The 72,089-nt window shown below is 47.1% G+C and overlaps 1 protein-coding gene across 2 annotated transcripts; it reads right to left on the bottom strand.

Annotated features, from left to right (window-relative positions):
* Window positions 1-12,429: 12,429 nt before the first annotated feature.
* On the bottom strand, window positions 12,430-45,859 carry GOSR2 (golgi SNAP receptor complex member 2). 2 transcript variants are annotated; one of them, XM_065422580.1, is made up of 6 exons: window positions 45,783-45,859; window positions 39,499-39,563; window positions 33,740-33,848; window positions 25,629-25,761; window positions 20,985-21,125; window positions 12,430-15,698 (listed from the first exon to the last, which is right to left on the bottom strand). In XM_065422580.1, exons 1-6 carry the CDS (start codon window positions 45,809-45,811, stop codon window positions 15,537-15,539), a joined length of 639 nt encoding a protein of 212 aa, XP_065278652.1. In that variant the 5' UTR covers window positions 45,812-45,859; the 3' UTR covers window positions 12,430-15,536. The 2 variants fall into 2 exon arrangements, with proteins under 2 accessions (XP_065278652.1, XP_065278653.1); XM_065422581.1 differs by lacking the exon at window positions 20,985-21,125.
* Between the last annotated feature and the right edge of the window lie 26,230 nt (window positions 45,860-72,089).

Genomic DNA, 72,089 nt, shown 5'->3' on the forward strand with positions numbered 1-72,089 from the left:
TCATGTTTTGCATATAATGAACGTTGAACTTTGTCATTAATATTGCTATTTCCATCTTGGGGGTGTATTTAGATACGTGTTGTTCTGTTATATGCTTATATTTTACATAAAAAAAATAAAAATCAAGTTAAAACAAAATCACATGGCTTTTCATTCCCTGGGTTCTGGTGCCATCGTGTGGCCATTTTGTTCCACTCCTGCCAATTAAAAGCATTAGCATTTTGCAAAGAAATGTTAGTTCAGGGGTCGGCAACCTTTCAGAAGTGGTGTGTCGAGTCTTCATTTATTCACTCTAATTTAAGGTTTCGCGTACCAGTAATACTTTAAACGTTTTTAGACGGTCTCTTTCTGTAAGTCTATAATATATAACGGAACTATTGTTGTATGTAAAGTAAATAAGGTTTTTAAAATGTTTAAGAAGCTTCATTTAAAATTAAATTAAAATGCAGAGCCCCCCGGACCGGTGGCCGGGACCCGGGCAGTGTGAGTGCCACTGAAAATCAGCTCGCGGGCCGCCTTCGGCACGCGTGCCATAGGTTGCCTACCCCTGCGTTAGTTCCTTGGGAGAGACCCTGCAGGGGAAGCTGCATTCATTTAATCTTAATAAATAAATAAATAAAATAAAGAGTAAAGAGTGAAATATTCCCCAAGCGGCCTGCCATGCTTCTGCCCAGCTCGCAGCCCAGTAGTTGCTGATGCCCCTCAGCCCCAGGATGTGAAGCCATGTCATGGTGCACTCCGTGCTCTTCCATGAACTTCTGCAACCTCATGAGCCAGGAATCACCCAGAGTCCACATGTTGGTAACCCGGCAGCACACACATTTCTTTTCCCTCAGCAGTCCGGGTACCTGTGCTGTCAGTTCCAAACCTCCGCACTGTGTGTCTTTGGAAACACCACGTTATCCTGCCCCAAGATTAGGAATAGCAACTCGCCCCCAAGAAGCTAGTAAATTACAGATTTTTTGTCAAGCAACCGGCCCCTCCCGAAAGGACAAGACCCCCCCAGAACCTGGCTCAAGCGAAAGGGGTGGGGGAAGAGGTCCATGTAGATGGGCATGGGCCACCCAGATTCTGGCGCACACATGGGGGGCAGCAAGAGGAGCTCAGACACCCCCCATATCCCAGTTTATAAGAGGGATGCTGGGAGGGGCAAGAGCCCCCCAGATCTGGGCACTCATGTGGGAGAGGAGAATGTGGGGCTGAGAAATGCCTCTGCCCCTATTCTCATCCAGTCGCCCTGCCACTGATCCTCGTCCTGTACTTGACCTACCTCCATCCCGAGCTTTAATCTTAACCCTAACACTGATTCTAACTTCAGTTCTACCAGAGGATGGAGGAATAGGACTAGGATTATCTTGAATATTTGTGTACCATCTGAAAACCTTGCCCTGCGCCTATATCTTACCCTACCCTAATCCTAACCCTACGTGTACAATGAAACCTAATCATAACCCTACACCCAAACCCTAGAAGTGCCACAAACCTTAACCCTTACCATAGCCAACCCCAACCCTAGCCCAAACACCAACCTCAGTCCTAACTAATGTTCCCTCTAAGTTTTTCCATCCATGTGCGGAATGAATTTTGTCATGTGCAGCAGTATCAAGGTAAAGTGTGGGTGTGCGCCACCAGTAGAAATAAAAACCTAGATAGAATATATATATTTTAAAAGTTACCATAGGGATAATTACTCCAGCCAGGACAGGCATTTTAGAACTACTACTCAAAGAATTAAATTTAAGCATAAGAGAGAAATAAAATTATGAAATGCACAGACCAGTTAAAAAACCGTGAAAGAATAAAATTACAGAGAATGTGCATTGCAGGAAGTACCAAGAAGTAACAACACCAACACAAGACTGTGTTGGGAGGTGAGTGTGAAAGAGCCAAAGTGTGTGTGTCAGAGACAGTGTGTGTGGTGTGTGAGAGAGACAATATGTATGTGTGTGTGTGTGTGTGTGTGTGTGTGTGTGTGTGTGAGAGAGAGAGAGAGACACAGAGACTGTGTGTGTGTGACAGACTGTATGTGTGTATGTGTAAGACACAGAGACAGTGTGTATGTGTATGCGTGAGAGAGCATGTAAAAGTATGTGTGTGTATGTATTTGAGACACAGTGTGTGTATGTGTGTGACAGACACAGTGTGTGTGTGTGTGAGAGACACACACACACACACACACAGAGCGTGTATATGTGTGAGAGACTGTGTGTATGTGTGAAAGACACAGAGACAGTGTGTGTGTGTTGTGTGTGAGAGAGAAACACAAAACAAAAGACTATCTATGGCGGGGTGGGTAAACTTTTTGGCCCGAGGGCCACATATGGGTATGGAAATTGTATGGTGGGCCATGAATGCTCATAAAATTGGGGGGTGGGGGCTCTGGGTTGCAAGAGGGTGGGACCGAGGGATTCGGAGGGCGGGAGGGGGATCAGGGCTGGGGCAGGGGGTTGGGGCACAGGAGGGGGTCAGGAGTGCAGGCTCTGGGTGGCACTTACCTCAAGCAGCTCCCGGAAGCAGCGGCATGTCCCCCTCCGGCTCCTACGCGGAGGCACAGCCAGGTGGCTCTGCGCACTGTCTTGTCTGCAGGCACTACCCCTGCACCTCCCATTGGCCCCATTTGCTGGCCAATGGGAGCTGTGGAAGCAGCGCTTGTGGTGGGGGCAGCGTGCGGAGCCCCCTGGCTGCCCTTACGCGTAGGAGCCGGAGGGGGGATGTGCCGCTGCTTCCAGGAGCTGTGCGGAGCAAGCCCCCGACCCCGCTCCCCGGCAGGAGCTCGAGAGCCAGATTAAAATGTCTGAAGGGCCAGATGCGGCCCCCGGGCTGTAGTTTGCCCACCCCTCATCTATGGAGCCTAATCAGCTCTGTCTTTAAACAGTGGAGAGGGGCAGGTCAAATAGTACTTGTGACACAGGCAGACCATCAAGCAAAACACCCGTTCCCACCCTCTCTCTCGATGCCCTCAATCAGCACAGGCTAAGTACAGTTCTACTGCCCTTTACTCGTGCAATAAGAATAACAACATTTCATTCCCTCCCCCCCGGCACTTGATTCACTCCTGGGCGGTCGTGCAGTTTAGAGGGACCACAAGTCCTAACCCCACGCAGCAAGCGCGTGCCTGGGGCGGCAAGCCGCGGGGGGTGCCCTGCTGGTCGCTGTGAGGGCGGCAGGCAGGCGGCTTTCGGCGGCACGCCTGCGGGAGGTCCGCTGGTCCCGCGGCTTCAGCAGCAATTTGGCGGCGGGGATGCCGATGGCGCGGCACCGGCGGACCTCCCGCAGGCATGCCACCGAATCCGCGTGAGCAGCGGACCTCCCGCAGGTGTGCCGCCGAAAGCCGCCTGCCTGCCGTGCTTGGGGCAGCAAAAAACATAGAGCCACCCCTGACTCAAACCCTAGCCCTAGTCTTCTCCTTCTCTCTAACCCTAGCCCTGTACTGGGACCTGTGCTGTTCAACACTCTCAATGATCTGGACAAGGGAGTGAACAGTGGAGTGCTGAGGTTTGCAGATGATACAAAATTATTCCAGATTAACTTAGTCCCATTCTTTGAGCCTAACCCTATCCCTGTCCTAGGCCTATCCCTAACTTTAGCCAGTCCCAGCAGTACCATGTAAGCCTAGCCCCAACCCTAACCGTATCCCTTTCCCAATCTAGAACCTTAAATCATAGAATATCATAGCATGACCTCTCCACAAATCTAAGCCTAGTGCTAACCCTAGCTCACCCCCCCCCCCAATTTGGCTACGTGAAGCCTAGCTATTCCAGCCAGTAATCACACCCAGTGTGAAGAAACTGTGGAAACGTTGTGCAGCTGGACATGAAGCAGCTCGAGCAGGAAGAATCCAGCGCTGTGAGGCACACACAGGATCCCTGACACCCAATCCCACAGTCTCAGCCCAGGGTTTGGGCTGCCTGGTTGGAACCTTTGTCAGTACTAAATTCACACACAACCCTATCAACCATCCAATCTGACTGTTCAGTGCAGTTTAGAAACACCCAGAAGTCTAGTCAACCCAGGGCCTTCTGCAACTAACTAAGAAGAGCAGAGGTTGAAAACCACTGGGGTCAATGTCACTGAACTGGAGGCTGTCCACAGTAGATGTCGCAAGAAAATGTGGGAGCCAAGAAAGAGCTCCTGAGCACTGGGAAAGGAAAGTACTGCAGAGCCCATTGAAAATAATGGCAATGAGAATAACCCACTCAAATTCTGGCTAGAGCAAAACCACAGTTACAATAACTTAGCAAAATGACTACCCTGGATATGGAAAGGGTTGTAACCTACTTAAACTAACAGAAGGTCTGTTTACTGCAGCATTTGATGACTCTAAACAGAGCGGGAGAAGCAGCACTCATTCAGAATCAAGCAAATAAAAGGCATAAAAGAATAAGCCCTGAGAGCCCTACATGACCTTGAAGCAGCTACAGCAGGGTGAGATTGCACAGAACATGGTGGGCTAGGGTCTTAAAAAGTCAGGGTCTGCCTTTAAAGGAGGCACTTTAATTCTGTGCTGAGCAGAAAGCTCATAGACTCATAGACTTTAAGGTCAGAAGGGACCATTATGATCATCTAGTCTGACCTCCTGCATGATGCAGGCCACAAAAGCTGACCCACCCACTCTTGGAATAATTTTCTCCCTTGACTCGGCTGTTGAAGTCCCCAAATCATAATGTAAAGACTTCAAGTCACAGAGAATCCTCCAGCAAGCGACCCCTGCCCCATGCTGCGGAGGAAGGCGAAAAACCTCCAGGGCCTCTGCCAATCTACCCTGGAGGAAAATTCCTTCCCGACCCCAAATATGGCGATCAGCTGAACCCCGAGCAAGATTCTCCAGCCAGACCCTCCGGAAAAAAGTTCTCTGTGCATCACGTCTCATCTTAATACCAAGGCTATTCACAGTTAAATACATTCCATTAATGCAGAGTTCAGGCTGCCCCGCACTGCCTTGTGCCCTTCCAGAATGGGGATTGTGGCTAAACTTAAAACCAGGGACTATAAAGTTGTTACACACGGTCTCTGCCCTGCAACCTTAACTCTGCCCCCGGAGTGGGCAATGGCCACTCAGAATAAACGTTTCGTTCAGCAAGGGCTGCCCCACAATAAACAGACATGAGGAATGACTGACCCAAATGTTCCACACGGCTGCATTCCATCCTGCCCTCCCACTGCCCTTTGCTCTTAGGGGGACCTCGCTGGAATGGTGCAAGTGCCAGAGCTCCTGCTGACATCTGAAAAGAGGAGCAGCTGCACCTAGAGGGATCCGGGATTCCTCATTTGTGCACTAACTTGGCTGTGTGAGAAGCCCAATGGTATATTCTTGCAGTGGGGATTTCTAGCAGTCTGACAGCAGACATCGGAAGGCTCACTCCGGGGTTCTGAACATGTCCCAGAGGGAATCCTTATGCCCGGGGTCAGGGGCCGGTAACACCTGGCCACTCTGCGGTGGTTTGTTGGTGTGGGGGACGTGGCCGAGTGCCCAGGTGTAGCCAGCTGGTGTCATTCAGTTGGACCCAAATGTGATTTTTGCTTCAGTGAAGACAAGGTGTAACGAATTCTCCTACAGTGGTTGTGATCTGTCACCACTGTCTCTATATCCTCTGGAGGGTAGAGTGCTATCTCATCTTCCCCAGCAAATTGTGGGGTCTTTGGGAGAGGAAAGAGTTCAGGTTGTGGGGGAGGGGTGCGGTACGTGCACTTTAACAAGTTCTTGGGTTATAAATAGTTCCATGTGGCTACACTTGACATTCGAGAAGGGCACAAAGCACCTACGTTTCTATTGGTGCTTACATTTCCACTGGTGGGCATGTGCAAACCACCTCAGTCCTGACAACTGGTGCCTAGCTGAAGTCTATGCCCTGGCAGGCTCCTCAGACTAGGTGTTCCCCTGTCAATCTCACCTGCGGGGCCTGGTCCAGTAGGTGTGCTCAGAGGAGGAGACGTGTGCAATTGATGGCCTTAGCACAGTTCAGGAAGCCACTCACTCAAACCCTGCTATTATTTCACAGACATTTCCAATCTTTCACAGCGATAATTGACTTGCAAACCTCCATCACCACAGCACAACAGTTGGCTTGTTGAGGCCAAACTGATGAGCCACCGACCAGTAGCAGTCTGGATAGCCAGCTTCCAGATGGCAATAGCAATCGGCTTCTGCACTGCTGCGGCGTCCCATATATGCATGTCCAGGCACCGAAGGGCCATGACAAGCTCCTCATACAGTTCCAGGAAAGTGGTCTTCCTGGAGTCCTGGAGCCACTGCTGGTCATCCCAGGTCTACATGACAATGTAGTCTTACCACTCTGTATTTGTGGTCCTGTTGCAGGACCTCATGGGGACATTCCAGAGCTTTGAAAAGCTGCATGAGTGGCCTCCATGCAGCCTGAGTGATCTATTCTGTTCTGTTCTGCGCTCAGCACCGTAATTTCCAAGTGCCTTCCAGGAGTGTGTCAAGTGATGTGGCTAACATCGGTCACCTTTGTTCTTTCATCCTCAAACCAAATGTGATTTTTCCCTCAGTGAAGACAAGGTGTAACAGCTTATCCTACAGTGCTTTATACCCTCTGGAGGGTTGAGTCTAAGAGGTCAGCCAGGGCGGAGTGTAGGGTCACTCAGAGAGGGCAAAGTAAGACATACACTTTAACTCAGTAATTGCTGGTTTTGATAGGCTTAAGCTTAGCTGCCTCCAAGTTCTGGAAGAGAATGAAATAGCACTGAGCAACCTTAACTCTAAGTTAACAAAGTTTTCTGGCAGTGAATATACATGTGGCGCTTTACACTTCCAAAGCACTACACACACAGCGACTCATTCGCCATACCACCTACCGTCTACCACCATAACAGGGTTCAAAAAAGAACTAGATAAATTCATGGAGGATAGGTCCATCAATGGCTATTAGCCAGGATGGGCAGAGATGGTGTCCCTAGCATCTGTTTGCCAGAAGCTGGGAATGAGCGACAGGGGCTTGATCACTTGATGACCTGTTCTGTTCATTCCCCCTGAGGCACCTGGCATTGGCCACTGTTGGAAGACAGGATACTGGGCTAGATGGACCCTTGGTCTGACTCAGTAGGGCCATTCTTATGTTCACTTTCGTCAGGCCCTACTTTGCACATGGGGAAACTGAAACAGCCAGAAATGTGAAATGCCCTATTCCAAGTCCGCTCAGCCTCAGAGCGGCAGTGCCAGTGTAAGCAGTCAGCGCAATCCTCTGGGCTACACTGCTTCTCTTTCTAATCCTTGCTTATGGGGAGCAGCTCAGCTGGTGTTCTGCAGAGTTCTTAAGGACCATCAGCCAAACCAATTATGGCCAAGGTTACAAACTCGAGGCTAATTTTATCCTCTCTATTCAGCGGACCAGCTCTTTAACAGCTATTCATTTTGTTTTCCATATGTCAGGAATGCAGCGTAGCCTAGTGGTTAGAGAAGGGGACTGGAGTTAACTACTCTGTTGGGTTTAGTGGGCAGGTGCTGGAAGCCAATGATATGCAGATGGACTAGACGATCTGGTGCTCCTTCCTGGCCTTGTACTCTATGACTTGATCCCATCCATTTTTTTCATGATCCAAACTTGTAGCACAGCATATGACTCTTTACACTTAAAAACAGGATTTTGATGTGATCCAGTGCTTCACAGGAGCTTCTTATTGGCCAGTTCCAATACTATCCTATCTGGTCAGCAACAATGTCAGCCAGGGGAGGCAGATCTCCCTCTCGCCCAGATGACCTATTTGTCTCACAGGTTGGTCTCCACTTGTTCTTTGTGAGAGGAGCAGGCAGCAACTGAACAGAAGCCAGCCTTGAGAGGCACAGTGCAGATCCTCTGCTGTGCCTGCCCCACCACTGCCCCTACATGCTTATCCTGCAGGCCCAAAGGGCTGCCCCCCAAAGTCAGTTCATCAGTCTGGATGTAACAGTCTGGGGGTGGGGCTGGCAGAGCTGCCACATCAAGCATCTTGCATGAGCCACGTACACCTCCACAGCCCAGGCTAAACGCCACACGTCCGGCTGCGTGCAGGAGTGGCTGCCCTTGCAGTTCAGAGCCGCCTGAGGCAGCTGTTCCTACTGAGTAGTTAGCTAGAACCCTACCTCTGGACACCTTCAATCACCCAGCCCCTCTGACAGCTCCCCCCCCCCCCGCCCCATTCACCACCTATCCAGCTACAGTTGCCAGGTTCTGTGCAGTTCCATGTCCTTCCTCTGCTACTGCTTGGGTAGTGCACTGACCTAGTCACTATTATGCATAGAACGTCACACATGCAGCTGCACAAAACATAGACTCTTAGGGTTGGAAGGGACCTCAGGAGGTCATCTAGTCCCACCCCCTGCTCAAAGCAGGACCAATCCCCAACTAAATCATCCCAGCCAGGGCTTTGTGAAGCATGACCGTAAAAACCTCTAAGGATGGAGATTCCACCATCTCCCTAGGGAACCCATTCCAGTGCTTCACCACCCTCCTAGTGAAATAGTGTTTCCTAATATCCAACCTAGACCTCCCCCACTGCAACTTGAGACCATTGCTCCTTGTTCTGTCATCTGCCACCACTGAGAACAGCCGAGCTCCTTCCTCTTTGGAACCCCCCTTCAGGTAGTTGAAAGCAGCTATCGAATCCCCCCTCACTCTTCTCTTCTGCAGACTAAATAAGCCCAGTTCCCTCAGCCTCTCCTCAAAAGTCATGTGCCCCAGCCCCCTGATCATTTTTGTTGCCCTCTGCTGGACTCTCTCCAATTTGTCCACATCCTTTCTGTAGTGGGGGGCCCAAAACTGGATGCAATACTCCAGATGTGGACTCACCAGTGCCGAATAGAGGGGAATAATCACTTCCCTCCATCTGCTGGCAATGCTCCTACTAATACAGCCCAATATGCCGTTGGCCTTCTTGGCAACAAGGGCACACTATTGACTCATATCCAGCTTCTCGTTCACTGCAATCCCCAGGTCCTTTTCTGTAGAATTGCTGCTTAGCCAGTCGGTCCCCAGCCTGTAGCGGTGCATGGGATTCTTCTGTCCTAAGTGCCGGACTCTGCAGTTGTCCTTGTTGAACCTCATCAGATTTCTTCTGGCCCAATCCAGCAATGTGGAGGCAGTGGCTGCTGGCGACAGCCCACCCTCAATCCAGAGAGAGGGGTGGTTTTGCAGTCGAGTTTGGCTCCCATGCAGTCCACAACCAAGCCCCTTGCATTGGGATGCTCGCCATTCAGTTTGCTGTGCTTTGCACACTGGAGAAGTCACAATAGAATTGATGGGACAATGCCTTAAATCAGTGGTTTTCAAACTTTTTTTCTGGAGACCCAGGTGAAGAAAACTGTCTGTGACCCAATGGAGCTGGGGCTGAGGGTTTTGGGGTGTGGAAGGGGCTCAGGGTTGGGTTGCGGGGGTGAGGGTTGCGGGGTGGGGCCAGGAATGAGGGGTTCAGGATGTGGGAGGGGGCTCTGCGCTGGGGCAGGGGGTTGGGATACAGAAGGGGTCAGGGCTCTGGGTGCAGGCTCAGGGATGGGACTAGGGATGAGGGGTTTGGGGTGCAGGAGGGGGCTCCTGGTTTGGGGGAACTCAGGGCTGGGGGTTGGGGTGCGGGCTTACCGTGGGTGGCTCCCGGTCAGCGGTGCAGCGGGGGTGCTGAGGCAGGCTTCCTGCCTGTCCTGCTACCGCTACATCCTGGAAGTGGCCAGCAGCAGGTCCAACTCCTAGGTGGAGGAGTGCAAGTGGCTTCGCGTGGCTCTTTCCTGCAGGCACCGCACCCCCCCACCTCCTGGTTCCTGGCCAATGGGAGTGTGGAGCTAGTGCTCGGGGCGGGGGCAGCGCGTGGAGCTCTGTGGCCCACCCGCCTAGGAGCCGGATCTGCTGCTGGCCGCTTCCGAGGTGCAGTGCGGTGTCAGAACAGGTAGGGACTAGCCTGCCTTAGTCAGGCAGCACCGCTGACGGGACTTTTAATGGCCCAGTCGGCAGTGCTGACCAGAGGCAGAGCCAGAGCAGTGCCTTCCATTCCGTGACCCAGTAGTGGGTTACGACCCGCAGTTTGAAAACCACTGCCTTAAATGATAAACCCTCCCTAGCTGATGGCAGGGCCTTTTCACTAGTGGATCTTCAGCTACTGGGATTCTCCCACTGGCAATGCAGCAGAGGCAACATTTGGCAAGCTTCAGTAGCCAGAGGAAGGGCCATGGGGACCCAGTAGGATTTACAGACCTGGGCATCTTGCAGTTTACTAACACAAAATAACTAGGGCTGTCAAGCGATTAAAAAAAAAATAATTGCGATTAATCACAGTTAAACAATAATAGAATGCCATTTATTTAAATATTTTTGGATGTTTTCTACATTTTCAAATATATTGATTTCAATTACAACACAATACAAAGTGTACACTGCTCACTTTATATTTCTTTTTTATTACAACTATTTGCACTGTAAAAACAAAATAGTATTTTTCAATTCACCTCATACAAGTACTGTAGTGCAATCTCTGTATCATTAAAGTTGATCTTACAAAAAAAAAAAACTGCATTCAAAAATAAAACAATGTAAAACTTAGAGCCTACAAGTCCACTCAGTCCTATTTCTTGTTCAGTCAAACGCTCAGACAAACAAGTTTGTTTACATTTGCAAGAGATAATGCTGCCCTGAAAGTGAGAACAGGCATTTGCACGGCACTGTTGTAGCCGGCGTTGCAAGATATTTATATGCCAGATGCGCTAAAGATTCATATGTCCCTTCATGCTTCAACCACTTTTCCAGGGGACATGCGTCCATGCTGATGACGGGTTCTGCTCGATAACAATCCAAAGCAGTGTGGACCGACAAATGTTCATTTTCATCATCTGAGTCAGATGCCACCAGCAGAAGGTTGATTTTCTTTTTTGGTGGTTCAGGTTCTGTAGTTTCCGCATCGGAGTGCTGCTCTTTTAAGACTTCTGAAAGCATGCTCCACACCTCATCCCTCTCAGATTTTGAAAGGCACTTCAGATTCTTAAATCTTGGGTCGAGTGCTGTAGCTATCTTTAGAAATCTGACATTGGTACCTTTTTTGCCTTTTGTCAAATCTGCAGCGAAAGTGTTCTTAAAATGAACATGTGCTGAGACTACTAGAACATGAAATATATGGCAGAATGCGGGTAAAACAGAGCTGGAGACATACAATTCTCCCCCAAGGAGTCATGAATTTAATTAACATTGTTTAAATGAGCGTCAGCATGGAAGCATGTCCTCTGGAATGGTGGCTGAAGCATGAAGGGGCATACAAATGTTTGGCATATCTGGCATCTACCATGGGAATGCCTTGTTTTTGAGTGAAGTTATGTAACAAAACAAAAGAAAATCTACTTTGTAAGTTGCACTTTCACGATAAAGAGATTGCACTACGGTACTTGTATGAGGTGAATTGAAAAACACTATTTTTTAAATAATTTTTACAATGCAAATATTTGCAATAAAAATAATATAAAGTGAGCAATGTACACTTTATATTCTGTGTTGTAATTGAAATCAATATATTTGAATATGTAGAAAAACATCCAAAAATATTCATGAAATTTCAATTGGTATTCTATTGTTTAGCAGTGTGATTAAAACTGTGATTAATCACAATTTTTTTGAGTTAACTGTGATTGACAGCCCGAAAAATAACCATCCAATCCTCCACATTGTATTGCTTTGCAAAACCTACATTATTCACACACGAGTCACAAGTAGGATGGTGACCTTTCCTTTTGCTAAGCAGGCAGCGCTGGTCAGAAAAGAGGACAGCAGGACTTTCTTCAAAAGCAATAAAACTTTCATAACTGGAACATTAGCAAGTCCATGGAACTGGCTCAGAAGCAAGACATCATTTCTGCTGATTAGACTGAATCCTGGGCAAGGAGGAGGGGAATTTTACACACAGCACATGTACAATAACCGCTGTTTCAGGCCAATCCTGGTTTATGTTCTGACAAGGGCACAGGAGGTGGTTGGTAAGAGGGCCAACAGGACCGAAACTGCCAGGTCTAGAGCAGCCAACATTGCTAAAGCTGGCTAGATATCATTTTTCAAGCACAATACAGGAGAGAAAAAGCTTTAGCTATCATTCTCCTCCTCCTCTAGTGACTGTTTAAACAAGCCCCAGGAGGTTCCACAGGCGACTGCTGAAAGAGGAGTGACTAAGGCACCAGGGAACGGAACAGTATTTGCACCCTCACTCCCCACGGGAGAAAAAAGGAGATTGACAAGGAGGTAGGCAGTAAGAGGAGCCTGGAGTCCAGTTTTGTTTTCAAAATAAACGGCTACCTAGATCTAGAAGTAGCACTTGTTGACCTGCAGAGAGCACACTCCAGGTTGTGCCTAGAAGAAGGGCATTAGCACCCAGACCACGATGGGGATTTATTGCAGGGATTCTTGCCTCCACCAAAAAAAAAAAAAAAAAAAAAAGGGAAGGTATCTTTAGTAAAATAGAAGGACTCTTAACCAAGCATATTTTGAGGTCAGAGAAGAACTTCTGTTCCAAAGGATTTTATTTCCACAGCTGCTGCTTCAACCCAAAATAGAACAGAACAGATTAAAACTAAAGTAAAAATGGCATCTTTGTCCATCTCCACTCTCAGCTTCCATCCCAAAGGGCTGGATGGCAGTTGTATGAGCAGTTGGACTAAAAACCAGAAAATGGAGCAAGCCAGTGTGCCTGAATGTACAGTAATGATCTAAATGACGGCAAATGTGTAGCTTGCTGGGGAAGGGTCCTGCCTCATTATATGAAGAACGCTGCCATTTAAGGTGCAGCACTGCAAATTTCATGGCCGAATGGTGCCCATACAAGCACAAAGTCCATGCAGATTCGAGCTGTAGTTCTCTTTCTACAGACACTTTCTTCTCAGCAACAGACCTGGTTCTGCCACCAGTCAGATCCAAGGAGCCATAGAACTTCAGCTCATACGCTGGCAGAAACCTCCCCTGTGATTCTATAGATTTGGCCAGGCTAGTTCTGCTGCAGCCCCTTGGCTCCTTTTTTCTCTAAGGCTCACGGGCACACAGGGAAGGGCTGAACCAATTTTTCATTTTCTCGGCTGCTCGGAAGTTTTCCTGATTTGATAACATTTTTCGAGCACAATTTCATCTGCTAGAGCAGATGAAAGAAAGGACTAGAAATCTAGAGTGCTCACAAGCATAAACAATGCTTGAGAAGCATGGAGCATTCTGACATATACAGCTCAGGGACTGTGGAGTTTTTTCACCTTCCTCTGCGGGGTGGATAGCCTAATGGGATCATCTGGGCACGTCTCACCTAATCAATTCCCTGCCATCGCAGGGGCAGCGGTGGCACCTCAGTTTCTTCTGTTTTCTGCCTGGGGCACACAATGGTTCAGTCTCTCCGCACTGAAATCATTTAGTCAACTCATTAAGCGCAATACGGATGAAATGTAATAGCCTGTGAAATACAGCAGGTCAGACTAGATCCCTGGGGTAGTTCATACTTTAGTTCAGCCCGTTTTCTTGCCCACAGTAACTAGACATTTAAGTTTAGAGGAAAAATGTATCCCTCTTCTCCAATTTTCAACAGGCTACCTACCGCTGCAGTGTACAGAATGCAATGCACAGAAATACACCCATTGCATTGGGCGAGAGGAATGTTGTGCTTATTAGTGATTTGTTTTTGTTTTTTTAACAAGATACCGTTGCATCAGTTACAGAACACTGAACTGGTTCCCAGAAAGACACAAAACGTGTGTACATTATGGCAGATCGGCAGCATGACGACCAGACCCCTGGAAATCTGGGAATGCTTTAGACTGCTACAGGAAGCTGGGGGCAGGAGCGCTAGTGAAGGTTGTTTAAAGTGGACTCCTCCCAAGTTCCAGAGATAACTATTCTGTGACAGAAACCTGTCCACTGGCGGGAAAAAAACGGTGATGTTACAATGAGACACTGCTTTCCTTATTCCACACATTTAAAAGTGGGTAAAGTTCTGTAGCTAAGTCGTCATCATGTCTCATTCAGCTGTTTCCTCTAACTGTCCTTCAGGTGCAAAGATGCTTTTCAGAGTTGACAGGCAGCAGGGGTATATATAAAGGACAACCCTTCCTCCAAGGCTGCGGGCCAGGAATTTCCTTTCATTTCTGGGCAGAAAGCTTTAGGAACACCACTCTTCTCCTTTCCTCCACCCCAGTGGCTGTAAGTTTGCTGCCCTGGTTCCATCCATCTCTGTGATGTGTTGTGTGAGGTGCATGTTATTAGCCAGGATGGGCAGGGATGGTGTCCCTAGCCTCTGTTTGCCAGAAGCTGGGAATGGGCAACAGGAGATGGATCACTTGATGATTCCCTTTTCTGTTCATTCCCTCTGGGGCACCTGGCACTGGCCACTGTTGGACGACAGGATACTGGGCTAGATGGACCTTTGGTCTGACCCAGTGTGACTGTTCTTATGTTCTTATCCCAATGCTAAAAAACCACCTGTCCCACACAGGAACTGGCCAGGCTGCATTTCAATTTCCTTCAAGAAACCTTGTCAAAGTAACAGCTACAGAGCACCAACAGGGAGGGAGACTGAAATCAGCTTGCCAGGACAGACTGGCCATGCAAGCAAAGTCTTATGGTTTTTTGAGGTTGGACCTGTCCGAGAGACGACTCAGATAAAGCACAGAACTTCTTCTACAGATACAGATCTACCGAGGTATATCCCTGCTCCCCAACTGAAGGCAAGGGGATGAGAGAGTGGTTCCTAAAAAGTGGTAGAAAGAGGAAGAAAAGTGGAGGTTAAACTAGATATTTAAAAGCTTTCTACTGAACAGTATTTCTCTGCTTCTGGGGTGCAGCACTCAGCCTTCACTGGGAAAAGTCAGCCTGGGAAAGGGAAAGGCCTTTCAAAGACATGCAGGAGGTGTGGAACCAGACTCAGAAACAAGGGAGCAGCAGCAGCAGCCGCCGAGCCTGAGGCAGGAAGAGCCACGTTGGGTTAAAACTGTCGTTACCTTAAAAAAGGAACTTGGCAGCGGCGATCGTGCCCTTCCCTGTGAGAGCTACGCCCCACCTCTGCAGAGGGGTCAGTTTCCATTTGGGGACCACTCAACTCACACTGCACCCCTCTCCATGCGTGTATGCTCTGCAGGGCAGGCCCCTGTAGGGTTTATTACTTTCCTCACAAGGCTTCTGCATGTGGAAAATAACAGAGAGAGACCCCCAGCACAGGGAAGGCACATCACATTTTTCCTTACAGTTCTTATCTCCTCCATCCCCTCTCCACTCCCCCCCCAAATAAAAAAACGGAGGTTATCACAACCATTCCTAGTAGTAGAGCTGATCAGAAATATTCATTGCGCCTGGCTCCTGTGTAACTAGAGTCTGCAGTATACAGGCAACAGGCTAACCACATTAAAGGCTGGGCTCCTATTTCCAATTATGGCATCCTCGGCCACATTTGCTCCCCTCTGCATGGCCCATACATCTGAGTGTCACTTGGCACACACTGCAGTTTACAGAGCAGGACTAACCCAAAGGTCACAATGAACTAGGCAGTACATTTGGGGAGGACAGTCTGTCTTCATCCAACTGGTTCTCTCCTCTGGTTCGAATTAGAGCTCACGTCAGGTACTGCACCACAAGGAACATGATCACGCAGCTCAAGAGCATTCCACCGATCATGAAGTATTTGTCCTGGAAAGCCCGCTTCTCAATCAGTCGCATCACTGTGTTCGATAAGCCCAGCATGTTGGCAACATCTAGGATTTTTTTGTGAGTGCCCTGAGAGTGACAAGGAGTAAAAAAAAAAAAAAAAAACCCATTAGCTTTGTGTCCCAGCACTTCTCATACCATGTTAAGGATGTTTTAGCTCTGGAGACAGGTGCCGGCCTAATTGATCTCCACATAGGAGATGGAGCTCCCCACGGACCAACAGTTCTCACCACTCAAGAGGGAACAGGACACTTGGGAATCAACTGAGATAGAACACACACAAAAATCAAGAACAGGAGTGAGATCAAAGGTCCAGAATGAAGGATCCAGAAGGGGACACCACACTGAGGACCTCAGACAGTGTCTGCTGCTCCAAGAAGATGTTAAGGGAACCATGTCAGATAACTTCTGGGTGGTGACCCAGATACACGATCTAACAAATACATGCAAGATTTTACAGTCAGACATGCCTCCCTCATCCAGCTCCTTCCTCCTAGACCAGTGTTTCCCAAACCGGGGTTCGTGAACCCCTGGGGGTTCACGAAATGTTACAGGGGGTTCTCGGGGAAAAATTCCCTAATGGCGGACAGAGCTGTCCCTAGGGACCCTGGGCAGCATGGGACACTGAGGAGACTTAACCTTCAAGACTCCTTATAAGAAATGGAAAGGGAGGTGGATATTTTTTGCTGTTTTTAAAATTAAATAGGCAGCTAGTATTATTTTTAAAATTATTATGAAGAACTAATTTAAGCTTTGTTGTAACGTGCGTTGTTTGCCTGGACTGCTCAAGACCTGAATGCTTGTGTAGGAGGAACTCTGAGTTGGCTTCTTAAATACCTTCATGCTGTTTCACATCTGATACTCCTTGATGAAACATAGGAGCCTTGTCTTATAACAGGCTTATTCAAAGTGATACAAGCTACAAAAGTGAGATCTTGGAAGAGTGTTGCCATTTTCATAATGCAATAAAAATACTGTAATGATAAATAATAATGAATAATACATAGTGTAATAAACATGTCACAAAAACAAATTTTATATTTCCAAGATCACTGCTTTTATAATTTATACTCAGGTACAGGAGAAAATCCCTGGAAATATTCAAGAGGGGGTTCACGAGACTTGACATTTTAGTGAAAGAGGTTCACAGGTTGTTAAAGTTTGGGAACCACTGTCCTAGACTGATGGATGGCCAATGCCAGGAGGCTGACAAGGTCTCAAGACTTGTGGGGCCATTGACAAGGTGTGTAAAAATGAAAAGGTGTGTGAGAAATGCACCCAGAATCTCAATAAGAGGATCGGGAGGAGACAGAAGAGGGCCTGCAACCTGCTGCACCATGCCTGGCATGTCCCATGGACTCCCTCTTGCTGCTAAAGGGGGTTGGACTAGATGACCTCCTGAGGTCTCTTCCAACCCATATCGTCTATGATTCTAAAGGGGCAGGTGTGGGGGTATCTGAACTGCACCAGCCACACCCCCATACTCACAGCTACGTGAAGGAGCCACCAATTTAAACTCTTGGAGAGCCCTGGAACCAGGGGGTAGTAGTAACTGGCCCACTGGGAATCGTCACCATTGCATGATGGCAGTATGCTCTGCCATGCGGTGCTGGGCGGGACTGAAGGGTGAGGAAGTGTAAAGGGAATAAAGGGTGACAATTACTGACAATGGTGATAGCAGCTTTGGATTTGAGCTGGACAGACTGAAACAGCCATCTGATAGTAACCAATCTAGCCAGGTTTGAACCAGCCACCGTTACTACTCCCCACCATCTGTGTAATAAACAGAACTGCATATTGCAACAGATACCAACGTTATCACTTGTGTACACAGCAGCACTGGTATTTGCCCAATTTGTTGAAATTAGTTTCTTCTCCCCAGCTGATGAGACCAGTAAGATTCCCCCTCCCCACCCCATGAGACTCATTAAAATTTGGGAACACTTCACTTTCAAATTCAACCTTCCGTCTCCCTCTGCAGCAGCCTATAACACTTCAGCCTCTTTCAAAGAATCCTTGCTGCATCAGAAAAAACAGAAGCAGCAGAACCCAGAGACGTATATAGTTTTACCTTGCTTGGAAAAAGTGAGCCCACTGGTGGTCGTTCTTGTTAGACCGGCCAGAAAAGGCTGTAGGTAGGCTAGCTGAGACTACCATGTTCCCAGGGCCACTCCTATTCATGAGTCCAACCCACTTCCTGCCATCCGCAGCACAGAGAGGAAAAGGGCTGAGACCAAAACAAAAGACACTAGATATTTATGTACAGTAACTCCTCACTTAAAGTCGTCCTGGTTAACGTTGTTTCATTGCTGATCAGGGAACATGCCCGTTTAAAGTTGTGCAATGCTCCCTTCTAACGTCGTTTGGCAGCCGCCTGCTTTGTCCACTGCTTGCAGGAAGAGCAGCCCGTTGCAGCTAGCTGGTGGGGGCTTGGAACCAGGGTGGACCGGCAGCCCCCTATCAGCTCCCCCTATCAGATCCCCGCTCCCCTAAGTTCCCTGTGCAGCAGCTGCCTGCAGTTCAGCTGTGTCCCTCCCCCACTGCCATGTGCTGCTCCTGCCCTCTGCCTTGGAGCTGCTCCCTGAGACTCCTGCTTGCTGTGCCGGGGGGGGGGGGGGGGGGAGGGGGAGGGAAGGAATGTCAGGGTGTCCCCCTCCCCCCTGCTTCTGCATCCCGCTTACCCCATCTTCCATAGAGCAGGGCTCAGGATGGAGGGAGCTTGCAACAGCTGCTGTCTCGGAAAGCTGATCTAATTAACAAGGCAGTGTACTTAAGGGAAATGTGCATATCTCCCTCCATTCCTGCTGCCTTGCAGAGTGAGAGAGTTAACCCTTGAGGGCTCAGCCAATTGCTAGTTCATCATTTAGCAATAAGGGAAATATCCCACCCTCTGACTCCTCCACCTCAACCAAGCTTCACAATCATCATCATTGTGTACCAGTATTAAATTGTTTGTTTAAAACTTATACTCTGTGTGTGTGTGTGTGTATATATATATATATATAAATAAAATAAAATAAAATAAAATAATGGAGATATCCTATCTCCTAGAACTGGAAGGGAGTTTGAAAGGTCATTGAGTCCAGCCCCCTGCCTTCACTAGCAGGACCAAGTACTGATTTTGCCCCAGATCCCTAAGTGGCCCCCTCAAGGATTGAACTCACAACCCTGGGTTTAGCAGGCCAATGCTCAAACCACTGAGCTATCCCCCGCCCCGCCACCCACACACCCACACACACACACACACAGTCTTTTGTCTGGTGAAAAAAAATTTCCCTGGAACCTAACCCCCTCATTTACATTAATTCTTATGGGGAAATGGGATTCGCTTAACATCGTTTCGCTTAAAGTCGCATTTTTCAGGAACGTAACTACAACGTTAAGTGAGGAGTTACTGTAAACTGCTCCCAAGCACTTTCACCCTTTGCAAATTTGAGATGTGGCACTTCCTCAGCTGGTGAGCACATTATGGCTAGACTCCTTCAAAGCCAGGATGGGAACTTTCAAGGTTTGGCCACGAAACCAGTTTAGTACCAACACCCTTTGAGTCCTCTGGTCTGCCAGAGAAAAAGCCTAGTATAGCTAGCAGCAATGTGAGCTTTCCGAACATGTTTCTGTGTCAATATGCCTCAGTCCTGGAGAGAGCATGACTCTCAGGGTGAGAAGAGCTACATCACCGTGGCTCATTCAGTTCTTGGTAGAGTGACCAGATGTCCTGATTTTATAGGGACAGTCCCGATTTTCGGGTTTTTTTCTTATATAGGCTCCTATTACCCCCCACCCCCGTCCCGATTTTTCACACTTGCTGTCTGGTCACTCTAGTTCTTGGTTTATCTGAGCAGAATGCCAGCAAGAGGGCCAATTCATGACAAAGTCTGATGGTGTTTTTGGTGATGTGAACACTGTTTCCTGGAAATTAGATAGACCATGAGCACTGCACAGCCATCAGATAGTAACAATTTTAGGTTCTTACTGACCTGGGCTGGATGTGACTCAGTGATGTAGAGGTGAATGGTAATTCAATAGACAGCCTGAGGCACACAGTCCCCCCAAAGGAAGCAATGTCAAAACATTTAAGAAGGCAATTAAGCAATTCTCCCCACATTTAGCTGGGACTTTTGAAAGCTGTCACAATATAACAAGTTTGTACGTGTAAAAGCTTAAAATGTTAACCCAGAAATACCATGCTGATGCCTTCTGGATTCAAATGAGACATTTGAGCGCCCCCGCTCTGCACCGGCACCGGCCCAGGTTCCTCTGGTCATTCACAGAATCATAGAATATCAGGGTTGGAAGGGACCTCAGGAGGTCATCTAGTCCAACCCCCTACTCAAAGCAGGACCAATTCCCAACTAAATCATCCCAGCCAGGACTTTGTCAAGCCTGACCTTAAAAACCTCTAAGGAAGGAGATTCCACCACCTCCCTAGGTAACACATTCTCTCTCATGTCCCATGAAAGAGTTAATTCTGTATCTTTGAGCTGCTGACTGTCACATTTGAACAGAGCCTGAAACAATCTTTAAAATAAGGGCAAAATGCCCTACTGATCAAGGGACATCAAGAGATATGGCTCCTTTCAATACAGAAATTCAGACAGGGATACATGTTTACATGTGCTGGCTCTTTGAGACAGCATCTTTATCAGATATCTCAAAAAAAAGACAATTACATTACAGCAACCTTAATATAAGTAGCTGAAAGATCTTTCCAGACATTAAGGCCTGGTCTATACTTAAAACATATACCGGCATAGCTATGTTCATTGGGGGGGGGGGGGAGGGGGGTTAAACCACCAAACATAGCTATGCCAGAATAAGTTATAATGTAGACGCACTTATATTGGCATTAAAGTGCTTTTGCCGGTATAGCTTATGTCTCTCACGGAACTGGTATAAAAGCTACACGGGCAAATAAGCTGCATCTATACTAGAAGGGTTTACTGCTGTAGCTATACCAGCAAAACTTTTCTGGTGTAGACAAGGCCTTAGTCTCAGAATCCATCTATAAGGTATGCATTATTTCCCCCATTTTACAGATGGGTAGACAAGATAGAAAGAGAAAGTGACTTGATCAACGCCCCATAGTTAGTCAACAGCACAGCTTCCGAGTAGCACCCAGGGGCCTGATTCCTAGTGTCGCACCCTATCTCAAAAAGTTGTTTCAAGTTATTGTCTGTTGCTGCCTAAAACAAATTTCAAGGATTTGAACTTGCAGGTCAGTTGAAGTGAAGGACTGTTGTTGCCCGGCACTCTGAACCTGAAGTGCTGGGTTTAAACAAACCAAGGGGTGTCTATTAGGCCTGGTCACCATAAATGAAGAAACTTGGGGTCTTTTTGGTAAAAGGGATGCCCCACCTTTAGTGTCATTCTCTGGTCCCTCAGCCCATACAGGATGCTGGTCCCACTGCCAATAAGATCATCCATGCCACGATGGGCATTCTGGAGGGATTCATTAAACTGTAATGTTTCGTCGATCGGTATGGTGGTGTCAGAGTCCTGTGGGGAAATGCAGTTTCTTGGTTACCTCTCCAGCTTGCTGAGTCACGCTCCCCCTCCCCCCACCCCCTAGGCAACTGTTTGATCCAGAATGGACAGACAAAAAATGAGCAGGGTGTGGGGGGGAAATCTTGGGGGAAGTTGTTTTGTTTTGAAGAGAATGAACTATACAAATATGATGGCATCAACACTAGGAAATTGGTTCAGATGAGCCTAAGCTGACAATGCTTGAGGGAAGGGTTGTCCAGAGATCAGAGTCGGTCTAACTCTGCTCTCTGACCAAAAGGGAGCAGAATCAGGCTAAAGCTGGGTGCTTTTGAAACCTCCACTTTAAGGCCACGTAGAGTAGGGCACTACAATAAGGAGCACTGAATTTACCACTAAGAGCAGAAAGGGGATTTACAAGGGAGTCATTTGATCATGGTCTGTAAGTATCCACATGGGGAAGATTTCTGATAGCAGAGGGCTCTTTAAAAATAACAAAGACATAAGATGTAATGGCTGAAAACTGAAGCTGACATTCAGTCTAGAACAGGGGTGGGCAAACTATGGCCCGCGGGCCGCATCTGGCCCGCCAGCCATCTTAATCTGGTCCTCGAGCTCCTGCTGGAGAGTGGAGTCTGGGGCTTGCCCCACTCCGACGCTTCAGCCGGGGAGCAGGGTCAGGGACTGCTCAGAGCAACTCCACACACTGCCCCTGCCCCAAGCACCGCCCCCGCAGCTCCCATTGGCCGGGAACCACAGCCAATGGGAGCTGCGAGGGAGGCGCCTGTAGACGTGGCAGCGCATAGCAAAGCTGCCTGGCCACACCTCCGCATAGGAGCTGGAGGGGGAACATGCTGCTGCTTCCAGGAGCTGCTTGAGGTAAGCACCGCCCAGAGCCTGCACCCCTGAGCCACCCCCTGTGCCCCACCCCCCCTACCCCAGGCCTGATCCCCCTCCCACCCTCCGAACCCCACAGTCCCAGCCCAGAGCACCCTCCTACACACCCCAAACCCCTCATCCCCAGCCCCACCCCAGAGCCTACACCCCCAGCCGGAGCCCTCACCCCCTCCCACACCCCAACCCCAATTTCATGAGCATTCATGGTCCGCCATACAATTTCTGTACCCAGATGTGGCCCTTGGGCCAAAAGGTTTGTCTACCCTGGTCTAGAACAAAGGCACAAATTTTTAACAGCAACGATAATTAACCATTGGAACACACTGCTCTAGGACTCATCGATTAAGTCTGAGCTAGAACATCTCTTTTAGCAAGAAACATCCAACCAGAAAGTTCTGGGCTTGACACAAGAATAACTTGGTGAAATTCTAGGGCCTGTTGTGGGAAAGGTCAGAGTAGGTGATCACAATGGTTCCTTCTGACCCTTAAAAAATATATTAAAAAAAAAAAAAATCTATGAATCCTATCTTCTCTGGACATAGGGCAGATTAAAAACAAGCCAGGCAATAGGCAGTGAGCCATGATAGAGATCATGCACTCCCATCCTCTTTTATAAACAGTATCCCTTGTGGCACAGTAAAAAGTGGGAATGGGAAGACTGTTCCAGCTGCTTCCTTGTACTCTGAATGGCCACAGCATCACCCCTTTTTACTCTAATGGGAAGTGTAACATGTGAGAATTAAATAATAACATGGACCCCTGAGAATGCCATATGACTCTATTGTGTAGGCTTGTGGCATCGCACTTGTCCAGAGCGGATTCTGATGATTATCACAGTGATACATTGAGGGTGCTTTAAACATGTTTATCATCTGACCACACCTTTCTTCTGGCTATTAAAAAAAAAAAAACAACCACCACCAGAAAAAGGGGGTTTAATTTCAGCTGAGGTTCCCTTCAGTCAATGGAGAGGGAGTTCAAAATATTTGAAGAGCAGGGCCGTTGACTAGCAAAGGCATCCCTTATACCAAGGTTTTATTAGACACTGGACTTCAATGAAGTGTTCATGGCTTTGAAGAAAGAGTCCAACTGCAAATCGCTCAGTGATCAGTCTCATGGATTGTCATTATCCCATGAGTCCATTACACTTCAGAGCAAAATGACCTCAATTTCCAATGCAAGAAATTTTTCAGGCCACCTTTATACATCGCAAATCACCAAGAAGAGGGCATAAGCCTAATTTTTTCTTCTTTCATTAGGACAACAGCATAATGCTAATACTATAAAATCATGTAAAAGCAGCAAAGAGTCCTGTGGCACCTTATAGACTAACAGACGAATGGGAGCATGAGCTTTCATGGGTCAATACCCACTTTGTTGGATGCATGTAGTGAAATTTCCAGAGTGGAAAAAGTCTCACTGAACATGTAACTGAAAAAGTTTAGAGGAAAATAATCTCTCCATATTCCAGTTTACATTTTGCATCTGACAGCCCTTTGTACAGATAGTGTTAGTGTTACTCTTTGTCAGTTTCCTCGTCTGCGGATTTTTCACAAAACCAGGGAGAGAAAAATCAATGTTAGGAAAATGCAATTGTAACGATACAAGAATTTGCAGGGGAACTCAATGGAAGTCATAGCACCCAAAACTGTAACTTTTAAAAACAGACTACCTTACAGGTTGGCATTCTTCAATGGGACAACCATCTATAACTTTGGGGTGGCCAATCAAAAAGCTAAATCCTCGAGAGGTGCATTTACATTGGCCTTGGCACAACTGTCATGAAAATTTAACGGCTCAGGCCTAGTTTTTGCTTGACCTCCCTTTACAATAGTGAATGAGGACAAGAATATCAACGGTATTTTATTTGTCTGAAAAAAGTTACTGGCCCTGGGCTAGAAGAAGCAGAAAACTGGAAGCTTGATCTAACTATGTTGCTCAGAGCAGAATTTCTCTGTGTTCACACATGGTGGTAGATTCTCACCATGTAGCAGCTAAGAACTAAACTGTATTTAACGTTTAAAGCAGCATTTGAGACTCTAAAGGGCAGCTGCCATCTTGCAAGAAAGTTATGCTTATGGCAGAGGGAGGTAGGGGACCCCAGAGTCAAACTTAAGCCTGTTTCCACCTAATTCTTGTTTGAATCAGAAAAGCTTCTGCACTAAAACTACACAGAAAGGCTCTTCCAACTGCACGATCTTACCCCAGACAGATGAGAAATAACTGGCAGTCCCTGGCACTGAGGTGAGTAAAATGCTGTTAAATGATACCACTTTCCAAGGATACTGCGGCTCAAATGCTGTTCTTAAAGGACATTTCAAAGCCTGTCTGGGTGGCTGTTGTGGAGTGCTTACGTAAACTCTCATATTCCTGAACTGGAAATAACCTGTACATTTTTAACAGGGAGGGAACAATTTACCAAGGTTTATGGTGGGTTCTCCATCACTGGAAACTGTTAAATGAAGATTGGATGATTTTCTAAATGATTTGCTCTAGTTCAAACAGGAATTATTTGGGGAAAGCTCTCTGGCTCATGTTATGCAAGAGGCCAGGTTAGATCACAGTGATCTATGAATCCCCACTACAAAAAGCACAACAGGGGTGCTTCTTTCTAGAGAAATTCTCTCTCTTTTGTGCTTGCCATTTAACACTGTTGGCTTTGCTTTTAAAATATTGCCCTACATCCAAACCCAGTGTTTTCCTTTTCTACCTTCACAAACATTTGTGTCATCTCACAGCAGACACTTTATGGCAGGGGTGGGCAAACGTTTTGGCTCAAGGGCCACATCTGGGAATAAAAATTGTATGGCGGGCCACGAATGCTCACAAAATTGGGGTTAGGGTGCAGGAGGGGGTGCAGGCTCCGGTTGGGGGTGTGGGCTCCGGGATGGGTTCAGAAATGAGGAGTTCAGGGTGCGGAGGGGGCTCTGGGCTGGGGAGTGCAGTGCAGGTGTGTGTGTGAGGGCTCTGGCTGGGGGTGCGGGCTCTGGGGTGGGGCTGGGGATGAGGGATTTGGGGTGCAGGAGGGTGCTCCGGGCTGGGATCGAGGGGTTTGGAGGGCGGGAGGGGGATCAGGGCTGGGGTAGGGGGTTGCGGCGCGGGGAAAGGCTCGGGGGTGCAGGCTCTGGGCGGCGCTTACCTCAAGCAGCTCCCGGAAGCAGCAGCATGTCCCTTCTCCAGCTCATACGTGGAGGCGCAGCCAGATGTTCTCTGCACACTGCCCCATCCACAGGCACCACCCCTGCAGCTCCCATTTGCTGCGGTTCCCGGGCAATGGGAGCTGCGGGGGCGACACTTGGGGTGGGGGCAGCGTGCAGAGCAGAGCCCCCTGGCTGCCCCTACGTGTAGGAGCCAGAGGGGGGCCATGCCGCTGCTTCTGGGAGCTGCATGGAACGGCCCCCGACCCTGCTCCTCGGCTGGAGCACTGGAGCGGGGCAAGCCCCATACCCCGCTCCCCAGTGGGAGATCGAGGGCCGGATTAAAACGGCCCGCGGACCATAGTTTGCCCATGCCTGCTTTATGGTCTAATCCTATATCCTCCAAACCATCTCCTCCCCAAACCTTGATATAAAGGAGGCTTAATGTTTGGCTGCCCCCGGTTCTAGAGCAAAGGATATTTACATTAGCAGTGAAAGTGCGTGCCAGGAGCTCCTCTCGCTGTTTCTCCTGCTGCTCCCGATTGTAACGGCGATGCTGGAAGTTCCTCAGTGCTGACTGCAGGTGCTGGACATCATATTTCAGCTGGTCAACTCGGCTGGAAAGAATCAATGAGAGGAAGACAATAACCCCAAGGAAAATTCACTGACAAAAAACATTGTTAATGCAGAGTAAAAGTTACCCAGAGGTGTCTCATGCCCTTCCAGAATATCAAATTCAGCAAACATGGGAAAACCAAGAAATACAGTCTGCTTAAGTTACACACCCACACAACCTACACTCTGCCCTCTTTGAACAATGCTTCAATATGCTCATAACACATACTTGCACGCTGCCTTTGCACTGTATTAAACAGGAGCTGCCTACACCTGCTCTACACACTGCTAAATTTTATACTTCCAACCCTTTTACAATCTCTTCATTTTTATGCGCATGACGCCATCTAACACGATACTTTCACTTGCCTTTCATTAAAACTATAGACCGCACTCATCTCCCATCTAACTGCTGACAATCTCAATAGCAAGACCACCCCTTGCCCTGCTACTGACACCCATAAGAACGGCCATACTGGGTCAGACCCAATTTAGCCCAGTATCCTGTCTTCTGACCAAGTGATCCATCCCCCATCGCCCATTCCCAGCTTCTGGCAAACAGAGGCTAGGGACACCATCCCTGCCCACCCTGGCTAATAGCCATTGATGGACCTGTGCTCCATGAATTTATCTAGTTCTTTTTTGAACCCTGTTATAGTCTTGGCCTTCACAACATCCTCTGGCAAAGAGTTCCACAGGTTGACTGTGCATTGTGTGAAGAAATACTTCCTTTTGTTTGTTTTAAACCTGCTGCCTATTAATTTCATTTGGCGACCCCTAATTCTTGTGTTAGGAGAAGGAGTAAATAACACTTCCTTATTTAATTTCTCCACACCAGTCATGAGTTTATAGACCTCTATCCTATCCCCCCTTAGTTGTCTCTTTTCCAAGCTGAAAAGTCCCAGTCCTATTAATCTCTCCTCATACGGAAACTGTTCCATACCCCTAATAATTTTTGTTGCTCTTTTCTGAACCTTTTCCATTCCCAATATATCTTTTTTGAGATGGGGCAACCACATCTGCATGCAGTATTCAAGATGTGAGTGTATCATGGATTTATATAGAGGCAATATGATATCATCATCTATCCCTTTCTAAGTCCTTATAACGCTTCTGTTGTCCACCCACGTTACGGTACCCTTCTTTCAGCTGAGAGAACAGGACCTGTTTTGGGAGGCGATGATCTGGCATCCAGACAACGTGACCAGTCCAGCGGAATTGCTGACGGATGATCATTGCCTCGATACTGGTGGTCTTTGCCTCTTCCAGGACACTAATCTTGGTGCGCCTGTCTTCCCATTTGATCTTCAGAATCTTACGAAGGCAGCGTTGATGGTGCCTCTCAAGGTCTTTCAAGTGGTGTCTATAGGTTGTCCAAGTTTCAGACCCATACAACAGTGTTGGGAGAATAACGGCTTGATAAACAAGAAGCTTGGTGTTTGTTCAAATGTCGTGATCTTCAAAAACCCTGGGCCGTAAACAAGAAAAAACTACCCTGGCATAGCTCAGGTGATGATGAATTTCTGCATCAATATCTGCCTTGGATGAAAGATGACTTCCAAGGTAGAGGAAATGATTGACATTCTCCAGTGCCACTATATTGATTTTGATAAATGGGGCATGTAATACCTCATTTGGAGAGGGCTGATAGAGCACTTTAGTCTTCTTGATATTAAGAGTAAGACCAAGACATGCCTAAGCATCTGCAAACACATTCAAGATAGTTTGAAGATCTTTCTCAGAGTGGGCAAAGATTGCGTTGTCATCAGCAGACTGAAGTTCCACAGTAGATGTTGTGGAGATCTTACTCTTGGCTTTCAGCCTGCTAAGACTGAACAGCTTTCCGTCCATTCTGTAAATGATTTCAACGCCAGCTGTAAACTTCCCAGCAACTAGGTAAAGAATGACGGCAATAAAAACCGCAAACATGGTTGGAGCGATGATACAGCCCTGTTTGACACCTGTTTGTACTTTGAAAGGTTCACTCTGAGAGCCAGTGCTGCTCAGAACAGTCGCTTTCATGTTATGAAGCAATTTTAGGACATTGATGTATTTATCAGAACATCCAATCGTAGAGAGTACAGTCCAGAGGACATGGCAATTCACTGAATCAAAGGCTTTAGTTAGATTAGGGGTCGCAACCTTTCAGAAGTGGTGTGCCGAATCTTCATTTATTCACTCTAATTTAAGGTTTCGCATGCCAGTAATACATTTTAACGTTTTTAGAAGGTCTCTTTCTATAAGTCTATAATATATAACTAAACTATTGTTGTATGTAAAGTAAATAAGGTTTTTTAAATGTTTAACAAGCTTCATTTAAAATTAAATTAAAATGCAGAGCCCCCCGGACCGGTGGCCAGGACCCAGGCAGTGAGAGTACCATTGAAAATCAGCTCGCGTGCCATCTTCAGCACGCATGCCATAAGTTGCCTACCCCTGAGTTAGATCAATAAAAGCCACGTATAGTGGTTGGTTTTGCTCCCAACACTTTTCTTGCAGCTGCCGTGCTGTGAAAATCATATCCACAGTTCCACGACATGGTTGGAAACCATGTGTCACTCCGGTAAAATTTCTTCTGACAGGACAGAAGGCAAGTTGCAAGGATCCGTGCCAGAACTTTGCCTCCAATGGCTAGGAGGGAGATACCACGATAATTTCCACAATCCACTTTATCCCCTTTCTTGAAGAGGGTGACAATCAGGGCATCCCTCATTTTACTGGGTATCTCCTCCTTTATCCAGATTTTAAGGATAAGCAGGTAAAGCTGCCGAATTAGCTCTGGTCCACTGTCTTTAAAGATTTCAGTGGGGATCCCATCTAGACCTGCTGCCTTATTGTTCTTCATCTGCTTGGTGGCACTGTGTACCTCATACAAATTAGGAGGGTCTCCGAGCTCATCCCTAAATGGTTGTTGAGGGATTTGCTCAAGGACTTCATCTGCAACCTTAGAATTACGGTTAAGGAGATCTTCAAAATGTTCTTTCCAGCGAGAATTGATGGCTTCATTGTCCTTCAGAAGTGTGGTTCCATCCTTAGAGCAAAGAGGATTCATACCATGGCAAATTGGCCCATAAACAGCCTTGGTGGCACTGAAGAAACCACATGTATTGTGGATGTCCGCGAGATGTTGGAGTTCTTGCGCTTTCTCATTCCACCATTTGTTCTTGAGTTGTTCCGTCTCCATGACCACCTTATAGTGGTGGAGAGGCTTGCGTGTCTCAATGATCCCGAGAGCGATGTTGCCTGGAGTCATATACTCCCTTAGGGTCACCCATGGCAGAACGGTCAAGGGCGAGGTTCCAGACAAAGTGTGATCCAAGAAGTCCCTAATGGCAGAGCAGACGGAGGATAACTGCACAATGGAGGTGAAACTGTTGTGTAATGTTACAACGGCTGTGAAGGTGGATGAAGGCTGCAGCAAATAGAGGATCTCCAATCGTCATGGTGCCCGTGCCATCGGTTTCAAGTCCTCTATCTGTCAAGGGTAGTGGGGTGACTGTTGTGCACCAGTCTCCCCACTTTAAAAGAAATTCCGCACAGGCATCTTCCAGTTTTTGGAAAAAATAACATTGCACAAGTCAAAAGTCTGAGGGCAATCGGCGAGTGGTGACGGGAACAGGACAGTGAAATCCGGAAGTTCCTAGTTACAGACCGACACACACGCAGTGGGTGTGTGATACAGTCGTCTTGCTCGAGGATTGAGGCGGGTCGAGCATCTCGGCAGCTGCACCCATGACTGAGCAGTCCTTTTTAGGATCCACCCTGCTCACCCTACATGGAAAGGGGTTAGAAAAGGTACCCTAAAAATAGTCTTGCCTCTGTTTTTCCTTGCTGGATAGCCGCATCCAGCAGCATCACCACCTCAGCAGTCAAAAATGTAAGAAACTTTTCAACTTTGAAACTTGGAACGTATGTACCCTGATGGACAACTCAAACAGCAACCGACCAGAGCAACGTACAGCCATTATTGCTCGTGAATTGAGTTGGTTTAACATTGATATTGCTGCTTTGTCCGAAACTAGAAGAGCTGATCAAGGACAGGTGAGGGAGGAGAAAGGAGAATATACCTATTTCTGGAAGGGAAAATCTATAGATGAATCCCGATTGCATGGAGTGGGCTTTGCTATAAAGAACAAGCTCGTAAGGTGCCTCTTCGAGGTACCAGTTGGCATCAATGAGCGGTTTATGACACTCAGATTGAGGCTCACCAAAAATCAACAGGCAACTATTGTGAGCGCCTATGCACCAACACTGGATGCTGATGAGAATGTAAAGGAAGATTTTTATTCTCAGTTGGAAACCATTTTATCGGAGACCCCTACAGAAGACAAGATCATCCTTCTGGGAGATTTCAATGCACGTGTGGGACGAGACTCAGACCTATGGAAGGGAACAATCGGGAAAGAAGGAGTTGGCAAAAGCAATTCAAATGGAATTCTGCTCCTGACCAAGTGTGCTGAACCTGAACTACTTATTACGAACACTCTCTTCCGACAAAAGGAAAAGTTCAAAACATCTTGAAGACACACACCGTCAAAGCACTGGCATCTCCTCGACTACATTATAGTTTGTGCCCGAGATCATAGTGACGTACTTCTCACAAGAGCAATGACAAGTGCTGATGACTGTTGGACTGATCCTCAGTTGTGCAGCAAAACAGAGAAGTGATTTAGACATGGTCAGTGGCAAAATCAGAAGTAGACCCCTGAACTGTCTCAGGCATGCTCCCTGACTAGACTGCCTTCGGACTAGCATTTAAAACCAAAAATCTATCTGAAATCAGAAGGTAGGAATTGAACAGTTTTTCTTGTTTACTTCTCGGCCCATGACTCCAAATGCATCATTGGACTATAAGGTGGCTAGAAAGCTGGCTAGATCGTCGGGCTCAATGGGTAGTGATCAATGGCTCCATGTCTAGTTGGCAGCCGGTTTCAAGTGGAGTGCCCCAAGGGTCGGTTTTGTTCAATATCTTCATTAATGATCTGGAGGATGGCGTGGACTGCACTCTCAGCAAGTTTGCAGATGACACTAAACTGGGAGGAGTGGTAGATACACTGGAGGGTAGGGATAGGATACAGAGGGACCTAGACAAATTAGAGGACTGGGCCAAAAGAAACCTGATGAGGTTCAACAAGGACAAGTGCAGAGTCCTGCACTTAGGATGGAAGAATCCCATTCACTGTTACAGACTAGGGACCGAATGGCTAGGAAGCAATTCTGCAGAAAAGGACCTAAGGGTTACAGTGGACGAGAAGCTGGATATGAGTCAACAGTGTGCCCTTGTAGCCAAGAAGGCTAACGGCATTTTGGGCTGTATAAGTAGGGGCATTGCCAGCAGATCGAGGGATGTGATCATTCCCCTCTATTCAACATTGGTGAGGCCTCATCTGGAGTACTGTGTCCAGTTTTGGGCCCCACACTACAAGAAGGATGTGGAAAAATTGGAAAGAGTCCAGCGGAGGGCAACAAAAATGATTAGGGGGCTGGAGCACATGACTTATGAGGAGAGGCTGAGGGAACTGGGATTGTTTAGTCTCCAGAAGAGAAGAATGAGGGGGGATTTGATAGCTGCTTTCAACTACCTGAAAGGGGGTTCCAAAGAGGATGGATCTAGACTGTTCTCAGTGGTACTTGATGACAGAACAAGGAGTAATGATCTCAAGTTGCATTTGGGGAGGTTTAGGTTGGATATTAGGAAAAACTTTTCCACTAGGAGGGTGGTGAAGCACTGAAATGGGTTACCTAGGGAGGTGGTGGAATCTCCTTCCTTAGAGGTTTTTAAGGTCAGGCTTGACAAAGCCCTGGCTGGGATGATTCAGTTGGGAATTGGTCCTGCTTTGAGCAGGGGGTTGGACTAGATACCTCCTGAGGTCCCTTCCAACCCTGATATTCTATGATTTCACAATTAGTGAAATGGAACAGGGTTCTGAAAATGCCTAACTTTTATTAAAGCCCTCTCCCTAAGGCTAGGATTTTCAAAGTTCCCTACAGGTTGAAGAGCAGCACTGGGGTGAAGTGTGAGGCAAGGTTTATAGAACATAAATTTTCTGACTAGAATCAGACATGAAATATGCTTCTCATTACCATTATACGAGCAGAAAATTAAGAACAAGAGTAACTCTTTCAAATTAAAAACTTGAGAGACCACAAATCACAGCAAAGCCACCTAATCAACTGGGTAAGAACAGAGGCCTCTGAATTGGAGGAGAATTTCTTACAGAAGTCTTCCACATTTAGGTTATATCTCAGAAAAATACTGCTCTCAGGGTAACAGTAAGAGGGAGGTTAACAACCAGCCTGTTTTGAAACATACCATTTGGACAGCATTCTGAAGAAGGTGCCTCCCTTAAGACCATTTGTTGCATGACTCTTAAGGAGTGAGGAGAAAGATTTAAGTGGGGAAAAAAGTATCTCTTTCATATCAGCAGAGACCTAAAGGCAGGAGCCAAAAGTGTTCCTGACCATTTATAAACTCACCTAAATTTTAAGACATATGGATAGCACACTTTTCAAATCTGTCTGCCTACAATGAGGCAGCCAGCCAAACTAGCACATAACTCGCATTATGGTGTCTAAAACAAGTGTTTGGGACCTAAATGCCAATATGACCAACAATTTTGGTGCCTAAGTTTGAAAACTGGGCAATAAAGTAATATGAATTCGAAGCGTTAAGTCATTCTCTTCCCCAACCCCACAAAGGTCATTTAAATCTCTCATGGAAGAACACAGATCTTTTTAAGCATGACAGGATTGTGGAGTACAGAACAGAACAGAGACAGGAGTCCTAGGTTCTATCGCTGTCTTTGATACCAACTTGGTGTATGGCCTTGGGCAAGTCGCTTCACCTCTATACCTAATTTCCACCATCTATAAGATAGAGATCATCTGCGAAATCCCGGTCTTCAAGGGATGAGAAGGGTATCCATCTGACGCCTCTTGGCATATCTTCTGTTGTACACCACATTACCCAGTTGATGGCAATGTTGAAGAGGATTGCAGACATGACACACCCTGATGTACTCGTTTTGACTTCAAAACTGTGATCACCACTACATGTAAAGTTGGAATAGAAGCTTTTGATGATGTTGATTATACAGAGAGGGATTCCATATGCCCGCAGAATGTACTATAGGCTAGTCCTGTGAATGCTGTCAAAAGCTTATCACATACCCAACATCATATACAAGAAAAAACAACCCGACAACACATTCAGCCAGCAAATCGGACTGAAAATCAACCGTGCTTCACCATCACCAGTACAGATAGAGGATCACGTTCTCACCAATGTAGAAACATTCACATACTTGGGCAGCAGCAGCAGCCAGGATGATGGAACAAGCCAGGACATCAGAAACAGAATCAATAAAGCCAGGAACATCTTTAGGAGCTTAAATGCAGTCTGGAAATGATCAAAATACAACACCAAAACCAAACTCAAGATTTATCAGAACTGAGTACTTTCAACACTACTTTATAGTGCAGAATATTGGGGAATGACAAAGTATGACATGTCCAAACTGTCTTCATTCCATACAACCTGCCTCAGAAAAATCCTCCGTATCTTTTGGCTCAGAACAATCTCACACCAAGACCATTCACACAGTGCAGTCAAGTAGGTATGAGCATCATCGTTACCAGAAGGCATCGGAGATGGATTAGCCATGTGCTTTGGATGGAAACTGATTCCATCACCAGAACAGCAATCAGATGGACACCTGAAGGCAAGCGAAAATGAGGCCGCCTAAAAACAACATGGTCAAGAGCTGTAGAAGCTGAGCTGAAAAACCTGGGGCACAGCTGGTGAACCATTGAAAGGCTTGCCAGAAACAGACAGGAGTGGGCGAGCTTCGTTGCTGCCCTAAACGCCAGAGGCATAATGGGTACTATAACTATAAGACAGAGATAAGGAGGCTCAATATTGCAAAGTTGAGTTCCTCTGCTGAAAGGTGCTATGGAAGGCAAAGGAAAGCGCGCACTTACAGTTTGGCATTCTGCCGTTTGTTGGCAGGTTCTTTGCTGGACAGGATCTCCAGGCGTTCCAGGTTGCTGAATATCCTGTCTATTCTTGCCTGAATCTCATTTTCTACCACTGTAAGAAAAAAAGAGGAAACAAGTTGTTGGAAGAGACTAAATATACAATGCACTGTCTTAAGGAACTGGAGACACATTAGTCCAGATTTTGAAAGATATTTAGGTGCCTAACTCCCTAACCCTAACTCATTGAAAACAATGAGAGTTAGACATCTAGATACCTTTAAAAATCTGGTCCATTGTATACTACAGCCTCAAAACATCTGAAATTAAACAGACAGAGCACACTAAGACAAAGAAAACGAGCCTGCATGTTCGACTCAGTGAACCCTGCGTCAATTGTTCAAGAAAATGTGCACTTCTGTGGCACTTCCCACCCAAGGATCTCAAAGACTCAGACCATTCCTGGAAGATAGGTTAATTAACCTAAAATCTCATTTTACAAAAGCAGAAATGGAGGCTCAGAGGGAGATCTGCCTAAGAGTATACAGAGAGAACGGAGAATAAGACCCAGATCTCTCAGCTTCCAGACCTGCTCTTCAGCCAAAAGACCAGAATTCCTCAAGTTCACAAGAATGTGTGCTGTATGCCTCACTGGATTTATGGAGCAGTGTATTTACTGTTTTACAAATAGAAAAATCCTGGCCCCACATCCATCTAATTTAATTATATAATTACTGGCGTAATGATGATACTACTATCATTTAAAAAAGTAGCAACAAACCCAGGATTTTTCCCCTCCTCCACAAACTTGTAACAGATTACATTCTGAAAAGCAAACAGGACCTGAATTTGCGTAACTTCTCCTGAGAACAAGTTCTCAAGTACAAGTTTGTATGTTTGTGCACGCTCACCTGCAGAGGCAGAAATCGACTCTATACATTTATTTCCGAAATCTGTAACACCAGTGTAATAAGTCAGGAAATTCACCTCCATCATCAAGATGTAAGAGAAGAGGTTTTTGGCAGCTAAGTTTACAGTTTATAAGGCCAGATGGGACATATGTGAGCATCTAGCCTGACCTCTTGTATAACACAGGTCATAGGACTTCCCTGAATTAATTCCTTAAATTGAGACTACTAGGGAGAAGGCTTAGGTCCAGGGCTTCTGTGGTAGATCTCTCTGAAATGCTTCCAATTTCACATGCGGGTTCAGCTAGGCAAAGGGAATATCAGATCTCAATGCGTGATTGAGACGATGGTGTAGAGAAAAGGGGTTTCAATTTCTTAGGCAGAGGGTGCTTCTGGGGAAAGGAAGAGACTATACATTTTGGAATGGGGCCCCTCCTTTAATCAAAATGGAAGCAGACGGTGGCACATAAAATAAAAAAGGTGTTGACTGAGGTTTAAACTAGCAGCCAGAGGATAGCTGACAGGGGCCAAGGAGCACATATGTCAGACAGACATCCATCAAAGATAGGGTTAATTGTGAATCTAATAAAGGGTCGGACACAAAAAACCCACAACTGACCGAGAGCAGGGGCAGCAAAAGAACACAAACTTCTGAAACCCCGCTGACGTCACAGATTAATAAAAAGCGGCACCTGGGCAACAAGAAGAACTATAAATGTTCTTTACAGAAATGAGAGCCGCTTAAAACCAAAAGCAGGCAATGCCTCACAGCAGATAAGGACTTTGACATTATGGAAGCCTGGTGGAACTACAAAAATCAATGGGATACTATAAAACCTGGCAGAGCTACAAGTCTTCTGAGGATGCTCAGGGCCATGCAGAGTTTCCTGTTCCTTCCATAGCCCATGGAGGCATGGAAATGAATTAATAGATTTACTGATTCCAAGGCCAGAAGGGACCATCATGACCATCCAGCCCTCCCCTCTCCCCCTTGAAGGCAGTAGAATTTTTCCAATAAAATGGACTGAAACATATTTTTGAAAGATATCTGATCTCATTTTAAGGACTTCAAGTGATGGTGAGTTCACCACCTCCACTGGTAAGCTGTTCTAATGTTGAACCTTCCTCACAGCTAGGAAACTGCATCTTAGTTCAAGGCTGAATTTATCTAACTTTCAACTTCCAGCCATTGTTTCTTGTTCTGCCTTTGCCTGCAAGGCTGAACACCCCTCCCCCAAGCACCACCAAGTCACTGCTTTTGTCCATGTGTCAGTGCCTAAACATAGTGATCAAGTCGTCTCTCAACCTCCTTTTTGATAAACTGAGTAAGTTGAGTTCCTTAAACCTCACATCATAAGGCTCGTTTTCCAGCATCTGGATCACTTTTGTGGGGCTGCTCTGAACTCTCCAACATTTCCACATCCTTCTTGCAACGTGGACACCAGACCTGGACAGAGTATTCTAGGAGCAGTTTTACCAAAGCTGTGTAGAGAGGCAGAATCACTTTCCTATTTCTACTTGATATTCCTCTTTTGAATACATCCAAGGATCATCTCAGCACTTTTTGCCGTAGCACTTCACTGAGAGCTCCTGCTGAGGTGGTTGTCTAATGACCCCCAAGTCCTTCTCGGAGTCTGCTTTCCAAGACAGTCTCCCAACTTGTAAGTATAACCTGCATTCCCAGGTACAGAGCCTTGTGTTTGGCTATGTTCAAATGCATTTTGATAGACTGTGACCATTTAAGCAGGTGATTCAGATCACTCTGTGCTCTTTACTCTGTGTCATATACAACCTTTACCAATTGAGGAAGGTAAGACAGTACTGGGAAACTAAGTTATTTCTTTGCATCAATCTTACCAGCACACATTAGGGAGATACATACACTGGCCTGGATCTTTTCTGGTAATAAAGATGAAGTACTATCAGAGACTGAGATGTAATAACAAGAGGAATGGAAAAATCCGATAATTTAAAAAGCAATAGATTACCAGGCCCAGAAGGTACATCCAAGTGTTCTAAAGGAGTCCTAGTATGATGTGGTTGAGCTGCTACCAAAAATATGCACTCATAGTAGAGGATTGGAGGGTAGCAAACATTGTACCTATATTTTAAAAAGACAGTAGGGATGATCTCAGGAATTAGAGACTAGAAAGCTTACTCCTGAGGGAATTCTGTGCCATTGCGCATGCACAGAATTCATTTCCCCCGCAGATGTTTTTCTCTCCACAGAAAATACATTCTGTCAGAGACGTTGCAGTTACGCTTTTTGCCCACCAGAGACTGCTGTGGTGCCAGAACAGAGGGCAGCCGGTTCACCAGCCATAGCAACCAGCTATGGGTTCCTCACTGCGCCCTGCCGGCGGGAGGTCAGACAGAGTGGGGCACACGGGGTTGCTGGGGGGTCACATAGACTGGAGTTCAGAAGGGCTAGTGGGAGGGACAGACTAGGGCAGGGGCCACATGGGGACGAAGGGCCACATGGGGACAGGGTCACATGGGGATGGAGATGTCTGAGTGGGGATGCAGGGACACATGGGGTTGGGGGGGGTGCAGGGCCACACCAGGATGGAGGGTGGCTGAGAGGGGGTGCAGGGATATATGGGGTCAGGAGGTGGCTGAGTGGGGATGCGGGGACATATGGGGACAGGGGCAGATGTGCCTGGCTGAATGGAAGAGGGTAGGGGTCAGCCAGGGTCTGCACGGGGAAGCTCCCCAACTCCCTAACAATCCCCCTCCCCCCCAAAACCTGTTCCATACTTCTCCCACCCACACCCAACAACCCTCCAGTTTCACTCCCAAGCTCCTTCCCAGCAATTACTTCCCTCTCCCTCAACTCCTCCACTACCCCTGACTCCCCCAAGCCTTTGCACTGCTTCTGGGGGTTGTGACACATGGCCGGAAAGGGTTAAGCAGCTAGCAGGGTAATTGACCCAGACTCAACCTTTAGAGAAGAGTATGTTAGAGTATGTTAGAAAAGTATGTAAATGGTAATTGGGGACATTCCATGTTAGACAGGCTAGAACAAAAAAATGAAAACCTGTATTGTTAGAGAATTGGAAGTGATACTAATTGTATGTGATTACTTATATCTTATTAGATGTTAGCCACGTAAACAGACAGTTCCTGTCTATTACTATAGCTATTAATTCAGAGATCAAAAGGGAATATTAACATTTAGATGAAATGTGGGTAAAATGATGTCATGTCTATATGTCTCTTTAAATTACCTTACTTTAATCCCTGTAGTTAATTACCGGTGACGTTTAGGAAATAGAAGGATACTTCTAAAGCCTATTGTTCACCCAGGACTGTATGGTCAAGAGGCTGACAGAAAACTGTATAAAACTCTTGCGGCCTGATTCTTTCATCTCAGATCTGCTTGACGCTTTATTCAGGGAAAGCTTAAGTTGTAAGACAGAGATCTCCAGTCCCACCTGGATCTGAACATTGGACTATAACCTATGGACTAATTCTGAAAGAACTCTGTGGAACTACAAAGCTCCCCATCTCTACTATACAACTTATCTCAGAACTGAATTCATGTCTGTATGTACACTGAGCTTTTAACCAATGCCGGCCACTTCTGGGAGCAGTGCGGAGCCAGGGCAGGCAGGGAGCCTGCCTTATCCCCGCTGCGCCGCCGCCCGGGAACTGCCTCAGGTAAGTGCCGCCCGGCTGGACCTCGCACCCTGAACCCCCTCCCCCAGGTCAGAACCCCCTCCTGCACCCTAACTCCCTCCCAGACCTCCCACTCGCACCCCAGCCTTAAGCCCCCTCCCACACCCAAACTCCCTCCCAGGGCCTGCACCCCCCCGTACTCCAACCCCCTGCCCCAGGTTTGAAACCCCCCTCCCGCACCCTAACTCCCTCCCAGAGCCCACACCCTGACCCGGAACCCCCCCTTCTTCACCCTAACTCCCTACCAGACCCCACATCCCAACCCGCACCCCAACCCTCTGCCCCAGCCCTGAGCTCCTCCCGCACTTCAAATCCCTTAGCCCCAGCCCGGAGCTCCCTCCTGCACCCCAAACTCCTCATCCTCAGCCCCACCCCAGAGCCCGCACCCCCAGCTGGATCCCTCACCCCCTCCCACACCTCAACTCCCTGCCCCAGCCCAGAGCCTGCTCCTGCACTCTGAACCCCTCATTTCTGGCCCCACCCTGGAGCCTAGGGGAAGCCCTGAGCCTCCACGCCCCCCTGTGGGGCTGTGTGTGGCCTGTGACTGATTTATTCTGTGGGTCAATGGCCCCTGATAGAAAAAAAGGTTCCCCACCCCTGAACTAGATGAACGATGGGTCTGATCCACTTTGGCAATTCTTATGTTCTATTTCAGAAAAGCAAAATTACATACATCTATCAGCCTGTGTCAGACCTTACTATTTTAAAAAGCTATTACAAGGGATTAACAATCCAATATAAAATGTAAACAATTTGAAATTTGACGCAATCACATTCACATAAATATCTGGCATCCTCTGTTCCAGATTTTTGCAGCGTCAGATCTGGACAACCATACCAAACATCAACTCTCCCTTATGAGGATTTTGATAACGGGAAAGCTGCTGTATGCAGGATAACTTAACTGAAAAAATACTAGTGTTCGTGTCTTTTTCTGACCCACCCTTCGGAAAATCCTGGCCTTATTGAAATCCAACATAAAACTGAACTGGGTAATTAGATTTTAGTTTTGTGATGTGGACCATTGCTTCATTCCCAGGCGGCAAAGACTGAACTCCTTTCACTAAGAACAGCTAATGGACTCTTAAAGCATCGGAGTTTAAATGCTAATAGGAAACCCAACCCAAGAGCATTAGATCACACCAACAGTTGCGTTGCCGTATTTAGTTGTTAACTTACAGTGCACTGACTGCTTGTCGGAGGTCTCCAGATGCCCCATGTAAGATTGAACCTCATGGACTTGCCTATCAAAGGAAGAGAGGAAGAAATGGGAATTAGAGTCAATCAACAGCTACTGAATCAGGAAAGATTTTTTTTTTTTCAGTACAAACAAGTGGCAGACTTGAAATACTAAACATATAGTGTAATGTAACATTCAAAACTAGTAACCATTCAGAAAGGGAACTAGGTTTCCATATTCTAATGCAAACACCATACAGCATTTCCTAAGAGTGTGAGGGCACAAAGAAGACCTTAAGTGTCCAGAAGCCAAAGTTCCCTCTCAATATGTACCTGTCACTGCAGTATTTAAGGTGTAAAGACCAGAGTAAAAATCCAGTTGAATTGACAAAGGTTTTTCCGAACATTTTCTCAAAGTTAATAGAGCAGGGATCGGCAATCTTTGGCACGCAGCCCACCAGGGTAAGCCCCATGGCAGGCAGGGTCGGTTTGTTTATCTGCCGCGTCCGCAGGTTCAGCCGATCACAGCTCCCACTGGATACGGTTCACCGCTCCAGGCCAATGGGGGCTGCGGGAAGCAGCGTGGGCCGAGGAATGTGCTGGCCGCCGCTTCCCGCAGCCCCCATTGGCCTGGGACGGCAAACCACGGCCAGTGGGAGCTGCGATCGGCCAAACCTGCAGATGCAGCAGGTAAACAAACCGGCCCAGCCCGCCAGGGGGCTTACCCTGGCGGGCCACATGCCAAAGGTTGCTGATCCCTGTAACATAGTAACATGAGACCCCATTCAGATTCCACTCACTTTATACATTCTATAAAGTGAGCCAATACAGTTACCTTGTATGTGTCAAGAACCACATCCAAAACAAACAATGTGAGTGGTATGGTGGGAACCACTAGTTTTGCCAACAGCAAGACCTGTTTTGGAAAGACTCAGAATATTAGGCCAGAGGATCACAAAGGGCAAAAAACAGGACAAGGAAGCTCTAGCTGTCAAAGGAGAGAATTGCTGCTCTGCCCTTCAGCACCGCTGGGAAAAACATACATAATGGAGCCCAGATTGTACCCACCAAGAGGAAAACAAATTTTCAAATCAAGATTGGATATTTTCTGGCCTGTGTTATACAGGAGGTCAGACCAGATGATCGCAATGGTCCCCTCCAGCCTTGGAATCTATGAATCTAAGAAAGTGTCCTATTGTGACCATCTGACCTCCTGTATAACACAGGTCAGAGAACTGCCTCAAAATAGTTCCTAGAGGAGATGTTTTAGACAATCATCCAATCTTGATTTATATTTGTTACTATCAACATTCCCGATCTTCCATTTGTTATGTATTCTTTTCATTGCTTCCTTCACTTCCTCTCTAAACCAGGTCTTTTTTTAACCAATAAGACCTTCTTCCTTGATTGTGGACTGTGGCTTTATGGACATTGAAAAGTGTTCTTAAACAATCGGAGAATTGAATCGGTAGACCTAGTCCTCGTTCAGCTGTTGATTTCATGGGAACACTCTGGATCTAAGGGAAGAAGAGATTATCTGGAATACTGAGTTCCACGGGCTGGGGGTTAACGGTTAGGCTGGGTTAACCGGTAAAACTAATGCTTACCAGTTAATCGTTTACTATTTTACATCCCTAAATTCCAACGTTGCTCAGAGTAACTGTGTCCAAAGTCCTAGCCTGCTTATGGAACCAGTTAGGAGCATCACAGATCAGCTATTTCAGGCATATGGAAGAACATATAATATGATGCCAAAGGTCAGTGTGTCTTTTGGTAGTTTAGCCTCCAGAGATAGACAGATTAGACATTTATTAGCAGTAAAATGGAGTAGGGAGATTACACTACCTCTGTATTGCATAGGTGCAACTGCTACTGGAATACTGTGTACAGTTCTAGTATTCACAATCCAATGGAGAGGGTTCAGAGAAGAGCCATGAGAAGGATTAAAGAATTAGAAAGCAGGCCTTATAGTGATTCAGCCCCTCCTATCTATTTAGTTTAAAAAACAGAAGGTTAAGGGATGACTTGATCACAATGTATAAGTACCCACGTGTGGAACAAAACTTTCATAACGGTCTCTTCAATCTAGCAAAGAAAGGTATAACACAATCCAATGGCTTGAAGTTGAAGCTAGCCAAATTCAGATTGGAAATAAGGCGTAATTAACAATGAGGGTAATTAACCATTGGAATAATTTACCTAGAATTGTGATGGATTCTCCATCATTGGCTATTTTAAAATACAGATTGGATATTTCCCTAAAATATATGCTACAGCTCAATCAGGAATTATTTTGGAGAAGCTCTACAGCCTGTGCTATACAGGTGAAACTAAATGATCACACTGTCACCTTCTAGCCTCAGAATATATGAAAATTTTGCCTAAGGGATATTGGACATAGTAACTGGTCTCAGGCAGTTAAGACGCCACACAACATCAGAGCTTCTTCAAGTCTCTCCTTAAAAACACCTTGTTCTAAAGGGCCTAATAATTGTTTTTATTAGTTAAATAAAACTACCTTAAATGTGCTGAATGCATAAAAAAGTAAGTTTATCATAACATGTTTTGCATTTAAAACCAATGACTTATTAAACAAAGAAAGTATTATCAGTAGTTTGTGACCTGAACTGATTGCTTCTGACTACCATGTGCGTCAAGATTTTAGAAGCAGACCTCATCCCCGCTCACCTCATTTTATTAATAGATTGGAAAAGAAAAACTAGCTTTCCTGCTTTTTTCATCTCCCAAATGGTTTCTCAATTCTGAATAAACTAGTCATTGAAATGAACTGAAGAAAGTGAAATGAAGAATCCCCTCTCTGCATCTGCAGAAGAGGCAACTGGGTGTCAAAAGCCTCTTTAGCACAAACTCTGCAGTTCAGTTGTTTCACTTTCTTTAAAACTTCACCAGCAAACATATTACTTCATATATGATTTTATTTTAATAGAGTATAGTAAATTTAGGCCTTAACATAGGTTGTCATAAGTTTATTTCAAATTTAATTTGAAATTTTGCAAAATTTGCAGATAACGATCTTGAATAATTTTGCATTGAGTCCAAAGCTGACTGCAAAGAGTTACAAAGGGGTCTCACAAAACTGGGCGACTGGGCAACAAAATGACAGATGAAATTCAGCGTTGATAAATGTGCGTTACTATTAACGCACACTGGAAAACATAATCCCAACTATACATACAAAATGATGTGTCTAAATTAGCTGATTACACTCAAGAAAGATCTTGGCATCATTGTGGATAGTTTCCTGAAAGCATCTGCTCAATGTGCAGCGGCAGTCAAAAAAGCTAAGAGCGTATTATGAGCCATGAGGAGAGGGAATATATCATAATGTCACTATAAATCCATGGTATGCCCACACCTGGAATACTACATGCAGGTCTGGTCACTCCATCTAAAAACAGATATATTAGAATGGGGAAAAGTACAAAGAAGGGCAACAAAATTGATTAGGGATATAGAACAGATTCCATAGGAGGACAGATTAAAAAGACTGGGACTGTTCAGTTTAGAAAAGAGACAACTAAGAGGGGATATGACAGAGGTCTATAAAATCATGAGTGGTGTGGACAAAGTGAACAAGGAAGTGTTATTTATCCTTTCACATAACACAAGAACCAGTGGTCATCCAATGAAATTAATAGCCAGCAGGTTTAAAACAAATATAAGGAAGTACTTCTTCATACAATGCACAGTCAACCTGGGGAACTTGCTGCCAGGGGATGTTGTGAAGGCCAAAAGTATAATTGGGTCAAAAAAAGAATTAGATACGTTCATGGAGGATAAGTCCATCAATGGCTATTAGGCAAGATGGCCAGTGATGCAAACAATGTTCTGTATGTCCCTAAACCTCTGACTGCCAAAAGTTGGGACTGGACAATGGGCTGGATCTCTTGATAATTACCCTGTTCTGTTTATTCCCTCTGAATTAATTAGCACCAGCCACTGTCAGAAGACAGGATACTGGTCTAGACGGACAACTGTTCTAAACCTATAAGGCCAATATATATATTTAAATAAAAACCCAATTTTTGATTAATAAAAATAACCAATTTTTATCCGCATTCCTGCCAATTTATATTCACCAAACTTATCTCTCCTCCAAAATACTTCCGAACATCCACCTGGTTTCTGTAAACTGCTTTAGTAATAACTCCACTCTGTTTTGTGTTGTATCCACTATGGCTTTCCAACAGTAAAATCTTGAGACAGATACTCATATACTCTACACATTATGGTATCATCCAGAGGCCCCAGTTGGGAAGGGGGTTCCTTTGTGCTAGGGATTGGTTCCTGGGTGTTTCAATCCCTGTAGCAAACCTCATTGCCTACTCTGTCACCATATCTACTCTGGCAACACCATCAGAGGACCCAACCACATCAGCCACACCATCAAGGGCTCATTCACCTACACATCTACTAATGTTATATATGCCATCATATGCCAGCAATGCCCCTCTGCCATGAACATTGGCCAAACCGGACAGTCCCTCCGCAAAAGAATAAATGGACACAAATCGGACATCAGGAATGGTAACATACAAAAGCCAGTAAGTGAACACTTCAATCTCCCTGGTCATTCTATTACAGATTTAAAAGTCACTATCATTGAACAAAAAAACTTCAGAAACAGACTTCAAAGAGAAACAGCAGAACTAAAATTCATTTGCAAATTGAACACCATTAATCTGGGCTTGAATAGGGACTGGGAGTGGCTGGCTCATTACAGAAGCAGCTTTTCCTCTCCTGGAATTGACACCTCCTCATCTATTATTGGGAGTGGACCACATCCACCCTGATTGAATTGGCCCTGTCAACACTGGTTCTCCACTTGCGAAGTAACTCCCTGCTCTCTATGTGTCAGTATATAATGCCTGCATCTGTAACTTTCACTCTATCCATCTGAAGAAGTGAGGTTTTTACCCACGAAAGCTTATGCCCAAATAAATCTGTTAGTCTTTAAGGTGCCACCAGACTCCTTGTTGTTTTTAAACAGCTAAATAGACACTGTTCCTTCCTTAAAAGAGCTACATAAATATCAGCAAGTCCTGTGTATTTCAAGGACATGGATGCTCGTTGATAAGGGAAAGAGGATACACAAGATTAAAACCAATCTTTCTTATCTACCCTTGCTCCCATTTCCAAAAGGAATATAATAATGGAACAAGAAAGCCATGGATTTTACAAAGAGAAAGACAACACTACTGTAAAACTACTATTTAAATTTTGACACTACGGTTAAATTATTATGTATAGATACTAAAAACACTAACGCAATACCATGGGCAGCAAATTAGCTCACATCTGCCCACTACAAGGTTTCTTGCACCTTCCTCTGAAACATCTGGTGCTGGTCTCTGTTGGGAGACAGAATACCAGACTACACAGACTTCAGGTAATTCCTGTGTTGTCCTCTTCCTCCTAAACTTTCTTAGTTATGCCAATTCCAAGACAAGCTATTCGTTTGTTGGCACTTATTCATAGGACACCATTTATTAGCGTTCCAGAGTCATTGTGCTGATACCACTTACGCCATAAACACCAACCACTAGAACACGTCAGCTGAAATGCTGCATTCTGGAAGTGCTGTGGTGGGCAATGTATTCACTCTAAAATAACTAGCTTAACATCCTTTTAACGCTTCCTGCAGGACTTCATTTTGTCCCTTGCTGCAAATCAGGAGATAGAAATTCTGGAGGAAAAGTAAAAAATGAGGTTCCGGGCACTAGAGAGCCCAGGGCACTTTCCATGTCCTTAATATTGATGGGTTTCAGAGCAGCAGCCGTGTTAGTCTGTATCCGCAAAAAGAACAGGAGGACTTGTGGCACCTTAGAGACTAACAAAGGTATTTGAGCATCAGCTTTCGTGGGCTACAGCTTATGCTCAAATAAAAGTGTTAGTCTCTAAGGTGACACAAGTGCTCCTGTTCTTTTTTAAAAAAATATTGATGGCCACCCACCCACTTCCAGCCTGGGCAAGTCTACTTCGCCTGCTTCCCCTCCCACCCCGCGGGAGCTCACATCCTCGCAGCGGGACAGGGCTGAGCCGCGACACGCTCCGCGCCAGAGGTGGCTGCCCGCCGGCGGTGGGGGAGGGGATTCCCGCACGCCGGGCACGGCCGGGGCGGGCTCGGGCTCTGAACGCGGCTCCGGAGACGGGACTGGGGCTCCGGCCCCACAGGCGCTTCAGCCCGGCCCCAGGCTCCCCCTCCGCCGCGGAACCGCCCCCGCCCGCCAAGGACCCTCGCGCCGGCCCGGCCCCTCCCTCACTTGTTGGTCTGGTGATAAAGCGCCTCCATCGCGGCCGCACAGCCCGGCCCGGCTCCCTCCCGGCGCCGCGCGACACGTCAGCACCCGCCACTTCCGGCTTCCGCACGCGCGAGGCCCGGCTCGCTTCCGGCGGGAGAGGCTGCCCGCGCTGCTGCCTGACGGCGGGAGGGGCGCGCGGGGCAGCCAGCCCGGCGGGGGGCTGCGGGGGCCCGGCAGCGCGAGGAGCGTCCTGCGCCACTGGGGGGCGCCGCGGGGCTGCGGCCTGGACCCGGCCCGAGCTGGGCAGGCCCCGCAGACCTGCCGAGGGACCCCGCGGCCCGGGCTCGCACCGGCCCCCTTGGCCTCCTCTCAGGGCGGTGCTGGCAGCCCGGCTTGTCGCCACACACACACACACGTGTTAAAGGAACCGTGTTAACCTGCGGCCCCTTCCCAGCCTGAGCTGGGGGCCTGGCCTCCGCCTCACCCCGCAGGGAAGTGGAGGTGCCGGCACTGGTGAAGCCAGAGGCATAAAGACTGGCCCCGTGCGGGGAGATGCTGCCCCCGCCCCCCAAGTTGCAGAAGGGCCCTGGTATGGTCCCTGTAGATATAACCTCTGGGCTGGGCTCCCCACCCCCATTGCACCCGGACACAGATAAATGTAAGAAGTATCGCGTCCAGTTTGGGTCCCCCCACTATAGAAGGGCTGTGGACATTGGAGAGAGTCCAGCAGATGGCAAGGGAAATGATCAGGGGGCTGGGGCACATGACTAACGAGGAGAGGCTGAGAAAAAAGGGTTTGTTTAGTCTACAGAAGAGAAGAGTGAGGGGGGATTTGATAGCAGCCTTCAACTACCTGAAAGGGGGTTCCAAAGAGGATGGAGCTCGGCTGTTCTCAATGGTGGCAGATGACAGAACAAGGAGCAATGGTCTCAAGTTGCAGTGGAGGAGGTCTAGGTTGGATATTAGGAAACACTATTTCACAAGGAGGGTGGTGAAGCACTGGAACGCGTTACCTAGGGAGGTGGTGGAATCTCCTTCCTTAGAGGTTTTTAAGGCCCGGCTTGACAAAGCCCTGGCTGGGATGATTTAGTTGGGGATTGGTCCTGCTTTGAGCAGGGGGTTGGACTAGATGACCTCCTGAGGTCTCTTCCAACCCTAATATATTCTAAGAAGATAAGAGCAGCCAGACTGGGTCAGACCAAAGGTCCATCTAGTCCAGTATCCTGTCTTCTGATAGTGGCGAATACCAGGTGCCTTGGGGGAATGAACAGAACAGGTAATCACCAAGTGATCCATCTCCTGTCGCCCATTCCCAGCTTCTGGCAAACAGAGGCTAGGGACACTGTCCCTGCCTATCCTGGCTAATAGTCATTGATGGATCTATCCAACTTGAACTTATCTAGTTCTTTTTTTAACCCTGTTATAGTCAGATGATTCTGCTGATAATCAGCTTGTGGGGTTCTTGGCAGGGGAGATGACAGCGGAAGAGGGAGAGTGGCCTCTTGTGTGGGGAGATGTGCCCCCTGCTGGCAGATTCCCTCTCACCTGCTGACTCTGAAGGCACTGCTTGGGACATAGCCTGGGGGGCAGGCACAGAGCTAAAGATAAGCATATGGCAGAGGCACAGCTGCTTCCCTTCAGTTCTGGATCAGGTTTCCTCTGGGGGGCGGGGGGGCAGTGCTGCTGCTCTGCCCCGTTTACTGCCTCCCAGGAAAGTTCAGTGGGAGGAGCTGGCTGAGGAGCAAGGGGTTTTTTGGGGCGGGGGTGTTATTGATGCTGCCCCCCCCCACACATACACTAGAGGACCCCATTGTGGAGGACTCTGCCTGTGTCCGTAACATCTGTCCCCGCAGTTGGTGCCAAGGTTGAGATTTCTTCCTTGTTTGTGAGTGGGGCAGACTCTGAGTAGGGACCTCTCAGACTGTTTGGGAGCGATCAGGGCTCTGGGTCCAGCTGACCCTGGTGGGGATGACCATCTCCCTAGTCTGGGCGCTGAAGCTATTATGGTGCCACCTCTCCTCCTCCTCTTGCCCTTGACTTTGCCCCACTCTGGAGGTGCCCCTCAACCCTGGTCTCTGCCCAGTAAATGACAGCGCAGGCCTTTCAGCCATTGAGCCCGTTGTTGTAGCGGCATTGGCTGGCACCAAGCAGTGAGGTGCCAGACATTCTGAGGTGTCCATCTCTAAGGCAGAGCAGCTCGGTCCCAAGCCCATTCAAGATCTAGGGTCCAGGGCCTTCCGAGGGGATTGGTAATGCTGGGTTCATGGGCTCTGGGCCTGTTGAGGTGGCACCAGCTCCCAGCCCTGAGCCCCTTTAACTCAGCACTTGGGGCAAGAATGAAGGGTCTGTTAGTTCTGTTGAGCATGGCGGTGTTGCTGACACTACAGCTCTGAGAGGGGTTCTAGACATATGCCCTCCATCAATGACCTGTAGCTGGACCTGAGGAGCAGTGCCGGGGACTGGAGGTAATTAGACCCAGACAGGACCCCAGGAGTGAAGTCAACGCCTGGGAGGAAGAGTGAGCCTGCCTTGGGAGTTGAGACTCATATAGGGGACCAAGGGGCAAAGGACTGGAAGAGACTACAGCCGAGCCCAGGCTGAGGGTCGACTGACTACTGGCCACCACTTACATCCTCAGAGGGATTCTTGACCATCATGCCTTGGTGGGTGTTTGGCACGACCAGCACCCAAACAACCTTTGTCTTCTTCACAACTCTTTTTCACCTTTGTCTGGGTGGAATTGCGCCAATCACAGTTGGACAGAATTTACATGTCATGCTTTAACATGGGTCCGTTCCTCTGATATTCGGCTGGCCCCCCTACTCAGACTATCATTTAGTTTTTGTGAAGGTTGCTCTTATACCTGCGTGGTTGGGGCTGGCTTATTGGCATTTTAATAACAGCCTGTTGGAGGATATGGGCTTTGCGGAGTCCTTGTAGGAACTTTAGCTGGCCTGGCAAGAGCAGAGATATGCCTTTCCCTCGGCATCGACAGGCTCCAAGCTCTTGATGGCCATTTGGCCCACGGTACTTTTGTCTGGTTGTGTATCCAACTCCATCAGGAGATGGATCACAGCTCCCACTTCTGTGCCCTGGAGAAGAGGATGGGTGCTAAAAAACATCACCTGTCTTCTGACAGAGGACAGTACCTCTCTTACAGATCTGGAGAAGATGCAAGAAAGGGCTAGGGCTTTCTATGCTGACCTTTTATGTCTGAATCCAAAGGCAGTGCTTGTGAGTCCTGCCAGATAAACTCTCAATGGTGAGCATGGGTGACTGGGACTGGCTGGAGTGTCCTCTCACTCTGAGTTCTCAGAAGCCGTCCGTCTGCTGCCCACTCACAAATCCTTGGGCATCGACAGGCTGACTGGAGTTCTACTGCACGTTCTGGGAGGTCCCTGGCCTGGACCTTGCTACCGTTTGGGCTGAGTCCCTGGAAGTTGGTCTCCACTATCATGTAGGCAGGCTGTGGTCAACCAGCTACCAAAAAGGGGGGACCTGTGCAACTTGAGGAATTGGCATCCAGTATCACTCTCCAGCACAGATTATAAGGTTGTAGCTAAAGCCATCTTGCTGCAGCTGAAGTCTCTTCGGGCAGATATGATCCACCCCAACCAGCCATACACTCTCCTGGGCTGGACTATTTTTGACGACCTTTATCTGATCTGGGACTTTCTCTGTCTAGTATGTAGAGTTGGTCTGTCTCTTGCCTTCCTGTGCCTTGATTGGGAAAAAGCATTTGACAAGGTGGATCACTGTTCTCTCATGGGAATCCTGCTGTTAAACCCCCAATGGGTTGAAAGAGAAGCCAGGAAATAATTCTCCCTCCCTGCTTACTACAAGTACCCCTTGGTCCGTATCTGATCACCAGTAGCAATCCCCTTCCTCACCCCCAGACCTCCCCACCAAAGGAAGAGCACTGGGCAATTACTGGAGTGCAAACAACAATAAGATTTGTTAAAAATAACTCGGTGGTTAACACACAAATTGGCATAAAGCAAGGACCTCAAAACTATAAGTGGGTTAACAAGATAAACAGGTAAAACTGTATATCACCATTTCACAGGGATACCAGGAGGGGAACAGGGACACCACAACAGGATCGGGACCACGCCTGGAAAAGGAACAGAGGAGGACAACAACCGGGAACACCACGGACTGGACGATGAGGATTAGGAACAGGAACAGAAGAGGACAACAACCAGTAACACCACAGACTGGACAATTAGGATCAGGACCACACTTGGGAACCGGTGAGTTGATCTTCTTTCTTCATGTTATTTTGCAGACACTGGGCTGCCTCCGGGAGGAACAACACGCTTCACAGGGTGTGCTGGGCTTTTATGCTCTCCTGTTACTAGGCAGGCTAGGACCTTACTCGACCTGTCAGCTTTGGTCAGAGAGTATGTCAGGGCTGCCCTCTGACCAGTTATATGCCATTGCCATCAAGTCCTTCCTTATCATCTTTTCAGTCAGTTGATGAGATAGATGCTTGGTGACCTGGCCTTGAGGATAGGCCTGTTGGCGTATGCTGATGATGTGCTTCTCATGGCCCAGGACCCGGAAGACCTGCTGCACGTAGTCTTTCCAAACAGTCCACTCAGCGGCCTCTTCTGCCCATGTCAGCTGGGTCAAGAGTTCTGGCCTGATGGTCATAGTGGCAGGTGGGTTCCCTCCCACCTGCTCTCCACACTATCCATTGGGGCATGGGTTTGCTGCTCTATCTGGGCATCTACCTGTTTGCCATCAATCTCTCCCCACTGTATAATTAGGCCAACTTGGAGGCCATGGTAATTGACCAGTTGCGGGCATGGGTGGGGCTTCGGTGCCTTTCCCTTTGGAGGAGGGCATTGGTCATCAACGAGTTGGTCCTGTCTATGCTCTGGCACTGGTTCAACAACCTGAGCCTGTCCCCAGGTACCCTGGCCAACCTCCAGAGGAGGGTCCTGGAGTTTTTTTAGCTGGGGAAGCACTGGGTCTCTGCAAGTGTCCTGAGCCTCCCTCTTAAAGAGGGAGGGCAGCGCCTAGTTTGCATTCACAGCCAGGTCCTTACATTCCATCTTCAGCCCTTACAGAGGCTCCTTTATAGTGCCTGTAGTCCGGAATGGAGCCGGTTAGGGGATGCCTTCCTCCGCCACCTCTGAAGGCTCCAGTATGACTGGCAGCTCTTTTATCTTCATCCGAGACATCTCCCTTAAGACCTTTCTCAGCTGCCAGTCCTTTACCAGGACCTCCACAGTACCTGGAAGTTGGCCTCCACAGTCAGGTCTGTTGCAGCTGCTGAGGGCACAGATGTTTCTGAACCCTGCTACATAATCCACATCTTGCCGCACAGATGGTGAAGATCCCCTTGGTGCACTGGATGCTGATTCTGACTCGTGTCATCGAAGTTGGAGACCTCCTAGACTACAGTTGGCGGAACTGGGTGGACCTGGGGACACTTGCTTAACGCATGGGGTTGCCCACTCCACTTGTCCCCCACCAGGTGTTCCAGGAAGTAAAGGCTGCCCTGCCCCCTGCCTTAGTTGATTATCTCAAGCAAGTCCTGCAGGAGGGTATTCCTCACCTACTCTTATTCCCTGGTGCTCCGGAGCCTGATGTCAGGCTGCTGCCCTGTGAGCCCTGCCCTGTCCACCTTGAACCTTCCATCCGAGCCAGCTTACTGAGAGCTAGGCAATCTGCCTCCGAACTGCATCACAAAAGAAGCTGTACACATTTGTGCTCCACATTATTCATTTCCTCATCCTCGTGTCCTACCCTGATATTAAATGGCGGGACCTTTTACTACTCATTGAGGGCAAGGAGCCCCCACCTTTGTTCCATGGCCCACTGGGGGACATAAGTTGGCAGCTTCTTCGCAGAGCCATGAGCTGAGGTAGGTTCCTGATATAGTTTACAGAATTCCCCTGACACTTGTTCCTTCTTTGTCAAGAGGGAGATCCTCGTGCATGTTTATCAGCAGTTTACTAGGTTGCGGCCCCTTTTCTTCTTCCTCCAGATCTCTTGTTAAGATTCTGGCTGTGCTTTTCCCTGCATCTTTTTTATTTTCAAAGGGGAATAAGGACAACCCAAGAAATTATTGACTGTCAGGTTAACATGGGTGCCCAGAAAGACAATGGAGCAAATAACAAAATAATTAATTTGTAAGCACTTAGCAGATAATAATGTGATAAGTAACAGTCAACATGGATTTTTCAAGAACAAATCATGTTAATCCAACCTAATATCCTTCTTTGACAGGGTAACAAGCTTTGTGGATGGGGGGAAGCAGTCGATGTGCTATTTATCAACTCTAGTGAGGGTTTTGACACTCTCACATGACCTTCTCATAAGCAAACTAGAGAAATATAGCCTAGGCAAACCTATTATAAGGTGGGTTCTGTACTCAGAGAGTAGTTATCAGTGTTTCACAGTCAAGATAGAAGGGCACATTGAATGGGTTCCTGCAGGGATCTGTCCTGGGTCCAGTTTTATTCAATATCTTCATAAAATATTTGGATAATGGGATAGAGAGTACACTTGTAAAGTTTGCAGCCAATACCAAGCACTTTGGAGGACAGCAATAGAATTCAAAATAATCTTGACAAACTGGAGAAATAAATACGATGAAATTCAATAAGGACAAATGCAAAGTACCACGCTTAGGAAGGAACAATCAGTTGCATAAATATAAAATGGGAAGTGACTGCCTAGGAAAGAGTACTGCAGTAAAGGATCTGGGGGTTATAGTGGATCACAAACTAAATATGAGTCAACAATGTAATACGTTTCCAATAAAAGCAATATAATTCTGGGATATATTAGCAGGAGTTCTGGAAGCAAGACGTGAGAAGTAATTCTTCAGTTCTACTCAGCACTGATAAGGCCTCAACTGGAGTATTGTGTTGAGTTCTGGGCACCACACTTCAGGAAAGATATGGATCAATTGGAGAAAGTACAGAGGAGAGCAACAAAAATGATTAAAGGTCTAGAAAACATGACATGAAGAAAGACTGAAAAAATTGGGTTTGTTTTGTCTGGAGAAGAAGACTGTTATGTCCCACCTCAGTCTTCTCAAGTACATAAAAGGTTGTTATAAACGGAGGGTGAGATATTGTTCTCCTTAACCAATAAGGATAGGATAAGAAGTAATGGGCTTAAATTGCAGCAAGGGAGATTTAGGTTAGACATTAGAAAAAACTTCCTGACTATAAGGGTGTTGTGGGGCAAGTGCGTCCCGTCCCTTCTTGGGATGGGGTGGGAGTAATGATGGCCCCGTGGTTGAGTCTATACAACCGTGACTTCTCTTGGGATAGCTTGGCCTAGGAGAAGAAGTCGATATGGCTGCCCTCTCTCAGGGCTGTTTCGCCTAGCAGTCAGAGCCAATAGGGCTGCCCTGTTCAGCAGGGCTGTGTGGCCTAGCAGCGGTGGCAACCTTCTCAAATGTTACTAGAAAGGCCTCTGGGTCATCAGCAGCTTCCATCTTAGTCAGTCGGATGGGGAACCCTGTGAGGCTGCTCACGGCTCCACTGACATGAGGGTCCAGCAAGGGAGCGGGCTGCAGTAGTGTTGCCATTGGTTGCATCAGGCACTCTTGGCGGACCTGGTGCAAGGCTGACATCTCCCGCAGCTATTGCTGCTTCTGTTCCTGCTGCTGTTGCTGGACCACCAATTGCTGTAGTAACTGCGTCTGCTGCTGCTGCTGCTGGTCCGCCTGTTGTTGCTGGCTCTCCAGCAGCCATTTTAGGTCCTTCTCAGCTTCCATCTTCCTAGGTTACACAGAAACAATCGCAACCCCCCCCCCCCCCCAAAAAAAACCCACAGCAGAAAAGAAAGGGAAGGGGGCTGTCACAGCCCATCCCCCCAGTGGACCTCTCAGCAGGCACTGGACGTTGCCCATATTCTCCACGAAGTTGTTGCGGGGCAAGTGCACCCCGACGGGGTGGGGGTAATGATGGCCCTGCGGCTGAGTCTATACAACCATCCCTTGTCTTGGTATAGCTTGCCCTAGGAATAAAAGTTGATATGGCTGCTCTCTCTCAGGGCTGTGTGGCCTAGCGGTCAGAGCCAATAGGGCAGCCCTGTTCAGCAGGGCTGTGTGGCCTAGCAGCCAGAGTCAGTCTAACAGCCCTCTCTCAGGGCTGCGTGGCCCAGTGGCCAGGGTCAGTATAATGGCCCTCTTCAGTAGGGCTGTTTGGCCTGGCAGCCGGTCTGGGCATTGGGCAGCTGGATAGGGGGGCCTAGGCCCTCCCTTCTCCACAGGGTCCCAGCTCAGGGCCCTGTCAGTGGCAAGTATGCCCGCCACTGGGTCAGCGGGGAATCTGCCCGAAACACACTGGCCACATGGCACAATAACTAGTCCCCATGAGCTACTTCCTACCATGTTCCTGATGCGGCGTCCCTGGGGTCTCTGGGCTCCTCAGTCAGTGCGGCTCCCAGCTCCGAAACCCCTTGGGCGTCCTCCGTAGTCTCAGTGTCCCGGGCTTCCGCTGTCTGGGGCTTCCGTGGTTCCCGGGCTGGAGCTTGCTGCGTGCGTGTGTGTGTGTGTGTGTGTGTGCGTGCGTCCTGCCTCTTCGGCAGACAGCTCTGAATGAGCTGAGCTGCTCCCTTTTGTATCTAGTCTCCAGCCGGAGCATGCCCGGCTGCAGGGGCGTCGCCTCTTCATCCCAGAGAGTAGAGTTAACCCTCACGGTACCAATGCGGGGCAAGTGCGCCCTGTCACAAAGGGTAGTTAAGCACTGGAAAAATTTTCTAGGGAGGTTTTTAAGAACAGATTAGACAAACACCTGTCAGTGATGGTCTAGGTAATACTTAGTCCTGCCTTTGTGTGCGGGACTGGAATAGATGACCTATCAAGGTCCCTTCCAGTCCTACATTTCTATGATTCTGTGATTAATGGTCCAGCCAGCTCCTCATCCTACTCTTTTAAAACTCTTGGATGCAAGTTATCTGGACCTGCTGATTTAAAAATGTCTAACTTTCCTAGCTTCTGTTTAACATTGTAGCAGAGTCCTTGGTGGGAGAACTTGATCACACCCAGTTATCTAGACAGGGTGGTTGCAACATAGGCCCCACTTCCTTACTGTTTGCAAGGGAGGCTCTCCCATTTATGGGTCTCCTTAAGTCTCTGCAGGTGGGGAATGAAATGAAAGTCACAAATCCCAATGCATTCAGGGATACCCCCTGTCACAAACATCCACCAGAGATACCAGTGGAATGGAAACTATTAACATTACCATATGATGAGACTGTATCATCATTTCTCCCCCAAATATAGAACAATATTTATTAAATACTTCTGCCTTTTCTGCATTATTATTGCTAATTCTACCATTTCCATTTAGCAATGTACAAATACCATGACAGCATTCTTTGTGTTCCTTATATATTAAAAAAATTCTTTTTAACTGTCTTTAACTCTGCTGGCCATAGATTTTTCTTTGTGTCCCTTGGCTCCCCTTATCAATTGTCCACATTTCCTAACTTCTGATTTTTATTCATTGCTGTGAACTTCTCCTTTCTTCCATTTATTGTATATATCTTTTTATTTTTTATAGCTGCCTTCATTTCACCTCTAAACCAGGTCAGTTTTTTAACCAGCACGGCCTTCTTCCTTAGCTGTGGCATTGTGGCTTTTGGGGCATCTAGTAAGGTGTTCTTAAGTTATTCCCACTTATCATTCACGTTTTTTTCTGGTTAAATTCTTCCTCCCAGCTGATTTGGCTCATAATTGGTTTTAGCTTTATGAAATTGGCCCTATTAAAGCAACAAGTATATATATTACAGGTCTGGACTTTGTTTTGCTTGCACATTATAAATTTGATCAAATCATGATCACTTGTACCTAAGCTACCATTAATGTTTAGTTCTGTGATCATTTTCTCTGTATCTGTTATTCTAATAAAGAATTCCCACATGTTGGCTTCAGTGCGTTTTGAGTTAGGAAATTGTCATCTATAATATTTGATAATTCTAAGAATGTTTTAATATTGGCAGCATGACACCTCCAGTATATGTCACTTAAATTGAAATTCCCCATGCTCATGCAGCATTTTTTCCTACATATAGATAGGTGCATAAGGAGCCGGTCATCCTGTTCCCTAGTGTGATTTGGTTGTCTGTAGCAGACACCAACTAATACCCCATCTTGTGCTTTATCTGTTAGAACCTATCATATTCTTCCAAGTTATCAGTGACTTGGAAACAGGAATGCCATTTTTGACGTAGAGTGCACCTTGCCCTCCTCTTTTGCCCATTCTGTCATTCCTAAATATATTATAATAATCAATTCCAGTCGTGCGAATCATCCCACCAAGTAATATCAACTAGGTCGAATTTATGCTCATATATGAGCAATTCCAAATCCTCTTGTATGTTACCCAGTCTCCTCACATTGGTGTACAGTTAATTAAATAATTTCTTCTCATCAAGTCCTTTGGGTCCTTGATTAATTTTGTTCTCAACATCTTGATCTTGTGCTGAGTGCTCATATCTTCCCTCTTTTTACCCTCCCATTTTGCAATTAGTTTAATTCTCTCCTGTCCATTTTAGCCACCCTTCTACCAAGGTGGACCCCATGCAAACTATACAGCACCCTCTCCCCATAGAAGGCGGACAAACCACAAAATCAAAACCCTCCTCTGTACACTACTTACCTAGCCAACTGTTCACTTCCAGAATCGTCTGCCTATGTTTTCCTTTGCTCATAGTCCAGGAAGGATCTCAGAGAAGATTGTGTGGACTTTCTTTTTCTTCAGTATGTTTCTAAGTTCCATGACATCTAATTTCAGTGGGGTATCCCACAATGCAGTGTCATTAGGGCTGATAAGAACCATCATCAATGGATCCTTGCCCGTCGACTTCAGAAGCTTATGCAATCATAGAGTGATGTCTCATGTTTTAGCTCCAGCACATCATACTGTTGTCTGTCTGGACCTTGTAGAATATTCTTTCAATTCTTCTGAGTATTGAGTCTCCAACAAGGATTGCCTGTTTTCCTAGGGTGGTTGGAGAACTCTTTGCAGGGAAGCTTGATTTTCTTACAGGTTGGGATAAACTGCCATCCATGTGTGTTTCCCCTACATCTCTCGGTTCCCTTGGGCCTGCTGGATATTGACAGGTATTTCCTAAAGTTTCCACATTGAGGACCTGGTATTGATTGGAAACTTCTAGCTGTGTGGAATTCCTTCCAGTCCTCTTCTCTCTGCTGCCCACAGCCTGCCCATCCTCATCTGTCTGCAGTCATGCAGAATGGCATCGTGACCTCTTTCCTCTGGTGCTTACAAACCACCAGGCCTCCTCTCTGATTTCCACTCTCTCTGATTCCTTGGTGGCCAGTTCCATTCTTACTCGAATGTGGGGTACTGATGTTTCCTGAACCTGTCTGTCTAGGAACTTCTAAAGCTTCTTTGTTTCTCAGCAGTGTCTCTACTTGCCCCTCGAATCCAAGAATCTTCTCCTTAAGCACAGCCACCAATTTGCACTTCATGCATGTGACATCCTGACTGTTTTCAGGCAGGAAAGAGAACATGGTTCATCCATTGGAGCTCACCACTACTGGCCATCTTGATATCACACACAGTGCTGAACCTGGAAGGAAAGCCTCTCACGTTCCCTCTCTCAGCTCCCTCCAAAACTCCGCTGTTGGCTGCCTCTGTTCGCAGCTTTTGAATTTGCCTAGCAAGTGACTTTTTATACCAATTCTTCCCTGTGTCACGCAGCTCAGTTCTGCCCCTCACCACCAGGGAGGGATTAACCACTCAGAAACTCAAACAGCTGGGCTGATCAGAACTCCAAGAGTTAGAGCCTCGTGGCTTTTAGCGAGGCACCCTGCTTACTCAGCCCGTACACAGAGTACAAACAGTCAACCAAACTGCACCACGTCCTGCTACCTCCATGCACAGTCTACAGCTTCTGCCTCTGAAACTCCCATTAGCAGCTCTTAAATTCACTTAGCAAATGACTTTTTATACCAAATACTAATGAATGGATACACAGCGCTTCTCCCTCCTCTGCGTTATACTGAAAACAGCCTTTTGTTTCTATTCATAGACAGGAAGAACCTGTCTGTTGTAAAGTTCCTTCTTTACCTTCAAATGGGTTTGACTGTTTGCATTTGCCTCTGAAGGTTTTCCATGGAAAGTCTTGGTATTGAGCAAGGTAAAACCAGGCAGGGTGACGACTCCCTCCTTCCATCACTGAGACATATTATCCCCTGGTGACTAACAGCATATTTTAAATTGAGGCTTAGGGCTGTTTCTGGAAGCTAATGATGCCATATATTATTTCTTACATACACCACTACCTTGATATAATGTGACCCGATATAACACGAATTCGGATATAACGCGGTAAAGCAGTGCTCTGGGGGGCTGGGCTGGGCTGCGCACTCCGGCGGATCAACGCAAGTTCAATATAACGCGGTTTCACCTATAACGCAGTAAGATTTTTTTGGTTCCCGAGGACAGCGTTATATCGAGGTAGAAGTGTATTACCCATACATACATCTCGCAATGGTTCTGAATCGGGAAAAGTTACGAGCTTTCTGTAGATGCCTTACATTGTTATTCTTTATGGATAAATATCCCGTAAGACGTGTTTGGTATGGTGAGTTTGTCAGTCTGAGGTGAGAGTTATTTGCAAAGAACGGGGACCCTTTGCCAAGGAGCCTCTGTGTCACACAGTGAAGTTAAGGTTTAAAGCAGGGATCGGCAACCTTTGGCACGTGGCTCCCCAGGGTAAGCACCCTGGTGGGCCGGGCCAGTTTGTTTACCTGCCGCATCCGCAGGTTTGGCCGATCAGGGCTCCCACTGGCCGCGGTTCGCCGCTCCAGGCCATTGGGGGCTGCAGGAAGCGGCACGGGCCAAGGGATGTGCTGGCCGCCCTTCCTGCAGCCCCCATTGGCCTGGAGTGGCGAACGGCAGCCAGTGGGAGCTGTGATCTGCCGAACCTGCCGACGCGGCAGGTAAACAAACCGGCCCAGCGCACCAGGGTGCTTACCCTGGCGAGCCGCGTGCCAAAGGTTGCCGATCCCTGGTTTAAAGAGTTAGTGGTTTGATTAGTTTATGGGATTTTTTACATTAAAAAAATCAACTGAAGTTAAATTGCAGCGTATTATTTTCTTAAATGATCTTTTGCAATGCTAGCAGGCCGGCTCCGTAGCCGGTGTATGTTGTCACAGCTAGACTGACCTCAGGGGAGCTAAGCTCAGCATATGCCAGCTGAAGATCCATCCCAATCTAGTCTCTATCCTCCCCAGATGTTCTCAAGGCTTCCAGAAACAGCCCTATGCCTCAGCTGAAGCTAATGATGCCAAAACATAATGAGAGTAAATAAATGAAATATCACCTGTCCTCACAGATGCCAACTTTGTGATTCCCCGGGGATGCTCCACCCCAGGCCCCGCCGCCACTCCATCCCTTCCCCTAAGGCCCCACCTCTGCCCCGCCTCTTCCCGCCCCTGCTCCCTGTTAGTTACCTCTTCCTGTCCCGTTCTGCCCCCTCCCATGAGCATGCCTCACCGTAGGGGACTGGTGCCTCCCCATACTGGGGAGGGGGGGCACAATGTAAAGGGGAGGTCACATGACTGGTCACATGTACCCGCACCCAGCCCGGGGCTACTACGCTCTCCCCGCCCCACGTTACCTGCAGGGGGAGGCACTCTGTCCTCCCGCTGTGCCTGCCCTCCTCCCCCAGAATGCTCCGCCGCTCTCCCTGGTGGGAGGAAGCCGCTTCTAACGCTGGCCCCTCCCCGGTCACTGCTCTGCAGCGCAGCATCTGCCTGAGAGAGCCTGGCTGGGGAGGAGGTGACTCCTGCTCCTCACCCAGACTCGGCTGCCAGGGACCATGGCTGAGCGAGCCGGAAACATGCCGGGGGGAGCTCCGGCTCGCTCAGCTCCGGTCCCCGGCAGCCAAGCTCAGGCGTGGAGCGGAATCTGCCTCCTCCCCAGCTAGGCTCTCTCAGGCAGCCGCCACACTGCAGAGCAGCATCCCAGCGGCTCGAAGGGGCTGGTCCCGCCCCTTCCGCTCCTGGCCCCCCGTCCCTTCCACTCCTCAGCCTCTGGGGAGTCGTCCCCCCCGGACGCATCACCCAGCCCTGCCTTCATTCTGCCTCTTCCTGCCCCCGCTCCTCCCTTCCCCCCCCCCAGCGCCTCCTGCACATCGCCCCCAGCTGATCCTCGGTGGGAGGGAAGGAGTGGCGCTGGGGGAAGGAGTAGGAGGGGCCCGCTGGTGGGTGCTAAGCACCCACTATTTTTTTCCCATGGGTGCTCCAGCACCAGAGCACCCACAGTGTCGGCGCCTATGCATGTCCTGATTTACAGTCCATGTTTCTGGCTGAGTGAAGCAAGGCCCTACACTCAGCTCGATGGCATTTCTCCAAATAAAGGGCTGTTTCCAGTGTGCAGAATCCATTTAGTTACTAAAGTGCCAACTGTTCCATTCTCTGACATGTATCATCAACAGAACTGCCAGTTAAGTGCTAAATCCAGGATTTTGATAGCAAACATTGATGTAAGAAGCAAGCAGGATTCACTTTGGAATTTCAGGTACTAGTAGCAGGAGTTAGAAAGCTCAGTTTTGCTTTAAAACGGAGAGAATTTGGCTTGAAAGTTGCAAAGGAGGGAAGAAGTGCATCATTTCATAAGTGCGTCATTATCCTGTACTGCTAACTAGTAAGTGAAGTTAAACCTGCTTAAGTCAAATGCAGTCTCTGTCCCTAGCTGAGCCATCAAATTCTGAACAGTTACACAACAGGCCAGGTGCAGTTCTTTGGAAAAAGAACCAATCCCAAGTGTTTTAAAATCATGTACCGAGCCTCCCAGAATCAAGATACTGGCTCAAAATGCATGAGATAAAACAAAACAAAAAATGAACAAAAATGTTGGGTTCTTTTTACTTGCCTTCCAGTGTCTGAGCCTTTCGGTCACACTCAAGTCACATTTTAAAGCTTTTCTCTGAAAACCACAAGGGCTAGAAACTTACTTTCAAAAAACAAAGAAACAAAAAAACCCATACCAACCAACCAAACAAACAAAAAAACCCACCCCCACACCACAAAAATAAAAAACCAACCCTGAGATTCTCCCATAGTCACATGACTCCAGAAGCTGTGGCTTTAAGAAAATTGCCAGATATGTTGGCAGCACTCAGGGCCAGCGCTACCATTAAGGCGAACTAGGCGGTTGCCTAGGGTGCCAAGATTTGGGGGCGCCAAAAAGCGGTGCCCCCATTTTTTTTTTACAGCGTTCCTCCCCGAGTGCGCGGTCGCCGCTCCACTTCTCCCGCCTCCCAGGCTTGTGGCGCCAATCAGCTGTTTAGCGCCGCAAGCCTGGGAGAGGAGGAGAATTAGAGCGGGGGCGGCGTGCTTGGGGAGGAGGCGGAGCAGAGGTGAGCTGGGGTGGGGAGGTGCCGCACGGCTCCCCGGGGGGGGGAGCTGCCGGGGGAGGGGGCACCTCAGGGTGGAGGGGGGGTGGGGAGCTGCCGCAGGGCTTTTGGGGGGGGCGCAAGGTAGAAGTTTCGCCTAAGGCGCGAAACTTCCTTGCACCGGCCCTGGCAGCACTATAATGTATTTCTGCTTTTCTTCTGTGGAGAAACTGTTTTGTCTGAAGTCCAGCTGGTATGCTTGTTAGACTTTGAGAGACAAGGTAGGTGAACTAATATCTTTATTGGCCCAACTTCTGTTGGTCAAAGAGACAAGCGTTCGAGCTACACAGAGCTCTTTTTTAGGTCTCTGGAGGTTAGACTTTGAGTCCTTCCCGGGAGAGCCTGTCAGCAAATTGGCTCATTTAGCCACAACAGCCAGGTGCATGGAGGGTGAAGAGGAGTTTTGTTCAAGGAAAGCCCCTGTATTGTAAACAGGATAAAAGGGGATGGAAAGAACCACTTATCACTGTCTAATACATCCCCAGGTCATTCCTGTGCTAGCTCCTAGTGGAGGAAAAGGATTTCATGTTAACAGGTCTTGTTAACTCCAAGGCCAAAGGTTGGGATTTTCTGATTGTTGATCAACCAACAGTCATAATGTGCCTTGAGTAGAGCAGCTCAAACCCTCCGTTAGCACAGCTCTGCACTGCGCCCTACTCAGAGCTGTGGCTAAAGTCACAATTGCACCCATAAGGAAATCCAACTTTTGGCATTCACCTTCATCTGGCTACTCTTTCAGGATGTGACTGACCCCAGTCCACAGTCAGGAGAGCATGGCAGGGCCAGAAGAGACTTGTTCTTGCCCTGCCCTGCCTCGCCCTATAGGAATCTTTCTGAAGAGAAGACCTTGTCACTCTGTTAGGATCAGACCCCAATAATAGGGCTGTTTTTCTAACCCCAGTCCCCAACACCTTGACAGAGAGACACGTATATGCACACTCCCACACAGGCAGTCTCTTGCACTCTCACTGGTCCTGGGGTTTCTAGGAGATGAGCGTGCCTCCTTAATACTAATAACTGTGGAGCTTTGAAAGCAAGGAATGCCAAACCTCAGGGCATGCTGAAGGAACGAGAAATGTAGATGAGTGCTTGATAGAGACTCATCGCTCAATCCGGCTCCAGGCTATGGGACCTACATGTCCGAACTTTGACAGACTCTCTTTTACATAAGCCAGACCTCACAGAGCGCCTCGCAGCACTTTGGGAGCATTGGGGAAGGGAGGGGGTCAGAAAAAGAAAACATGACAAGAAAGTCAGAGGCTTATCCATCAAGATCCTTCAAATCTGGGCAGCACGCTGATCTCAAACCTGCCTGAGCACTGACCTCTGTAAAGGTGCATGGCACCTCCTCCCTTCTCTGGATGAAGCACATTTCCCCAATAACGTATCTGGGAAGTGGCAGTAAGATTGGCTGCCAGCTCGGGCTGCAGTGCCCACCAGTTTGTAGGCAGTTTGCCATCGTGCAAGAAACAGCATTAGATGGAAAAACCCCAAAAGTGAATATTTTCACGGCTACACTCTAAAATCCACGTGGAAGCTGGTCACTTAGGCCTTGACCCTGGAAGCCCTTGTGCATGGCACAGCAGGGACTGCTCCAGCACCAATGCAAGCAGAAACTATTTGTGGGGGCAAGGAGGGTTAAGGGCTAGGCAGGTGGTGAGTGGTATGTCTACACTGCAACGGGGAGGTGTGATTGCAGACATGGCCGACCTGGCTTCAATCTAGGAAATGTCGGCACGGGAGCTGGAAGGTCTAAATTTCAGCTGGGGGAGACATCCTTGCACTAGCCCAGATTGAGCTAGTGTGCTCAAAGTGGAGGGTAGCCACAGCAGCGCAAGCGCATGACGTGCTAGCTACCCCATCCCTACTTAGGGTCCTGGACGGGATTGCACTCAGTGTGTCTAGCCCTGCCCGCCACTCTTGCTGCTACAGCGACGCTCTATTCTTAGTGCGGTAGCTCAATCAGAGCTAGTGCTGCTATTTCTCCTCAAGCTGGAAATTGCACCCCCAGCTCTGGTGTAGACACACCCCAGCTAGATCAAAGGTAGCTTGAGTAAACAGTAGCAGTGAAACTGGCAACAGGGGCTAGCCCTGCACCGCCAGGACCCTGGATACATACTCAAGCAGTCCCACTTATGCTGCCAGCTAAGTCAAAGCTGGTTTGAGTATGTCAACATGGGCAGCAATCACACCTCTTGACTTCAGTGTAGACATACCCAGTCTCAAGGCCCTCAGTTAGCTATTTCTTCACTCACAAGTGTGCCGGGCAAAGGGGCGGGGCATGGGTGGGGACTGATATGTCTAAGGAGACATGGGCTCGTGCACCATCCTCCTTAGGCCAACAAGATGTTTAGCTAAATGCTCCCCTCTTTAACCTCCCTCCTGCCACTAGCCCAGAGTAATATGGCAGCCATGCAGGTGTCATAGAATATCTGGGTTGGAAGGGACCTCAGGAGATCATCTAGTCCAACCCCCTGCTCAAAGCAGGACCAATGCCCAGACAGATTTTTGCCCCAGATGACCCCCTCAAGGATTGAGCTCACAACCCTGGCTTTAGCAGGCCAATGTTCAAACCACTGAGCTATCCCTCCCTGTCTAGGCTGGCCTACTAATCACTTCTCACCTTGCTCTTAGAAGCAGTGGTTAAAGTAACCTCAACAGTCACCCCTGCCAGAGGAGGGAGCTGTTAGGCAGTTCTGCTGCTCTCCAGAGCTGGAGATAGCAGGGCGAGCGACTTGAACTCTGCCTGTGAGGGCAGCACTTTGCTCCCATTTGGGCAGGATCCAGCCCTTGTTATGAGCTTTTGAGATGGAACCCTCCCTGTGATGGTGGTGTTACTCAGCAGAGCTGGGGGCTATGGAGATGCTTTGCAGTGCAGCCAGTGTCAAACCTGGTTAGTTTGAGCTTGATTTGCACCAAAGGCCAGAATTTTCAAAAGTGCTCAGCACCCACAATTGGAGCTAGATTTTCAAAAGCTCAGCACCTGTTGTGGGACTGGTACACCCCGTCCCAGCACCCTTGTAGGCAGTAGAAGAAGTGGTCAGAGTTCCCAAAGAACAATCTGAGTAAAAGTGTCACAGTGGGAACTGCTGGGACCAAGGTTCCTGAAAATCTGTTCTCAGTTGTAGCGCTCAGTACTTGAAAAATGTGACCCCACGTTTCCATTAACCTAACTAGTTCCTCTCCTGAGCAGCCCAACCCTGCTCTACCAGCAGATTTGTTCCTCAGGTGGAATTTTTGTCCCAATAACAATGTAACACTTACCTGGTGCCTTTCATCTGGGGACCTCAGGCTGCTCTGCAAAAGTGTATAACTATTATCCCCATGATACAGTGGAGGAAACTGACCAGAGAGAGGCTGATGAGCTGCTCACAGTCACACAATAAAGCAATAACAGAGTGAGGACTAGAAACCAGGGCCTCCTCTGTCAGAACTGAGGAGTGTTTTGGGGGACTCAATTGGAGATTGCTTGAAGAAGCTGATTGTTAGAGGGAGGGTGCTCAGCACTTTCTGAAAGCCACCCCGCGATTTCTAAAATTAGGAATCCAAACACTGAACCAGTCAAAATAAGGAGTGACTTTTGGAAATCATAGGCCCTGGTCTTCTGGTCACTAAACAATGCTTTTTAGGACTGGTGTTGTCAAACTAATCCAGATCACACAGAGCTGCTTTATTGCTTGACATAGGAACCAGATTTGAAAATCATGCCCACGAGTGTAGCCTAGTGGGCCAGCTTACCTCTATTATATTCACTGCTTTGCATTATATTCTGCTTTATTATATTCAGCAGTAATGCAAGGAACCTACAGGCTTGTATCCTGTAAGATTTGTTTCAGCATTTAGCCATGAGGCTTGAGGCCTATGAACTTTGGCATAAATAAATTTAGGTAATCCATAAATTTTGGGGAACTGGAAGCAGAGTGTAGGGGGAATTTTGTCCATAATGGCATCAGCCAACCACAGAACATGAACTGACACCAGCTTCTGGAAGGTTTTGGATGGAACATCCGACTGCAAGAGTGCCATGGTCCACAGTCTGCGGGTTGAGAACCACCGCACTAACTTTTTTTGGGATGAGATTACCAGTTTGACATTTTGATAAAGATAATGATATTGATGTAATACACTTAGATTTGACTTGGTACCACATGACATTTTGATGACAAAACTTGAAAGATATCAAATAAACATGGCACACATTAAATAGATTATAAACTGGCAAACTGATAGGTCTCAACCTGTAATTGTAAACTGTGACTCATCATCAAACAGTATGTTTCTAGTGGGGTCCCAAAGGATTCTTGGTCCTGGGATGTTTACATTTTTATTAATGATCTGGTGGTCTCAAAATGTAATTATAAATAGGGAATTGTCATTGAACTGGTGTGTTGCTAGTGGGTTCCTGGAGAGATTGGTTCTTGCCCCTGTGCTATTTAACATTTTATTAATGACTTGAAAGAAAACATAAAATCATTACTGATAAAATTTGAAGATGTCACAAAAATCCGGGCAGTGGTAAATAATGAAGAATGAATGTCACTGATTCCAACTGATCTGGATCACTTGGTAAACTAGATATAAGCAAACAGGTGTTTTAATATAGATAAATGTAAACGTATGTGTCCAGGAACAAACACAGGTTGGGGGACTATATCCCAGGAAGCAGTGACTTTGAAAAAGTTTGGGGGGTCATGGTGGATAATCAGCTGAACGTGAGCTCCCAGTATGATTCTGTGGCCAAAGAGCTAATGCGATCCTGGGATGGATAAATAGGGGAATCCTGAGTAGGAGTAGTGAGATTATCTTAACTCTGTATTTGGCCCTGGTGTGACCACTGCTGGAATACCGGGTCCAATTCTGGTGTCCACAATTCAAGAAGGATGTTGATAAATTGGAGAGGGTTCAGAAAAGAGCCATGAGAATGATTAAAGGATTAGAAAACCTGCCTTACAGTGGTAGACTCAAGGAGCTCAATCTATTTAGTTTAACAAAGAAAAGGTTGAAGGGTGACCTGAGTATAGTGTATAAATACTTACATGGGGAACAAATTGTAAGTAATGGACTCTTCAGTCTAGTAGAGAAAGATACAACACGATCCAATGGCTGGAAGTTGAAGCTAGACAAATTCACACTGGAAATAAGGCATCATTTTTTAACAGAGAGGGTAGTTAATCACTGGTACAATTTACCAAGGGTCGTGGTGGAGTCTCCATCACTAGCAATTTTTATATCAAGACGGGATGTTTTTCTAAAAGCTCTGCTCTAAGAATTATTTTGGGGGCAGTTCTCCGGCCTGTTATACAGGAGATCAGACTAGGTGGTCACAATGGTCCCTTCTAGCCTTGGAATCTAGGAATCTTGTCTGCAACTCTGGCCAGCACAATATGCCTCCGTGGAAGATGCAAGAAACCCCACACTAGGGAGATGTGGGATAATCTGTCGCTCTGAAGGACTCATCCAAATCCTTAATGGTTAGGGGTTGTAGCACAAAGATTTATATCCCTTCCAAAATGTTTGATAGAATTAACTGTGCTAATGCTCATTATTCTCAATATCCACGTCCAATTTCTCTTTGAATCTTGCTAAATTCTTGGCCTCAACAATATCTTGTGGTAGTGAGTTCCACTGTCTCATTTCACACATGTGTAAAAGTGTTTACTTTGATTGGTTTTGAATTTATCACCTCTCAAATTAATTGATTACCCCCTTTATCCTGTGTTATGAGTAAGGCGACGATTTTATCACAGAGGTCGTGGAAGTCACGGAATCCGTGATTTCCAGAGACCTCCCTGGCTTCAGCCCACGGTGGCTGGGAGATGCAGGGTCCCCCCGCCGTGGGCGGTGGCCGGGAGCTGTGGTGCCCCAGGAGCTCCGAGTCGCTGCGGGTGGTGGGAGGACCCCACGTCTCCAAGCTGCAGGCAGTGGGGTGATGGGGGACCCTGGAGCTCCGAGCGGGCCCCGCAGCTGCCCAGCCACTGCAGGCGGTGTGGGGACCCCGCAGCGGAGCTCCCCCATTTGTCATGGATATTTTTCGTAAAAGTCACAGACTTTTTCCATAATTTTTTCTTTATTGCCCATGACCTGTCTGTGACTTTTACGAAAAATATCCATGACAAAATCTTAGCCTTAGTTATGAAACAGAGAGATCAGAAGCTCACGATCATTCACTACTTTATTTTTATCATGCCCCCTCTTACTTGTCTCCTCTCTAAGGCAACAATCCCAATCTAGTCTCTCTCTCTTCATATGAGAACTTTTCCAGGCCCTTGATCTTTCTCATCAGCCTTCTCTGAACCCCTCACACCCTGCAATATCCTTTTTTAGAGGGGGGTGACCCATGCTGCAGACAGCATCCAGATGAGGCTGCACCTTTGCCTTCTATAAAGGCATTAGAATAGTCTCTGTGTTAGTCTCCATCCCATTGCTTACACATCCTATATCTTGTTAGCTGCTTTGACTGCTGCCGCACATTGAGTAGAGGTTTCACTGAGGTGTCCTCATCGGTGCCCCAGTCCCTTTCTCTGCAGCCTGTTTTTAGAATGGAGAAGGAGGGGTGGAGAATTGAGAGATTAAACAAGACAGAGCAGAAAGCTTTGAATTTTTCCCTTAATACGCAGCCATTTAATGACTAGTTTGATGACAAGCATGAAATTAAACAGACAAAGGAAATTCTCAAGTGTCTGGGAAGCAGATAATCAGGCTTTGCCTGGGACAATATAAGATAGTGTATATTAAAGACTGAGTGAGGTTCTGCTTTGTCTGTGAGGTTGGTTTAATGCTGTGGCTGCCTTGGTTGTCCCTGGAATCTGACGGCTGATTTCTGCTGGGCTGCCTTTGTGTATACACCAGATCTCTCTAATGGCCACATCCTGAGGTTCTGGCTTAGATTTTACTTGGTCCTTAAAAAGGCAAAACTCCCAGTGAAGTTAGTGGGAACTGCAATTGCTCAGCATCTTTGAAAATCAGATTACTTAGTTGGGTGCCTAAGAATAGATTTTGGTGCTTAAGTTTAGCCCCACGGGTTTGAACATTTTGGCCTGAGTAAAGAATGAGTTAGGGCCTAAGAAATGAGCCCAAACACTTAGGCCTAGATCCTCAAAGGCATTTAGGTGTCTAACTCCCACTGATTTCAGGGGCTGCTTAAGAAATCTACAGTGGGTAAGACATAATTAGTCATAGAATATCAGGGTGGGAAGGGACCTCAGGAGGTCATCTAGTCCACCCCCCTGCTCAATGCAGGACCAATCCCCAGACAGATTTTTGCCCCAGATCCCTAAGAGGCCCTCTCATGGATTGAGCTCACAACCCTGGGTTTAGCAGGCCAATGCTCAAACCACTGAGCTATCCCTCCCTCCCGCCCCCCCAAATGAGAATGTCAGAATAGGAGTGGGAGAGGGGCATGGGGAACACTGCTGGAGACTGGGGGGTGCCACAGGACCTGACCATGAGCTTTTGGACTCAGGGTTTTAAAGCCCTGATCCAAGCTGAACAAAATAGGAGACTAAAATGATAGAAACTGGGACCATGCAATCTTCCAACGAGGCAGGCAACGCACTCAGGTGCTGCTGCGCCCCCCTGCAGAACAACACACACCGCATGAGTGGCATTGCAGGGAGAACAGGGCCTAGCAGGTCTCATGGAGCTGGTTTGGAATTTCCCAACAAAATGGTTTTTTGTTGGGAAATGCTGATTCGTCGAAACCAAACCTGTTTGTGGGAAAGGGTCAATTTCTACGAGTTTGAAATTTTTTGAAAAAAGAGTTTGGAAATTGTTGAAATTTAACATTTTAAAAACAAAAAAATGCATTTTTCCTTTCAAAACAACTTCTTGTTTAAAAATTTCAATTAATTTGAGTAAAAAAATTAACAATAAATAAATTAAAGGGCAAAAGTGAAACAGAGCATTTCAAAATGATCAAAATGAAACGTTTGGATGGACCCAGTTGAATCTTTTTTGTCAGCTTTTGAACATTTTTGAGATTTCAACTTCTTGTCTCTGTCCATGACAGGATTTTTTTTTTTTTTTTTTTTTTTAAATCTTGGCAATTCTCTCAGGTTGGGAAAAGCTATTTCCCACCTTGGTGTGATCCACATAAATGGGGGCAGGGGTGGCAGAGCTTGTCCATCTGCCAGTCAATAGAAAGGAGCATAAATTCTGGCAAGTGAAGTGTAAAAATATAATTAGAAAGGCCAAAAAAAGAATTTGAAGAACAGCCAAAGACTCAAAAAGTAACAGATTTTTTTTTTAATTACATCAGAAGCAAGAAACCTGCTAAACAACCAGTGGGGCCACTGGACAATCGAGATGCTAAAGGAGCATTCAGGGAAGATAAGGCCATTGCAGAGAAACTAAATAAATTATTTGCATCGGTCTTTACAGCTGAGGTAGGATGTGAGGGAGATTCCCACACCTGAGCCATTCCTTTTAGGTGACAAATCTGAGGAATTCTCTCAGATTGAGGTGTCAGTAGAAGGAGGTTTTGGATCAAATTGATAAACTAAACGCTAATAAGTCACCAGGACCAGATGGTATTCACCCAAGAGTTCTGAAGGAACTTAAATATGAAAATCCAGAACTACTAACTGATATGTAACCTAGCATTTAAATCAACTTCTGTACCAAATGACTGGAGGAGAGCTAATGTGACACCTATTTTTTAAAAAGGCTCCAGAGGCAATCCCGGCAGTTACAGGCTGGTAAGCCTGACTTCAGTACTAGGCAAATTGGTTGAAACTATAGAAAAGAACAGACTTATCAGACATACAGATGAACATGATTTATTGGGGAAGAGTCAACATGTTTTTTGTAAAGGGAAATCATGCCTCACTAATCTGCTAGAATTCTTAGAAGGGGTCAACAAGGGGGATCCAGTGTACTTGGATTTTCAGAAAGCCTTCGACAAGCTCCCTCACCAAAGGCTCTTAAGCAAAGTCAGCTGTCATGGGATAAGAGGGAAGGCTCTCTCATAGATCAATAACGGGTTAAAAAGATAGAAAACAAAGGGTAGGAATAAATGGTCAGTTTTCAGAATGGAGAGAGGTAAATAGTGGTGTCCCTTAGGGGTCTCTCCTGGGACCAGAGCTATTCAACATATTCATAAATGATCTGGGAAAGGGGGTAAATAGTGAGGTGGCAAAATTTGCAGATGATACAAAACTACTCAAGATAGTTAAGTCCCAGGCAGACTGCAAAGAGCTACAAAAGGATCTCTCAAAACTGGGTGACTGGGCAACAAAATGGCAGATGAAATTCAGTGTTGATAAATGCAAAGTAATGCACATTGTAAAACATAATCCCAACTATACATATAAAATAATGGGGCCTAAATTAGCTGTTACCACTCAAGAAAGATCTTGGAGTCATTGTGGATAGTTCTCTGAAAACATCCACTTAATGTGCAGTGGCAATCAAAAAAACCGAACAGAATGTTGGGAATCATTAGGAAAGGGATAGACATTGTAATAAGACAGAAAATATCATATTGCCTGGATATAAATTCACGGTACACCTACATCTTGAATGCTGCATGCAGATCTGGTTGCCCCATCTCAAAAAAGATATATTGGAATTGGAAAAGGTACAGAAAATGGCAACAAAAATGATTAGGGGTATGGAAAGGCTGACATATGAGGAGAGATTAGTAAGACTGGGACTTTTCAGCTTGGAAAAGAGATGACTAAGGAGGGATATGACAGAGGTCTATAAAATCATGACTGGTGAAGAGAAAGTAAATAAGGAAGTGTTATTTACTCTTTCTCATAACACAAGAACTAGAGGTCACCAAATGAAATTAATAGGCAGCAGGTTTTAAACAAACAAAAGGAAGTATTTCTTCACACCATGCACAGTCAACCTGTGGAACTCTTTGCCATAGGATGTTGTGAAGGCCAAGACTATAATAAGGTTAAAAAAGAACTCGATAAGTTCATGGAGGATGGGTCCATTAATGGCTATTAGTCAGGATGCAGGGATGCAAAACTATGCTCTGAAGTGTCCCTGACCTCTGTTTGCCAGAAGCTGGGAATGGGCGACAGGGGATGGATCACTGGATGATTCCCTGTTCTGTTCATTCCCTCTGAAGCACCTGGCATTGGCCACTGTCAGAAGACAGGACACTGGGTTAGATGGACCATTGGTCTGAACCAGTCTGGCCGTTCTGATGTTCTTATGTTTTGATCCTGCCACCATATGTATCACTGAGGGGCCCACAGATACTGCAATGAGCTGAGATATCATTAAACTGTTGAGTGTGGTGGTGACACTACTGAAGACAATTTCAGTCTCCCACCCTCCCTTGAAAAGCTGGACATGACAGCATTGCTTCTAGTGTGGCCCATAGGATCCTAAAACATACCCTTGGCTGTAACCGTAGGTTTGCAACAAAGCTCACCAATGGCAGGTGATCATCGATGTTGAACAATTGGCCATTTCTATGAATTGCTCAAGGAAGATGCTAGGGTAGGAACACGTTGCATGGCTTTATCCAGCCTTTGGAGTTCTGGCGAGGTGCCAGTGTAGCACTCAGTGTCTCAGGGTCTGCTCTGACACACGATGATGTGAGTGGGATTTGCAGGGACTAGGTGAGGATAGGCATGAGAACGGCCTATCCCTGCTTCCCCATGTAACGTGCATGCATAGAGGGGCACATGTGCAATCTTCTCTGCAGACTCCACAGATGTCTGGACTCTGGCTGGAGGTCCCCTCTGTGTCCTAAAGCACAGACCTTCCGTCAAGCCCCTGTGCAGCTCCCAGAACAGCAGCTGCTATGACTCCCACAGTGCAAATCCTTCTAATGTACCATTGCCCAGCGGCACCGGGAGAGCCATGGACCACATTCTGCTTCTGAGTACCCATTCATTTCAGTGGGGATACCCAGATGGTATGAAGGTCAGAATTTTACCCCATCCCTGCTTTTGTCTCAAAACT

Source organism: Emys orbicularis, chromosome 25 (assembly GCF_028017835.1).
Source record: "Emys orbicularis isolate rEmyOrb1 chromosome 25, rEmyOrb1.hap1, whole genome shotgun sequence".
In the NCBI taxonomy this organism is placed as follows: domain Eukaryota; kingdom Metazoa; phylum Chordata; order Testudines; family Emydidae; genus Emys; species Emys orbicularis.

Coding starts and splice junctions, on each gene's coding strand:
- GOSR2 (XM_065422580.1), bottom strand. CDS start 45,811: ATGGAGGCGCTTTATCACCAGACCAACAA. Junction 33,849..39,498: donor CGACAAGCAGTCAGTGCACT/GTAAGTTAACAA, acceptor TTTTTCTTACAG/TGGTAGAAAATGAGATTCAG. Junction 21,126..25,628: donor CACGCACTTTCACTGCTAAT/GTAAATATCCTT, acceptor ATTTCCCCACAG/GACTCTGACACCACCATACC.